We start from the raw sequence: 72,089 nt of genomic DNA, 5'->3' as shown, positions 1-72,089 counted from the left end.
TTATTTTCAGATACATGTGGATTTAAAGCAACTAAAGTCAAAAAAGACAAAGATGGTCACTTTTTATTGGTCAAGGGAAAACTACAACAAGAAGACGTTTCAATTCTCAATATTTATGCACCCAATTTAAATGCTCCCAGATTCTTGAAGCAGACCTTACTCACTCTGAGCAATATGATATCTGATAATACCATCATAACAGGGGACTTTAACACTCCTCTTACAGAGCTGGACAGATCCTCTAAACAGAAATTAAAGAAAGATATAAGAGATTTAAATGAGACCCTAGAACAACTATGCTTGATAGATGCATATAGAACACTCCACCCCAAAGATAAAGAATATACATTCTTCTCATCACCCCATGGAACATTCTCCAAAATTGATCATATCCTGGGACACAAAATAAATATCAACAGAATCAAAAGAACTGAAATTTTACCTTGTATCTTTTCAGACCATAAGGCACTAAAGGTGGAACTCAACTCTAACAAAAATGCTCAACCCCACCCTAAGCCATGGAAATTAAACAATCTTCTGTTGAATAACAGATGGGTGCAGGAAGAAATAAAACAGGAAATCATTAACTTCCTTGAGCATAACAACAATGAAGACACAAGCTACCAAAACTTGTGGGATACTGCAAAAGCAGTTTTGAAAGGAAAATTCATCCTTTAGATGCCTACATTCGAAAAACAGAAAGAGAGCACATCAACAATCTCACAAGAGATCTTATGGAATTGGAAAAAGAAGAACAATCTAAGCCTAAACTCAGTAGAAGAAAAGAAATATCCAAAATCAAATCAGAGATCCATGAAATTGAAAACAAAAGAATCGTTCAGAAAATTAATGAAACAAGGAGTTGTTTTTTTGAAAAAATAAATAAAATAGATAAACCATTGGCCAGACTAACTAGAAATAGAAAAGTAAAATCTCTAGTAACCTCAATCAGAAACGATAAAGGGTAAGTAACAACTGATCCCACAGAGATACAAGAGATCATCTCTGAATACTACCAGAAACTCTATGGCCAGAAACTTGACAATGTGAAGGAAATGGATCAATATTTGGAATCACACCCTCTCCCTAGACTTAGCCAGGAAGAAATAGACCTCCTGAACAGACCAATTTCAAGCACTGAGATCAAAGAAACAATAAAAAAGCTTCCAACTAAAAAATGCCCTGGTCCAGATGGCTTCACTCCAGAATTCTATCAAACCTTCAAGGAAGAGCTTATTCCTGTACTGCAGAAATTATTCCAAAAAACTGAGGAAGAAGGAATCTTCCCCAACACATTCTATGAAGCAAACATCACCCTGATACCAAAACCAGGAAAAGACCCAAACAAAAAGGAGAATTTCAGACCAATGTCACTCATGAATATAGATGGAAAAATTCTCAACAAAATCCTAGCCAATAGATTACAACTTATGATCAAAAAAGTCATTCGTCATGATCAAGTAGGCTTCATCCCAGGGATGCAAGGCTGGTTTAACATACGCAAGTCCATAAACGTTATCCACCATATTAACAGAGGCAAAAATAAAGATCACATGATCCTCTCAATAGACGCAGAAAAAGCATTTGATAAAATCCAGCATCTTTTTCTAATTAGAACACTGAAGAGTATAGGCATAGGTGGCACATTTCTAAAACTGATTGAAGCTATCTATGACAAACCCACAGCCAATATTTTACTGAATGGAGTAAAACTGAAAGCTTTTCCTCTTAGAACTGGAACCAGACAAGGTTGTCCTCTGTCACCTTTACTATTCAATATAGTGCTGGAAGTTCTAGCCAATACAATTAGGCAAGACAAGGAAATAAAGGGAATCCAAATGGGAGCAGAGGCGGTCAAACTCTCCCTCTTTGCTGATGACATGATCTTATACTTAGAGAACCCCAAGGACTCAACCACAAGACTCCTAGAAGTCATCAAAAAATACAGTAATGTTTCAGGATATAAAATCAATGTCCACAAGTCAGTAGCCTTTGTATACACCAATAACAGTCAAGATGAGAAGCTCATTAAGGACACAACTCCCTTCACCATAGTTTCAAAGAAAATGAAATACCTAGGAATATACCTAACGAAGGAGGTGAAGGACCTCTATATAGAAAACTATGAAATCCTCAGAAAGGAAATAGCAGAGGATATTAACAAATGGAAGAGCATACCATGCTCATGGATGGGAAGAATCAACATTGTTAAAATGTCTATACTTCCCAAAGCAATCTACCTATTCAATGCCATTCCTATCAAACTACCTACATTGTACTTTCAAGATTTGGAAAAAATGATTCTGCGTTTTGTATAGAACCAGAAAAAACCCCGTATAGCTAAGGCAGTTCTTAATAATAAAAATAAAGCTGGGGGCATCAGCATACCAGATTTTAGTCTGTACTACAAAGCCATAGTGGTCAAGACAGCATGGTACTGGCACAAAAACAGAGCCATAGACACTTGGAATCAAATTGAAAACCAAGAAATGAAACTAACATCTTACAACCACCTAATCTTCGATAAACCAAACAAGTACTTACCTTGGGGGAAAGACTCCCTATTCAATAAATGGTGTTGGGAGAACTGGATGTCTACATGTAAAAGACTGAAACTGGACCCACACCTTTCCCCACTCACAAAAATTGATTCAAGATGGATAAAGGACTTAAATTTAAGGCATGAAACAATAAAAGTCCTCAAAGAAAGCATAGGAAAAACACTGGAAGATATTGGCCTGGGGAAAGACTTCATGAAGAAGACTACCATGGCAATTGCAACAACAACAAAAATAAACAAATGGGACTTCATTAAACTGAAAAGCTTCTGTACAGCTAAGGAGACAATAACCAAAGCAAAGAGACAACCTACACAATGGGAAAGGATATTTGCATATTTTCAATCAGACAAAAGCTTGATAACTAGGATCTATAGAGAACTCAAATTAATCCACATGAAAAAAAGCCAACAATCCCACATATCAATGGGCAAGAGACATGAATAGAACTTTCTCTAAAGATGACAGACGAATGGCTAACAAACACATGACAAAATGTTCATCATCTCTATATATTAGAGAAATGCAAATCAAAACAACCCTGAGATATCATCTAACCCCAGTGAGAATGGCCCACATCACAAAATCTCAAAACTGCAGATGCTGGCGTGGATGTGGAGAGAAGGGAACACTTTTACACTGCTGGTGGGACTGCAAACTAGTACAACCTTTCTGGAAGGAAGTATGGAGAAACCTCAAAGCACTCAAGCTACACCTCCTATTTGATCCTGCAATCCCATTACTGGGCATCTACCCAGAAGGAAAAAAATCCTTTTATCATAAGGACACTTGTACTAGACTGTTTATTGCAGCTCAATTTACAATCGCCAAAATGTGGAAACAGCCTAAATGCCCACCAACCCAGGAATGGATTAACAAGCTGTGGTATATGTATACCATGGAATACTATTCAGCCATTAAAAAAAATGGAGACTTTACATCCTTCGTATTAACCTGGATGGAAGTGGAAGACATTATTCTTACTAAAGCATCACAAGAATGGAGAAGCATGAATCCCATGTACTCAATCTTGATATGAGGACAATTAATGACAATTAAGGTTATGGGGGGGGAGCAGAAAGAGGGATGGAGGGAGGGGGGTGGGGCCTTAGTGTGTGTCACACTTTATGGGGGCAAGACAGGATTGCGAGAGGGACTTTACCTAACAATTGCAATCAGTGTAACTGGCTTATTGTACCCTCAATGAATCCCCAACAATAAAAATAAATAAATAAATAAAAGTTTTGTAGTAGAATCCCCAGTGTTTTCCAGATATACGATCACATCATCTGCAAGAGTGAAAGTTTGATCTCTTCTTATCCTATGTGGATACTCTTGATCGCCATTTCTTCCCTAATTGCAATGGCTAAAACTTCCATTACAATGTTAAAGAGCAATGGAGACAATGGGCAACCTTGCCTGGTTTTTTATCTAAGTGGAAATGATTTCAATTTAACTCCATTCAATATGATATTGGCTGTGGGTTTGCTGTAGATGGCCTCTATTAGTTTAAGAAATGTCCCTTCTATACCAATTTTCTTAAGTGTTTTGATCATGAAGGGATGGTGGATATTATCAAAAGCTTTTTCTGCATCAATTGAAAGAATCATATGGTCCTTATTTTTTAGTTTGTTTATGTGCTGAATTACATTTATAGATTTACGTATATTGAACCACCCTTGAGACCCTGGGATAAATCCCACTTGGTCATGGTGTATAATTTTTTTGATGTGTTGTTGGATTCTATTTGTTAGGATCTTATTGAGTATTTTAGCATCAATATTCATTAGTGATATTGGTCTATAATTTTCTTTTCTTGTTGGGTCTTTCCCTGGTTTGGGGATCAAGGTGATGTTTGCTTCGTAGAATGTGTTGGGTAGTATTCCTTCTTTTTCTACATTTTGGAAGAGGTTTAGTAATATAGGTACTAGCTTTTCTTTAAAGGTTTGGTAGAATTCTGACGTAAAGCCATCTGGTCCTGGGCTTTTCTTTTTAGGGAGATTTTGTATAGTTGATGCTATTTCAGAACTTGATATAGGCCTGTTCAACATTTCCACTTCATTCTGGCTAAGTCTTGGTAGGTGGTGTACTTTGAGGTATTGCTTGATTTCTTTCAGATTTTCATATTTCTGAGAGTAGAGTTTCTTGTAGTATTTGTTAAGGATTTTTTGAATTTCTGAGGGGTCTGTTGTTATTTCATGATTACCATTTCTGATTGATGGAATTAGAGATTTTACTCTTTTTTTCCTGGTTAGGTTGGCCAAAGGTTTATCTATTTTATTGACCTTTTCAAAAAAACAACTTTTGGATGTATTGATCTGTTGTATAATTCTTTCGTTTTCAATTTCATTTAATTCTTCTCTGATTTTGGTTATTTCTTTTCTTCTGATGGGATGGGGTTGGAGTGTTCTTCCTTCTCCAGTTGCTTGAGATGTCCCATTAAGTTATTAACTTCCTCTTTTTCTGTTTTCTTCAGGAAGGCTTGCAGTGCTATAAATTTCCCTCTTAGGACTGCCTTTGCAGTATCCCAGAGGTTTGGTAATTTGTGTCTTGATTGTTATTTTGTTCCAAAAATTTGGTGATATCCTTCTTAATCTCGTCTATAACCCATCTATCCTTCAGCATAAGGTTGTTTAGCTTCCATGTTTTTGTATCGGTATGCAGGTTCCTGTTGTTATTGAGTTCAACTTTTATTCCATGATGGTCTGAAAAGATGCAAGGAATAATTTCTATTTTTTAAAATTTGCTGAGGTTAGATTTTTGGCCCAGGATGTGGTTGATTTTGAAGTAAGTTCCGTGGGCTGATGAGAAGAATGTGTATTCAGTTTTGTTGGGATGAGATGTTCTGTAGATGTCTGTTAAGTCCAGATGTTGAATGGTTAAGTTTAAATCAAAGATTTCTTTACTTAGCTTCTTTTTGGAGGATCTATCTAGCACTGCTCAAGGGGTGTTAAAATCTCCAACTATTATGGAACTGGAGGAAATCAAGTTGCTCATGTCTGTTAGAGTTTCTCTTATAAATTGAGGTGCGTTCTTGTTGGGTGCATAAATATTAATAATCGAAATCTCATCATATTGAGTATTACCTTTAACAAATATGAAGTGTTCATCGTTCTCCTTCCTTATTTTGGTTGGTTTAAAGCCTATTGCATCTACGAATAGGATTGCAACGCCTGCTTCTTTCTGCTTTCCATTTGCCTGAAGTAAAGATTACCATCCCTTCACTTTGAGTCTAAATTTGTCTTTTAATGTAAGATGCGCTTCTTGTATGCAGCAGACATCTGACTTGAGTTTTTGTATCCAGTCAGCCAGCCTGTGCCTCTTTAGAGGACAATTTAAACCATTCACATTAATTGAGAATATTGATAAGCCTTTCGAGAGTCCGGTGGACATTTTTAATCCTTTTGTGACTGTGGAAGTTGGAATTTGATCAAAATTTTCTGGGTGGGTTTACTTTTGTGGTGGAGGATTACGCTGGACTTCATGGAGGATAGGTCTGAGAATATCCTGGAGAGCTGGTTTAGTTATGGCAAATTTCTTCAACATGTGAATGTCATTGAAATATTTAATTTCTCCATCATATATGAAACTCAGTTTAGCTGGGTACAGGATCCTGGGTTGAAAGTTATTTTGTTTTAGGAGATTAAAAGTCGATGACCATCCTCTTCTAGCTTGAAAGGTTTCAGCACAGAGATCTGCAGTTATTCTAATATTTTTGCCCTTGTAGGTGATGGTTTTCTTTCGTCTCACTGCTTTCAGAATGTTCTCCTTCATATTAACTTTAGTGAAATTGATTATGATGTGGCTGGGAGATGTCTTATTCGAGTTGAGTTGTGCTGGAGTTCTGAAACTGTCTGCTATCTCAATTTCAGAATCTCTTGGCATGTCTGGAAAGTTCTCCTTCATAATCTCATGGAGAAGAGACTCTGTGCCTTATGAAGCCACTTTGTCGCTTTTGGGGATCCCTATAAGACAAATATTGGTTTTCTTCGAGTTATCCCAGAGCTCTCTGAGAGAGTGATCTGTTTTTGCCCTCCATTTCTCTTCCTCTTTGAGAGTTGGGAGCATTCGAAAGCTTTGTCTTCAATGTCAGACATCCTTTCTTCTGCTTGCTCCATTTTGTTACTGAGGGATTCTACTGTGTTTCTCAGATCTTTGAAGGCTGCAACTTCTTGTCTCAATGTGTCAAAATCTTTGGTCATTTGGTCTTTGAATTCATTGAACGCTTAAGATATCTTTTGGGTTGCTGCTTGGAATTCTAATTTGATCTTATTTGCTATCCAGAATCTGAATTTGATTTCTGACATCTCAGCTATTTGTTTGTGCATGGGATCTTGTGCTGTGTCTGCCCCATGGATCCTTGGGTGAGTTGATCTACTCTGACTATTCATATTGCCAGAGTTTTTCAGTTGATTTTGCCTCATGATTGTTTTTCACCGTTGCCTCCGGCCATCCTCAGAGTTGGGGAGGTGTTTCTCCAAGATTAGACGCCAGCAGGATTACTCTGTTGTTGCTGGATCTTTGTAGGGAGTGGCCCTGTGTAGTTCCTCTGGGGCTGCCCCAGCGAGGGAGTTCTGGAAGCAGCTCTGGAGTGTGACACACCCAGATCCAGCAATAGGGCGGGAGGTGGTGCGCATCGTTCTGGGAGTGCCTGGCACCCAGCGACTTTGGCACAGAGAGCCCAAGGCTTCAGCAGTCTCTGGCCAGGAGAAGGGCTCTGTGCAGAGGCAGGGAGGGCTCTGGAGGGCACATGGCTACCAGAGTCCCTGGCCAGACGAGCAGGCCAGTGTGGAGGCAGGGAGAGTACAGGAGGGAGGACACAGGGTTGCGTGGCACCCGCAGTTCTTGGTCAGGGCATGTGGAGGCCCGGTGGGCACGGGTTGTGGGTTGGGGGTCGCGGTGCAGCTCTTATGGAGGTTTGGGCAGCACCAAGCCCGGGAGTTTGAGGTTGCTATGAGCTGTGATGCCATGGCACTCTACCCAGGGCAACAGCCCGAGGTTCCAGTGTGCCAAAACCGATCTCACTCTGCCCATGAGGGTTAAGGCTGTAAGGCAGCTCAGTCCCTGCCGTTAAGCTGCTCAGTCACTAGGTTACTAGCTCCTGCCCGATCTTTGCTCTGTGACCCTGAGGGCAGAGCTTGCCGGGGCAGTTCTCTCACAATGTCTCCCTGAGGCCCACAGCTGAATACTATTAGCCCCGTCTGGCTCAGCGGCTAGGTCTGGGGCCCTAGACAATGCCCAAAGTTCTCCGCACTCCTGCTCAAGCTCTCCCCATAGGCAGTTCAACTGAGTGGCAAGTCCAAAAACACTGAAACAGTTCACAGGTAAGGCCTTTCTGGTTTGCAGTTCACAGGTAAGGCCTTTCTGGTTTCTCACTGCTGCTTGTACTTACAACTGCTGGTGGGATTAGGTCAATCGGACACACGCAACCACTTGCCAGTTTTCCACTGTTTTTGTCCTCCTCTTGGGGTCCAGAAGTCCCTTGCTGACTCCCTGTATCTTCAAAGGGATGATTATAGGCAGAACCCACCAGCCAGAGATGCCTGGAGTCTTATCTCCCCAGAATCACCATGCCCTGTTGCTGGGAGGCTGTTACTTGGCCACCAACTTTCCTTGAAGGTTTGATAGAATTCTTCTGTGAAGCCATCTGGACCAGGGCATTTTTTTTTTTTTTGAAGCATTTTTATTTAATCTCAATGCTTGAAATTGATCTGTTCAGGAGCTCTCTTTCTTACTGGCTAAGTCTAGGGAGAGGGTGTGGTTCCAAATATTGATCCATTTCCTTCACATTGTCAAATTTCTGGGCATAAGAGTTTCTGGTAGTATTCAGAGATGATCTCTTGTATCTCTGTGGGATCAGTTGTTATTTCCCCTTTATCATTTCTGATTGAGGTTACTAGAGATTTTACTTTTCTATTTCTAGTTAGTCTGGCCAATGGTTTATCTGTTTTATTTATTTTTTCAAAAAACCAACTCCTGTTTCATTAATTTTCTGAATGATTCTTTTGTTTTCAATTTCATTGATCTCTGGTTTGATTTTGGATATTTCTTTTCTTCTACTGGATTTAGGCTTATATTGTTCTTCTTTTTCCAATTCCATTAGATGGCTTGTGAGTTTGTTGATGCTCTCTCCTTCTGTTTTTTGAATGTAGGCATCTAAAGTGATAAATTTTCCTCTCAAAACTGCTTTTGCAGTATCCCACAGGTTTTGGTAGCTTGTGTCTTCATTGTTGTTATGCTCAAGGAAGTTAATGATTTCCTGTTTTATTTCTTCCTGCACCTAAGTGTCATTCAACAGAAGGCTGTTTAATTTCCATGCCTTTGTGTGGGGTTGAAGGTTTTCGTTGGAGTTAAGTTCCACCTTTAGTGCCTTGTGGTCTGAGAAGATACAAGGTAAAATTTCAGTTCTTTGGATTCTGTTGAGGTTTATCTTGTGTCCTAGGATATGATCAATTTTAGAGAATGTTCCATGGGTTGATGAGAAGAATGTATATTCTTCACCTTTGGGATGGAGAGTTCTATATGCGTCTGTCAAGCACAGTTGTTCTAGGGTCTCATTTAAATCTCTTATATCTTTGTTTAATTTCTGTTTAGAGGGTCTGTCCAGCTTTGTAAGAGGAGTGTTAAATTCCTCTGTTATTATAGTATTATCAGATATCATATTGCTCAAACTAAGGTCTGTTTCAAGAATCTGGGAGCATTTAAATTGGGTGCATAAATATTTAGAATTGAAACGTCTTCTTGTTGTATTTTTCCCTTGACCAATATAAAGTGACCATCTTTGTCTTTTTTGACTTTAGTTGCTTTAAATCCATATGTATCTGAACATAAGATTGCAACTCCCCTTTTCTTCTGAATTCCATTTGCCTGAAAAATTGACTTCCAACCCTTGACTTGGAGTTTTAATTTGTCTTTTGAAGTCAGGTGTGTTTCCTGCAGATAGCAAATGGATGGCTTGTGTTTTTTAATCCAGTCAGCCAATCCATGTCTCTTCAGTGGGGAATTCAAGCCATTAACATTCATTGAGATAATTGATAAGTGTGGTAGTATTCTATTCATCTTATTTTGTAAGAGTCCATTGCTTAGTTTTATCTTTTGCATCAGTGTGGAAGTTAGGTTCTGTCCTTTCATTTCTGAGTTCTTACTTTGATGCTGATCCATTGTGATGGTCAGTGTGTAGAACAGGTTGAAGTATTTCCTGTAGAGCTGGTCTTGTTGTGGCGAATTTCCTCAATGTTTGTATATCCGTAAATGATTTGATTTCTCCATCAATTTTTAAGCTTAGTTTAGCAGGGTACAGAATTCTGGGCTGAAAATTGTTCTGTTTAAGTAGATTAAAGGTAGATGACCATTGTCTTCTTGCTTGGAAAGTTTCATTAGAGAAGTCTGCAGTCACTCTGATGGATTTGCCCCTGTAGGTCAACTGGCATTTACTCCTGGCAGCTTGAAGAATCTTTTCTTTTGTCTTGACTTTGGAGAGGTTCATCACAATGTGTCTTGGAGAAGCTTGGTTAGAGTTGAGGGGACCTGGGGTCCGATATCCCTCTGAAAGTTATGTGTCAGAATCTTTGGTGATATTTGGGAAATTTTCATTTATAATATTCTCTAGTATAGCTTCCATTCCTCTGTGGCATTCTTCTTCCCTTTCTGTGATTCCTATAACTCTTACTTTGAACACTTCATAAAATCCCACAATTCTGTCAGTGAACATTCTGCTTTCTCTCTCTTCTTTTCTGCCTCTTTAACTATCTGAGTTATCTCAAGAACTTTGTCCTCTACCTCCAAAATTCTTTCTTCTGCATGGTCTAACCTGTTGCTGATACTTTCTATTGCATCTTTAAGTTCCCTAATTGACTGCTTCAGTTCCTTCAGCTCTGCTATATCCTTTCTATATTCTTTATATTGTTCATCTCTTATTTGATTCTGTTTTTGGATTTCCTTTTGGTTATTTTCCACTTTATTAGCAGTTTCCTTCATTGTTTCCATCATTTTCTTCATTGTTTTCATCATGTGTATTCTAAATTCCCTTTCTGTCATTCCTGACATTTCTTTATAGGTGGAATCCTCTGCAGTAGCTACCTCATGGTCCCTTGGAGGGGTTGCTCTGGACTGGTTCTTCATATTGCCAGGAGCTTTCTGCTGATTCCTCCTCATGATTGATTTCTTTTATCTGTTTCCTTGCCCTAATTTTCCTTTCACTTCCTCTTGCTTTTTGAGTTGCCATGCCTGTGGAAGAGCTGAAAGAATATATCTCCAAAATTTCACTGTGAGAAATGTTAAAGTAAGTCAGGCAGGCAGGATGAAAATGACCTCAGATGGAAATCTGGATCACTGATCTGTGGTCCCCGGATTCTTTCTTCAAATCACCATGACCAAGAACCTACTGAAGAGTGAAATTCTGGTATCAAAATAAGATGTGCTGGATGTAGTTGAAACACATTCTTCCTAGTAAAGTATCACAGGAATGGAAATCCACATGGGACGCTGAGCCAAGGTTGAAGCGATTGCAGCCTACGAAGGGAAGCATTCTACTGGCCTAGGAGCCAGGAAGCCGACCTGGAGGATGTGCCTTCGTGGACCTTTTAGCCTTTTTTTTGATTAGGTAAAATATGTAGGCATGAAATATAACAAGTAGTCGATTATTCCCACTGGGGGAACTTTCCAGAATTGCTGCCCATGAAGTCTTCCAAAGTGGGTTGCAAGGATAATAGCTTATCCAGAAAGTGACTTTGTCAAATGGTGCATGATGAGTTAAAATACAGTTCACAGCAGGCCTTCTTCCCCTCTGGTTTCCTGTCTACCGCTCCCTACCCCCAAATCCAAACTATTGCTTCAATAATTTAACCTCATGTCAATAGCAGAAATATTCTTTTTTCTACGGAATTCAGCTGCCTTTTTCTTATTATTTCTCAGACTAGTCGTACTTGCAGATTCATTTTTCCCACCCAAAGTAGGTAAGTGCAGGAATGCCTCAAAGATATTGCAGGTTCGGTTGCATACCACTGAAGTAAGGGAGTCACATACATTTTTTGGTTTCTCAGTTCATATAAAAGTTATGTTTATACTACGCTGTAAAGGTGTAATAGAATTATGACTAAAAAATAATGTACATACTTTAATTAAAAAATACATTGTCAGACGGGTGCAGTGCCTCATGCCTTTAATCCCAGTACTTTGGGAGGCTGAGGTGGAAGGACCACTTGAGCCTAGGAATTCCATACCAGCCTGGGCAACACAGTGAAACTTCATGTCTACAAAAATGAAAAATATTAGCCAGGGGTGCTAGTGCACACCTAGATTCCCAGCTACTTGGGAGACAGGAGGATCAGTTATTTTAGGAGTTCAGAGTTGTGATGAACTATGATTGGGCCCCTGTATTCCAGCATGGGTAACAAAGTGAGACTCTATCTCACAAATAAACAAAAATACATTATTCTTAAAAATGCCGATGTTTACCTGAACCTTCAGCAAGTCATAATCTTTTTGCTGGGGGAAGGTCTTGCCTTAATGCAAATTTATCAGGGTGATGGTTGCTTAAGGTGGGTGGCTGTGAGAATTTATTTATTTTTAAGAGATCGAGTCTTGCTATGTTGCTCAGGCTGTCCTCTAATTCTGGGCACAAGGGCTGCTGCCACCCTAGTCTCCCAAGTCACTGGGACTACAGGCACTTGCAACTGCCCTGGCTCATGGCAATTTCTTAGAGTAAGATAACAATGAAGTTTGCTACACTGATAGGCTTTTTCACAAAGAGTTTCTCTGTGGCATGTGATACTGTTTGACAGCATTTTATCCACAGTAGAATTTCCTTTAAAACTGGCATCAATCCTCTCAAAATTGACACTATTTTTCTAAATTCTTTATTTCATTTCAATGGTGTTAATAGCATCTTCACCAGGAGTGGATTTCATCTCAAGAACCCATTTTCTTTGGTCACTCATAAGAAGCAACTCCTCATCTGTTATCATTTTATCATGACAGTGCAGCAATCCAGTCACATCTTTGGGTTTCACTTCTAATTCTAATTTTCTTGTTATTTCCACCCCATCTTCAGTTACTTCCTCCACTGAAGTCTTGAATATCTCCAAGTCTTCAATGAGTATTGAAAATAACTTCTTTCAGAATCCTGGTAATATTAATATTTTGACCTCTTCCTATGAATCACAAAGGTTCTTAATAGCATCTATAAGGGTAAGTCCTTTCCAGAGGTTTTAAATTTACTTTGCCCAGACCCATCATAGGAATCACTCTCTATGGAAGCTGTAGTCTTACAAAATGTCCTTAATACATGGGCTGCAGAATGGAGGTTGTATTAGCAGGCATGGAAACAACATTAATCTCCTTGTACATCTCCACCAGAGCTCTTGGTTGACCAGGTACATTGTTAATGAGCAGTAACATTTTGAAAGAAATCATTTTTCTGAGCAGTAGGTCTCAACAGGAACTTAAAAAATTCAGTAAACCATGCTGTAAACAGATGTGTTGTCATCCAGGCTATTCTTTTCCATTATAGAGCAAAAGAGGGCAAACTTATCATAATTCTTAAGGACTAGAGGATTTTTGGAATGGTAAATGAGCATTGCCCCTAACAAGAGAGTCAGCTTGTCCTTTGCAGTTTTAAAGCCAATCATTGACTGCTTCTCTCTAGTTATGAAAGTCTGATATGGCCTCTTCTTACAGTATAAGGCTGTTCGATCTACAGTGAAAACCTGTTGTTTATTGCTGCCACCTTCATGAGTTATCTCAGTTAGATCTTCTGGATAATCTGCTGCAGCTTCCACGTGAGCACTGGCTGCTTCACCTCGCACTTTCACGTTGTAGAGACAGCTTCTTTCCTTAAACTTCATGAAACAACCTCTCTTAGTTTCAGACTTCTCTTGTGCAACTTCTTTATTTGCCTTTGCCTTCATAGAACTGAAGAAAGTTAGGACCTTACTCTGGATTAGGCTTTGGTTTAAGGAATGTTGTAGCTGGTTTTATATATCCATATCACCAAAACTTTCTTCATACTGGCAACAGGCTCTTAAACTTCCTCATCGTTCCTGTATTTGCTGGCATAACTATTTAAATTTGTTTCAATAACTTTTCTTTGCATTTTACAACATGGCTAATTGTTTGAGACAAGAGGCCTAGCTCCAGTCTATCTTGACTTTTATCATTTCTAGCTTTTGATTAAAAGTGGGAGACATGTGACTCTTCCTTTCACTTGGACACCTAGCAGCCATTGTAGGCTTATTTGCTGCCTAATTTCAAGATCATTGTGTCTCAGGGAATAGGGAGGCCTGCGGAGAGGGACAGAGATAGGGGAATAGCTGGTTGGTAGAGCAGTCAGAACATATGTGATATTTATTGATTAAGTTCACCACAATCTATGGGCACAGTTCATGGCATCCCGGTTATAATAGTAACATCAAAGATCATTGGTTACAGATTATCATGAAAAGTGTGAAATATAGAGAGAATTATCAAAATGTGATTCAAAGAAACCTGCTGTGGAGACATGCTGTTGGCTTGTCTGGATGTAGGCTTTCTGGAGGTAGGGTTGTCAAAAATACTCAATTTGTAAAAAATGCAGTATCTGTGAGTGAAGTGATGTGCAAATTAAGGGGCTATGCCTATATCTGCACTTATCTGTCATTGTAAGCAACAGCAACATCCACCACAATGTTGAGTCTATCTTTAAAAAAGTGAAAAATAACTGAAACAATTCTATTATTAAAATTGTGTCAACATAAAAATTTCCATCTTAAACTTTTTTAAGTTTGTAGTTGGTGGCATTAAGTACATTCACATTATATACAACTACCACCACCATCCACCTCTAGAACTCTTTTCATCCCACAAAGCTGAAACTCTGTTCCCATTAAATGGTAACTCCTCATTTTCATCTCTGGACCCTGGAGTAATCCCCATTCTACTTTCTGTCTCTATAGTTCATTCCTGTAGCATGTGTCAGAATTTTCTCCCTCTTTTAAGGCTGAACAATATTCCATTGTAAACATACCTCACATTGACATTGATTTAGGTATTGTAAGTAATCTGGAGATTATTTAAAATATGCCGAAGGATGTGCACAGACTATATGCAAGTACTATACCATTTTATATCAGGGACTTGAGCATCTGAGGATTTTGGTATCCTGGGGTGAGGCCCTAGAACCAACCCCCACATGAACACCAAGGGATAACAACTGTAATTAAATTTAATTTAAATATAGATAGATAGGTCTGAAATAAATTTTATATATTCAGAAAGGATTTGTAATATCTAATTAAATAGGGAACTTTTTTTTTTTGAGACAGAGTCTCACTACATCGTCCTCAGTAGAGTGCCGTGGTGTCATAGCTCGCAGCAACCTCAAACTCTTAGGCTTAAGCGATTCTCTTGCCTCAGCCTCCTGAGTAGCTGGGACTACGGGTGCCTACCACAACGCTCGGCTATTTTTTTTTTCTTTGGTTGCAGTTGTCATTGTCGTTTAGCAGGCCTAGGCCAGGCGTGAACCCACCAGCCTTGGTGAATGTGCCCGGCGCTCTATTCACTGAGCTATTGGCGCTGAGCCAGGGAACATTTTTCAATGCACCAGGTAACTTTAGGAGATTTCACATACCATGCCAGTGTGTAAAATGCCTATTTATAGGTAAATGTTTACTTTTGCCTATAGTTCCATAGAAAAGGAATAAGAAAAGATAGAAGATTCTGAGGCTATGTTTCCAGTTTTAATCACTGAAATGCTTATATGTCGATAACGACTGAGGGAAAGCCATAGAACACCCACACCACCCATCAAGACTTAAACGAGTCACTTTTTCAGAGTGGTTCTTTTTTATTCCACAATTCTGCTTGTAGTTGAAAGGGCTTTGTTACCACAGAGCCTATTGGGGGGAGCCTGACAAATAAACACTAGAAATTACCTGTCTACAGAGCTTTCCCACCAGCATGCCTAACCCACAGGGAAGATAGAAACAGAAAATGAACAATGATTTTATGCTGCTGACCCAACAAGATAATCCTGCCATTCTAGAAAAATGGTGCCATTTTGGCTTAGAATAAAGTGTGACCAGCCCATTTATCTCTCTGCATTAATGTAGAAGAAAAAGTGAGCTAAGAAGGTGGCTTTGGTGAAAAGCATAAGGGAGGACTCAATTACAGGCCACCTGATGAAATGATGAGGAACAGAGAAGCTGAGATTCAACTTCGAAAACTTTATCTAGGAAAAAATAAAGAGTCAGAAAAGATCTCCTAGAGAAGAGAACTGAAGAGTGTATGAACAGGGTCTGTCCTGTCTGTGAGCTTGTAAGCTCTGTGAGGCCAGGAGCCAGGCCCAGTGCTACAGAATGGAGAAAAAATGTCATTGCCATTGAGGCCTGCCTGTGTGTCCCTAAAAGAGATATGCAGCGCTCTGATCAGATAGCTGGCACAAAAAAAAAAAAAAAAAAAAAAAGAAAGAAAGAAAAAGAAAAGAAAAGAAAGAAAGATGGATAAGAGGGCAGAGACCTTCGTGGGTGACTGACCAAGAGGTTTCTGAGTGACGTGCTTGTAATGACATAATATGCAGGAAAGAAATAATTCTGATAAAAAAAATCAGATTGGTTAATATCTTGTCCAGTAGACCTCATCAAATTGGCTGCTTGTAAATCTTACACTGGTATTTTTAATGAGCTTTCCTTTTCTCAAAACTGGGTTAAAACATCAGAGAACAGAAACTTCTAAGAACCAGAGTCCTAATTCTTCAAAGTATTTGGTCATGTAAATGTCAAGTTAACCCTTAAGTCACAGCCAGAGACCAGGTCTACACAGTAGGTCCTGGCTGCTGTTTGAGAAACACAACACTGAATCCCTACTGACCACAGCCTTTGCTATTTATAGTCATGATCTAAGCTTATTTACTAATTGAAACATTGCAATTCTAAGTTTACCTAGTTCCTATTCTATAAGTCCCTGGGAATAACACATGGAGTGGTCTTGGGAGAGAAACCCACTTTAGCCCCTAAAGAGCTTTTTAACAAGTTAATGTTGAATTGGCAGAAAAGAATATTGTCTTAGTCCATTTGGGTTGCTGAACAAATACATCATAGATTGGGTGGCTTATAAACAACAGAAATTGGTTTCTTGCAGTTCTGGAGGCTGAGAAGTTCAAGATCAAGTTGCCAACAGATTCTATGCCTGGTGAGAGCCTGGTTTCTGGTTCACAGATGGTGCCATCTTATCATGTGGCAGAAAGAGTGAGGGGTCTGTCTCGGGATTCTTTCATGACAGCGTTATTCCCATTCATGAGGGCTCCATCTCCCTGACCTAACAGCCTCCCAAAGATTCCTTTTCCTAAGACCACCATGTTGGATGTTAGAATTTAAATATATGAATTTTACTTGGACATAAACATTCTGATCATAGCAAATACTTACAAAAATGCTTATAAAATACATTGTTCCTCAAGCAGTGTCGACTGCCCTGTCTCGGGCCTTTGCCCTGGCCCTCCCTCTGCCTGGAGCTCTCTTCTCTACACAGCCCCAGGGTGGGGCCTCACTTCCTTCAGGGCTTCACCCCAAATGCCGCCTCTACCATGAACCCTTCCTGGCTGCCGTATTGTAAAATTTCATTACCCACCTCAAACTCCCAGGCTTCAGTTTTAAAATTCTAAGCATTTATCTCTGTAGAACATATATTATTATTTAATCATGTTTGTTGACTACCTCTCAGCATCAGAAGTCTCCTACCTTTCCTGATATGGGGGAGTCTCTGAGTAAATACTAAATGCATGTCTGAACTCACACCCATGACTCCACCACCACTGGTGGATCAGGACAGATCCCCCGCATGACTGTTGTCCTCTATTTCACCTGCGTTCCTTCCCCATCAGAGGTGACCAGAGATAATCAAACATGGTTATCTCTCCCCTGCTTTCTTCATACTTTATGTTTGATATACAATATGTGTTTGTGTCTCTAAAAATATGCTGTTTGTTTTTGCACATTTTTGACTTCTTATCTCGGACTGGACTTGGTAGGTTATAGGGTATTGACAGGTTGACCTAAGTCTTTAATGACAGTGGCAAATTATGTCCAGAGGTTGTTCCAATTTCCAATCCCAGGAGGACTTTATAACTGTATCCATCGTTCTACTTTCTCACAATAACTTGATGTTATCAGATTTTAAAAACTTTACCAACCTGTTGACAGTAAAGCTGCCTGGTTGTCTCATTCAGGGTGTCCTGATTGCCAATGACATTGAGCTTTTTTTTATTACTTGGATTTTTTTCCTCTGTAAAGAGCCTCTTGACCATTTTTATTGTGTTTTTTTCTCTTTTTTAAAAAAATTAATTTGTCAGCATCTCTTACATACTCTGGATATAAATAATTTACCAGTTAAATGTGTTGTGATATATTCTCCTAGTTATAGAATTGGATTTTCACTTTTGTTATATTTTCCTTTCATGAACAGAAGTTCTTAATGGTATTATAATTGAATATATTAATTTTCCCCTTTATGATATGTATATATATTTATATCTTTAAAAAGAAACACTTCTCAATTCGGAAATTATAAAGATATTCGACACCATCTTCTAATTATTTTATAGTTCTGCCTTTTATATTTAAGTCTCATATTCACCTAGAATTGATTTCTTTAGGTGTGGACTGATGGAAGGGGTCTAGTTTCATATGTACACCGAATTGTCTATGCACCAATTTTTACAAAGTCCAATCTGTCCCTATGCATCTGTATTTGCTAATTCCATGTGTCATTTAAATATTTGTATGCATCTGTGTCTTACCTGTATTTTATTTCATTGGTCTCTTTTTATATTATTTTACACAATTTTTTAAATCAATTTATTTTATTGTGGCAAGAGTGCTTGACATGAGATCTGCTTTTTTTAAATACTTATTTTTAAGTGTGCAATACAGTACTGTTACCTATAGGCACATAGGGCAGATTTCTAGAATTTATCTTGCATAACTGAAACTTAATGCCCAGTGATTGGCAACTCCCATTCGACTCTCTGTCAATACTGATCTTTGATTAAAAACCCAAAAAACCTTAGAAAGTAAGAAGGAAAAGCTACTTCTTCAACATAACGATAATACTTCTCAGAAACCAATGTTCAATGGTGAAAGGCTAGAAACATTTCCATTGACACCAGATGAAACCAGGATGCTCATTATTTTACTATAATATAAATTGTTGTGAAAGTGTTAAAATGCAACAATTTAATAACAAGCAGTGTACCAGCTGGAGTGGAGGAGGCAATATTCCCTATTTCCTATAGATGCTGTCCCTATACTTATGAAAAGCCACTGAAAACAATAAGGGAATTCTATAAGGTGATTAGTTGTGAAATTTATAAGCAAAAATCAATAGAGTTCATTCTCTGGAAATAATCATCATCATGAAAAAGAAGTTCTCACAAAAACAAGAAGACACAAAATAACTAGAAATTCCAATAGTAGCAACTAACAATCATCTGTGAGACTAAACTTTTTTACATTTTCATTTAATCCTCAAAGCAAACTGTTGGCATTATTACAATTTTTTTATATTTTTAAAAAATTTCAGATTAAGGATATATATGATTGCATTTGTCAGGTGAAAGTCCAAGTTGCGTTGAGCCCTTGACTCAGGAGGTGTGCTATTTACCCTACATTGTGCCTGAGAGGTGAGAGCTTACCATACCCCCACCCCGTCCCCACTTCTTGAGTTTAAATGTGTTTTCTCTCCTGTAATGTACTGTGCATTGATATGAAACTAGTAGAAGAACAACTACACACACACGAGAGAAAAACATGTTATGATGATTTTGTAATTGAGGAAACTGAGCCTCAGAAGGCCCAATAGCCTTTCCAAGCCACTTACAGAACACAACAGAGTCAAGGTTTGAGCTAAAGTTTGTGGTCTCTATGGGTAGAGACTGACACTCTTTACAAAGAACACTGTTGAACTTCACTAAGGGATCCTAAAAACACCTGACTCAATGGAGATAACATTTTGAAGAGGATGGCTGCTGTTATGAAGGATATCAATTCTTATCAAATTATATTTAAATTAAATGCAAGCCGAATAAAATCCTGACAGAATTTTTAAAATATAACATCTTTATTGGGATATAATTCACATCATAATGTTTTCCTTAATTCATCAAATGATTCTGAGTCCTGAATTCTAATTATGGAAATTCCAAAAAGAAAAGTACTAGAAAGCCACAGTCATTAAAATAATGAGATACTGGGATAGACATAGGCCAGGGTTCTTAACTGGGGACAGTTTTGCCCCTTAAAGATTCTTGGCAATGGCTGAGGATTTTTTCCCCCTTTTTTTGACTGCAACTGAGGGATGGTGTCCTATGTGAATCTCATGGGTAGAGGCCAGACAGACTGCTGAACGTGCTACAATAACACACAGGACAGCTCTCCACTACCGCCCCAATGAGAAAAAGTATCAACCCCAAAAAAGGCAATAGCACCAACATTGAGGAACTAAAATAGACAAATGAAGAGAACAACATACAGCATCAAACATGAGACCTAATATACAGAAATACAATCAATATAAAGGTGTCATTAAATCAGTGGAAAATGGTAGATTTTAGATAATTAGTGAATTATTTTTTTAAAAAGTAAAGATAATCCTAACATCATTCCTTATACCAATGAATGCATAAAAATCAAAAACATCTCCACAGCATAAAAACAAGTAAAGACAAAATGCAAAGTGCAACCTGGAAAAAATATTTGCAATATATCAGAACAACAACAAAAAAAGGTCCTTATATATAAAGAGTTTTCACAAATCAATAAAGAAAAAAACAAACCATTCAGATATAGCAGGCAAAGAAAACAAATAAGAAATTCAGAAAATTAAAAAAGAAATACATAATAATGAAAAATCAGAATTATATATAAAATATAATTAAATATAGCTATGAAAAATGCAAATTAAAGTGAAATACCATTTTGGCAAGAAATAAAACAAAGGCCTGCAATGATTGAATGCATAGACTTTGAGTCAAATAGCCTGAGAACAAATTGTGCAATTACCTTTCTCATTAGGGCTTATAAATAGTAGTAATAATGTATTTTTCCAATTTTACAGGAAAGCCACAGAGAGCACTCACTGCAGGTGTGGTTACAGAATGAACAGTCTAAATTTATGTTGCCCAAATGCTGGATAAACAGCTTTCCTTTTCATAGACTGACCTTGTTTGACTGTATAAATCTGTGTAAATTCAATCTTCCTAGTACAAATTCACTAGAGGCAATATCAGGAAATTTTATTAGCTGCAATGATTTATTTAGGCCTCTAGGATACCGTTTATTTCCCAGTAGAAAAATAGTTTCAAGTATTTCATTATTCACTGATTTCCCTCTAAAGTCCATTAAAAGTTCAACCAAAAAAAAAAAAATCTCCTATTGGGCAGCAAACATTCTTAATGGCTTGGGCAGTATTTATGAATATTTCTGAAGAAATAGTATTTTTGCATAACCTTGACATCCTGAAAGAGCCTTTATATATTATTTAAAAAATTCCTTTTACATTTGTTATCCCTAAATTATCTAAAATTCATGCTTTGGTAAGGTATTGGAATATAGCCATTGTTATTTATCATATGTATGAGAATTGTGATTTCCAGGCAGTCTGGGGTCAAGTGAAACCCAAAATCCCAGCATAGATCTACCCGGAGCTGCCTGGGTGAATTGTTATTTATCTTACCTCTGGGAATTATGAGTCCCAGACAGTCTGAGGTCAAGTGAAACCCAAAATCTCACTATAGATCTACCCGGTGCTTCCTGGGTCCCCAGACACCATATATGAGGTTAAAGTTGTCCAACACGCCAGTACGCAGAGACATGCACATCCTGTAGGTGGGCTGCTTGGATGTGACACCAAGACTGATTCTCTTCCAGTTCCCACTACACACTACATCTCAAGACAGTCCCCCATTGCCTACTCAAGTCTTCACTTTTGGAGAGAAGACAGCTCTCATGGAGTCTATTCTCTCTGAGCTCAGAGAGCCTGTTAAAGCCTGCAGGTTGTGTGAAAGCGGTACTCAAAAACAAAAGCATGTAGGAAGGAAAAGAAGGCATCTCCTTGGAAAGAAATTGCCAAAAATAATTCTTTAGAATAACTCGTCCATTAAACGAATCATCTAACAGGCATGTCAAGGAAATAATACTTAAGATCACCACCAGGCTTACATTAGTCTTGCAATGGTAATCATATTCATAAAAATGCAGACACATATTTGGGGAACACCAAGGTTTAGTATAAAATTTTTCCTCTTAGGGAGTTAACTTACTCAGAATCTTCCACTGGCTTCCCCCCTTCTCTGGAAAGTGCTCCAAGCTTCTCATCACCCTGATACGGCCGGTCATTTTTGACCTGATACCATTTCCTATCACTTTCTGCCTTATACTCTGGCTTCAGCCACACTGGATGTTTTTCAAAGCCCAGGAGGCTCCTGTCTCAGGTAAATGTTTGCTGAACAAACAGATGAGCCTGAGTTTGAAAGTCTGAGGAATAAGGACCTGCAGAGAAACAGTTTTTCTTCTGTCTTTCCTTCTGGCCCCTAGAAAGGTAGCAGTGAGGACATTCCAGGAAACCTGCTCAGCAGAGCAGTGGAATTCCCCAAGTGCCCAGGACACTAGGGGTACACAGGCTCTCAGCTGTTGTCTCACCTCCCTTTTGCTCAAGTAGGAACATTATCTCTTGGGCTGCCCCACCCCCTACATCCCCTCATCTTCCACTCACCTGGCAACACTGGGGAGCCTCCTTCACCAAGGGCCTACACAGCCACCCTGGCTTTAAGTGGTGTCTATCAGTACGGTCCTTCCCTCTTGGGCACAAAATCTTCCCCTTTGTTGCTTCCCTTCAGCTCAGCAGCCTCCTACTATTTTTTTCCCTCAACCTTCTTTTTTTCCTAATTTTAGTTTTTGAGACTGGATCTCCCTATGTTGTCCAGGCTGATCTTGAACTCCTATGCTCAGGGATCCTATCTCCTCAGTCTCCCAAGTGGCTGGGATTACAGGTGCTCACCACCGTGTCTGGCTTCAATCTTCTTTTAGTCTCTGGTTAGTGGGCTGGCAAGGTGTCTGAATGTGTCTATGTAGTCAGGACTTTAGGGGGTAGGGAATGGGGCTTCTTTTGCAATATCTCAAAAAATCAGATCTTTTAAGTGGCACTACTTGGTAAAAGGGATCCAAAGGGAAAGAGGTAAAATTCCCGAGAATCAATGAAGATAGATTGGTGGTTGTGAACTATGCTAAAAAATAAAGAAGAAATGTCTAAAGTAATAATTTGTGTTTCTTTTGTTCCATACCTTAGGTAGCCTTGTGATCGATCTCTGTTTCTCAACCTTGGCTGCATACTGGAATCACTTGGAGACGGTTAAAGAAAATTCTGATGCCTGGCACCAGTCCTCAGCGATGCTAATGTGATTGGGCTGGAGGGTAGACCTGACATTTTTAAAGCTTTCCAAGAGAATGTGTATATCTTCATGGTGTTTGATTAAATTACATACCTGTATTAAAGTATAATCGGGTGATTATATATTTATTTCATAATAGTATTGGGTGATAAAACACAATTATAGCCCAGAAAGAAGGAGAGAAGAGGAGGGCTGTGGTGGGGGAAGGGAGTTGGACGGGTGGAGGGAGGGTAGTCAGTGGGACCTCACCTACTGTGCATATTGCAAGGGTACATGTCAAATATATTATTAGTAGAGTATAAATGTCTAAACAAAACAATTAAATAAGTAAGGCGAATGATATGTTAACCAATTTGATATAAACTTTAAAAATTGTATATAAAATCAGCACGTTGTACCCCATCAATGCAGTAATGTACACAGTTATGATCTAATAAAAAATAAAGTATAATTGGTGAATATGTTTGAGAACAGTCATCCTAAGTCACACTGGACTCCTATTAGAATAATTTACAAAGACAGATATCTGAGAATCCAGCCATTCTTACCATCCCAAATTGGTGATGTTAAGGAGGTTTCTTTTTTATTCTTAAAAATGTGTCTATTTGGCAGCAGGGTTAACGGTGGAGGAAATGGAGGGGTGAATTATTGAATGATGGGAAAGAATAAAATCTTGGGCATCCAGCAGTCTTAGAAATTCTGATGTTCTTTCTCAGAATTAAAAATTGTGATATTTTATCCCAAAAGTGACAGTGTCTGTCTATTCAAGAAAATAAATATATTTCTGAGGTATTTGACTTGAAATCAAGAACAGACAGCACTGGGTTACTGAAAATGCCTTTGTCTCCTTCACGTGAGCACACTTCATATAGCATTCCATGGCCATGCTGCTGTCATATTCAAAATTTCACAATTCCTCTCAACAGCACGTCAGGATCAGAGGCGTTTTGTGGACCAACTGTTCTTTGTGCATTAATTGGCACTCTGATGTCACATTTTTCAGTTGTGTCCTCCGAGCTGCTTTGCTGCAGACACAGCTGGTGTCTGCACGGATCCCAGTACACCTTTCCCGGTTTCTCTCCAGCTCACAAACCAACCATTTTGCTGGATGGAAATCTTTGCTCCTCTATGCGTGGGTTTTCAGTGATCAAGAAGACAAAAGATCACCAAATCCTTCTCCTGCACAGCATGTTACGTACCCATGGCTTCTTGCCAGACACGAGTGATAGTAATTTCACGTGGTATAATACTGACACCATACAACACCCAACAATTTCATCTGATAAAGGAACTTCACCGATAGTTATTCCGTGTTATCTCAAGAATATTTGTTACTCATTTGGTCTTCCAAGCTCCTCTGTGCTTGCTGCAAGGAACACAACCCTCACTGATGGCTATGTGCTCTTAAGTTCATCTCCTATTAACAACCTCCATACTGGAAGGTATTATTTTCTGCTTGTATGTCAACAGATATACAGAGGTCACTACATTTTGCTTAAAAATGTCACAAACATGTCAAAAACTCTGTGTCACTTCTGGAGAAATGTTTGTACACCAGGGGCCTGAAGGAAAATGGAAAAAGTTTTGCTGTTCAATTTGTCTCATACTTTCTGATTCATTTGACTCAGGCTGATTTAGGTTCAGCACTTTATTTGGTGCTAAGGGATCTGTGCTTCTATTGTCATCAATAATTTCCCATCTCAGTGACAACTTTGGACCCACTGATCCTATTTAGTGAAGTTGGAGATGTAACAAACACAGAAGTCATAACAAATTGTGCAAAACTGTGAATAAATCTACAAATGGCGTGAGGATGTATCAGCTGAGAAGAATTGCTCCTAATTAAGATGCTTACTGAGGCCAAAAGATGGGTTCCATCCTCACAGTATACGCTGTACTTTATTTTATTTTTTAATTTTAAGACAGAGTTTCACACTGTCACCCTGTTAGAGTGCTGTGGTATCATAGCTCACAGCAACCTCAAACTCCCGGGCTCAAGCAATCCTCCTGCCTCAGCCTCCTGAGTAGCTGGGACTACAGGCACCTGCCACAATGCCTGGCTAGTTTTTCTACTTTTAGTAGAGATGGGGTCTCACTCTTGTTCAGGCTGGTCTTAAACTCTTGATCTCAAGGGCTTTACTGCCTTGGCCTCCCAGAATGCTAGTATTATAGGCATGAGCCACTGCGCCCACATGCTGTCTGTTAAGAAGAAAATAAGAGTTCCAGGGAAATCATACTAAATGTTTCATTTTATATTCGTCAAATGCATGTAAACAACATTGCTTTATCCCTTTATTCCTCTGAAACTGCCAAAGTACGTGTTGACCTCTTACAGATTCCTGTTGAGAAGTGTGGACAAGAGACCCCATGTGGAAGGGGCCCATGCCTGTATTCTCCTTTTGAACCTGCTGCCCAGCAGGGGACCTGAGCAGGGACACCTCTCTAGATACTTGTTGAAGATACCTCCCTGCAATGAGCCTCAGATTCATAATTTCTCTCTCTTTATCATCATCCTCCACTCTCAAGTCCCTACTGCTCGTTAAAAGTAGATGCAAACACATCGTATTTTTCTGCCTACTCAGAATGCACAAGGGATAACAATAATGCCCAAGGCAAGGATGAGAAATCTATTTTTATTTGTGTGTCAACAACAATAATTAACTTGTAGTGACTGCTTGGAGCACTGGAGTGAGAAGGATTCTGAGGTCACGTTTGATTTCAGGGAACAAGGTTGTTGATTGATTAGCACTGGGGCTATGGGTTGGAGTGAAAGATGGTATTGCAATGGCCGTGCACTTTCTACTCTCATCTTCAGTAATTTATTTTGACAGTAAAACCTAAACATTTCAAATGCTCATGGAGGATTTTAAGGTGCCAGCAATAAGGTGGAATAGTGACTGAAAATACCAGATGGATTCTCCAAAAATTCCTAGGCTTTGCCTATAGCCTGCTTCAAACAGGGTATTAGCTGAGGCTTTGGGGACAAGAAGAGATAAATCAAGAGTTCCCATACCTGGCCGAACATCAGAAATCTCTGCAAAAGTTTATAGCATCGATTCCTCAATAGATTGTATGCTCATGGGCAGTATTTTGGGTTCAGTATTTTTCAAAATATATATTTTTTGATGACTCAGATGCACATATAAGTCAGGAAACAGTGATAAAAATCTACTGGGGGGAACTGAAATCTGAATCTTTTCCCAGAGGATGACTAGGAAGCTGTTCCTCAAAGCTACTCCTTAAGCCATTCCACCCAGCAGTGCTAGGTGGTGTACGTCTAAACTCTGAGGTCCTGAGGTCTGGTTGTCTCTGATTTTTGTGATGCAAGCAGCCATTGATAATCATTGCCTAGATTCTTTAATTCTTTAGTGTTTGAAAATACCAATATTCTAATTATATAATTTCTTTTTCATATATTACTAGAATTTATCTATAAAGAGAATTTGCCTCTTTAATTACTATTGCTTCCTCCTACTGTAAACATGTCTGTTGCACTGGTATGGATAACACCGTGTCTTACAAGTCTGGGTGAGTGGGGAAGGTAGGGTAACTCCCCAGAGTTTAGAATAACAAGGAGAACATTAATTGTTCTGACAAGCTTGAAGCAGAGGAACTGAAAAGGACACACCATTACAGACAGGTTTGTTTTGAGTCTGTTTTACAAACTTTAATGGTTTACCTCAAATTATCAAGGGAAATATTGACTAACTGGACTTCAATTGGATTAAGATTAAGAATCTTTATTCATCAAAAGACACAGCCTCAGAGAGTAACAAGACAAAAAAGTAAGATAAGAAAATATTTGCAATACATATACCTGTATCCAATGAAGGAATCAGATCTATAATATAGTAAGAGGTTCTAATAATCAATACAAAAAGAAAGAGAAACAAATAATGGGCTGAAATGTTTAGAAATTACTTTACCAAGAAGGGTATGCAAATGTCCAGTAAGGATATGACAAGATGCTGCTGCCTACATCATTTGTCACCAAAGACGTTAAGATTAAAACGAAAATGAGATGTCGTTACAAACATACCAGCAAGGCCAACATTAAAATTGACAATATTACGTGTGATCAGGATGTGGGGGCAAGAAGAACCCTTGGCACTGCTCATGGGATTATAAATGGCGCATACACCCACCTGTAGAGCTTCTTGGCAGTACTTAATAAAGCTGAATATGCACATACTCCACGAATCTGCAATTCTATCCCTAGGTTGATCCTCAAAATAAATGCACACAAAATACATGTTCATATACACAAAAAATGTTTATAGAAGAGTTATTTTTTGTAGCCCTCAACCAGAAATAATTTAAGCATCCATCAACTGTAGAATGGTTAAAGAAATTGTCATGCAAAAGAATTCTATAGCAACGGAAAAGATCAAATTATTAGTAACTCCAACATTCTTCTAGACTCGATGTTGGACAAACTAATAAAGAATGAAGACTGTGTGATTCTGCTTCCGTCAAGTTAACAAAACAAGCAAAACTAACCTGCAATGCTAGAAAATCAGAATAGCGCTTACCTTTAGGTGAGTAGTGACTGGGAAGGACACATAAGAGACTTCTGTGATGCCATTAAGGCCCTTCTTCTTTTATTAAAGTTTACATGAGTGTGTTAGCTTTTAAAAAATTCATTGAGTTGTACACTTATGATTCATGTACTTTCTCGTATGTATATTACATTTCAATAAAAAGACGTTTAAATTAAAGAAAACTGTGGTGGCCCCTCTTCTAGAGGCTTTCTTCCTACAGGGTGGCCTGGGTTATACAGTGTACACTGTACAGTGCATTTTTCACCCGTCACTGTTTCTACTGACCTGTTATTTACTCACTGGCCTCAGTTATCCTCCTTCTAACTTCTCCAGTGGGGTGGGGGCCCACTCTGTTGCCAGTGGTGTAAACAGGAAGAGAGGATATGAAGTGTTGGGATTAAAGATACAGTGAATTTCTGGAAACATGAGTTATTCAGATGACAAAAGCTAAAAAGAGACAGCAGAATTTTGCCCCATTCAATGCAAGAACCATCAGTAACTCCCAAATTTGTTACTCATGGAATTTGCCCATTGTTACGTTAAAAAAGTGAAAATGCATCTCACTTTAAATCCGTTTCATAGAACTTTCTATTGTTATTTTGCTGTGAGGAGTGATCTAAATTTAATATAAAGAGTTGTTATAGAAACTTACCACACTGGATGCTGTCTTATAAAGTCCTAATCAAAATAACTATTTATCCCCAGGACATTTAAGTTCCTACATCCCTTTCTAGCTTTCTATTTACTTTATAACATTCTCCGTACCCACAACTAATGTGATAGGTTGGATGAACTGGTGTATTGACATTTTAATATTGAAATCAATAACTGGAGAAATTCTATTAAAAAATTGCCTTTTTTTTTGACTAAAATGGTTTTGCCACTTTTTTTTTTTTTTTTTTTACAACAACACTGACCAGTTAAATGTGTTACATTGTCTTATGGACACGGCTTAAATCTTGCTCTCATGCACTTTCAGTTGCTGGTCAACCAAGAGGCAAGTTCAATTTCTGGAGAGAGATGTCTTTATTGATTACTACACCAATAGCAATCACACTGAAACAGAGGCCAGAGAGTGAGATGGTAACTTGATGACAGTCATCTGAAGGACACCCACAGCAGTGGCACTGGTGCTCCCTCATGCTGGCTATGCTGTAAGGCCAGAGCCTCCCTATCACAGTTACAGCTCCTGTCCCCGTCCCAGAGGTATCGTCCCTGTCCCAGCTGAAACATGGGGAGATACACAGTAAAACAGCAAAGAGTTCGGGATCCCAGATTCTTCTTTCCTTACTGGTTGTAATCATGCTTTTGGAGAACTCAATGAGATGGTCTTCCTTCCAGTTTTGTATAGCCCAGCATACACTGCTATGCCAAGAGCTACAGTCAATTTTCAAAAGATCTCTTTTATAATGATCTTCGACCCTTATACATGTTATTATTGTTAAATTTCAAAATTAGTTTCAAACCAGAATTTTAACCAGAGTGCAACCTTGAGAACTGAAAGTGTCACCGCACAGAGCATAGAGGTTTGATTCTTTAAAAATGTATGAAATATGGTACAATGGTATGTTGATTACTAAGTAGTCACTGGATGGCAAAAATGCTCATTCTTCCACTAGAGGGCACTTAAATAAATATAGGATGGACATAAAGTTCACGTGCAATTTTAAATTTCACAATACTTTAAATTGCATCTGAATTTTATGTCCACCTTATATGTTTAGCTCAAGAAAGCAAGGCCTTAAACAATAAAAAAGACAAATAAAACTTTTGGAATATGTGAATTTATTTGGTACAATTGGCAAACCCCATAAAGACACAGAAATACCAGAGCATTTTGACCACACAAGAAATTCCAAAGTTAATTTTGTGCTGATTCATTCATTTGGTCATCCATTCATCCATCTATCCAGTCCTTCATGTACACAACCCCCATCTAATTCCTTCCGAGGAATCCGAATGAGAAAGGGCTCCCCGAGATCATGAATACTGCCTTCCTTTTACAGATGAAAACACTGAGGCATGACGTGGAGAACCCATTTATCTAAGTCCACTTCATCAATTGATACAGACCTCAGATTCTCCAATTCACAATTCCACACTCTATTTACTATGCTAAATTTTAAGATACTGTGGAAGTTCAAAGAAACCTTCTGTTTCTGAGATTTCAGAAATGTCACCTGCATGGTTGGTGTGGGCTCCCTTTCCTTTGTATTCTGTATTTTTCTTTTTTCAACATTTGTTGTTTGGACACCTTGGACCTGTCTCATGACATGACAACTAATGGAATTACAGTTTTTGGCCTTGATAATTCATGCATCTTTGTAAGTATTGGCAAAAGAAACGTCTGTAAAAGAGACAGAGAAAATGTTGCGTATTTTTCCCTGCAGCGTCAGAGAAAAAGCAAATGGCATGATGTATAATAAAAATGTTGCTGCAAATGCTATTTCTAAATGCTAACAGGAGTTTGCTAAAATACCTGGACTTTAGATATTGATGTTATATTCTGTGAGAGTAATCCTCATCCTGTAAAAGGTCTGATTCTGATTGTTTGACTTAAAAATGTTTTGCTTTAGAAATAAAATTTAAATTTATCTCTGTTCTCCAGAAGCCATACATACACAAACATTTTCATTTTAAACAGAAGGGAATCACTAATGCTTCCCCCTTCGTATACCTGGATGTAGTATAATGACGTGAGAAAGTTCTTCCTTGAAGAGCCTGAGAATCCCGTCTCACATAAACGAATGGTGCCCAGAAGCATTGCCCTCTGCCTACAGTTCTTTGAGCTAAGAGAGTGCAAACAATGTTGTTTTCTCTATTCTTAAGTGACATACACTCTTATCTCCAGCCTTAAGTTGTTTTAAATGTTAGGTTTGCTGTGGTTATTCTTAAATGACAGACTGAAGCTTGGTAATCGCAGTTGTCTTCGTGATCGATGGGCACTGTTCTGTGATGGACTCAGCTGGGCCATTGGACTGTGTCAGAGGAGCCTGAGGTGAGTGGCTTTGTCGTGCTCTGGTTGATGTTGTCCTAAATCTACTGGGCATGGCCTTTGCTCCCTTGGTATGAAACCCTTGAGGAAATTCTTCCTCCTCTGGCCACAGCTGACAGCCAATACATCCTTGATGGATAGATGCGTGTGCGAGGGACAACTGAGATGTCGGCTCTATTCTCCAGGATCATAGCTACCAGAGAAATTAAGTACCCTGAATTCCAAAATGGGATTGCTCATGACCATATGTGCGTGGTAACCACAGAATTCACAAATGGAAACCTACTTGTTTCTCTCTAGGTAGTTATTGCTTCCACAGAAGATCAATAAATAGAGGGCAGAGGTCAGGGAGTAGTGGAGTATGCTGGCTCTGTCTATGCTCCCCTCGCCCCTGTGCCAGGTTCTATTACAATTCCTGTCGTGCTGTGTAATAATCAGTGATTTCCTCTCCTGTGTCTGCTCAATGCTACGCACACTTCAAAAGCAGGGACTTGTTTTTCACATGACCTTATTTTTTAGCACAATAAATGTTCTGGAGAATAACTCAGTAAATGTTTGTTAAGTAAATGAATGGAAAAATAAGCCTATAAAAGAAAAGAAAAATATACAACTATGCAAAGCTAAATGTTGGCAAAATTCAAACACAAAAAAGAGGTTGTATAAGGAAGAAAGCATTTGCCAAAAATCTTTGGCCCAGCCTAAACAGACATTCAGCCTCTCTTACTGAAATAAAATCTAGTAGAAAGACTCCACTCTCCGGAGTATAACACTTAAATCACTAAAAGCAGAGCTCCTAGAAAAGCATACTTAAAATAAGGGAGCCGATCTGGTTTTGTAAGTATGTATTTGGGAGGAAAAACACAACACAACCTAATGCAAACCACACCTATCATTTTTATTACACAATTTACACAAAGTAAAGATTTACAAAATCTTCAGGGCCAGAGGGTCTATGAAAAAAAGATTGATTTTCCCAAATGGAGGAGTAAAGACCCCAGGAGAGACATGAGATTTTTATGTTTATCTAACATGAGCTTAAGTTTTGAAAGGCAGGGAAACAATAACTTGGCAGAAATTATTCTTCTGTTCCTGAGGCTCCCTGCTTGTTCTGGAGAGATGCAGAGTCAACAAAACCTGAAGGGAATTTCTATGAAACAGAGGAATTTCTATTATCCTTGCTCCTCCGAAGAGCCTGAGGAAGTAGTCAACCAGGTGTGGGGCTTGTCCTTTAGGTTCTTGGGCAAGATTGCTCTTGACTGACCCCGGCCCCAGGCACAGTGCAGAGCTCAGCGCTCCTCAGTAGTCAGATCTATTGTCATTATTGTTTTAGGAGGTAACAAGTCTGGTCCTCTCCTCGAGTCCTCTCAAGCAGGAACCTGGGAAAACCTTCTCCCAGGCACAGTTCTCCTCTCAGCTTGCCATGAGCAGCTGGATTCCAAGTCATCCAATATTCTATTAATGTTTTCCCTACTAATTGGCATAGCCCTCTTACATTTATACAATGTTATTAAATACATAATCCTTTGAAAAATCAGCACTTAACTTGAGAGCTGTAAGCTACCACGGTTGTGGCCAACCAACGGGAAGAGGACGGTGAATCTCCTCTGATTCTCCTAAGGCGTGGTTACAGGAAAGATGCGAGATAGAGAAATATGCTAAGTGGCACCGCGGGGACACCGTCAGTTGAATGCAAACACTTTCTCAGGACAAATGATCTGTTTTATTTAACAAACTGGCCTGGGTGACAGGGACAGGGGGAACTGTCCCAGATTAAAAGAGACTTAGGGACATGTCAATCAAATGCAGTGTGTAGACCTCCCTGGGGTCAAAAGACATTTTGAGACAACCTGGAAAATGTAAGCACAACCTGAATATAAAATGATATTAAGGGATGACTATTAATTTTTAATTAACTAATTAAATTCATTTTAAAATGACAGGCTGGCAGTCTTCCTTTCTCTGGGAGGCCAAGCCATTCTCTCACGCCTCTGCTCTCCCCGCATCTTCCCTCCTCTCTCCCTGCTCTCTGTCTCATCTCTTCCCCCTGCTCTCATGCCTTTCCCTAATATAAACTAGACTTTTATATTCTAAAAAAAAAAAAAAAGAAATAAAATAAAATTGAAATGATAATTGGTAACTTTTATAAAATTGATTTTGTAGTTAAGGTAGGCAAGTTTGTTGTTTACAGTGACAGTGACGTATAAATGGGAGAAACAGAATTATGGCTAGGATTTGGTTTAAAATACTCCAGCAAAAACAAAATAAAAGCAAAAATGGGGAGCTGATGCTTATATACTCCTCATGAAATAGGATTGACATTTGAAAATTGTTAAATTGGATGACAGGCATCTCGGGGTGCTATTTTATTATTTTCTCTGCTGTTGTGACCAGTTGGAAATTTCTACACATTAAAAACTAAGAAGAAAAATGTTTTCAATTTTAAGAAGAGAGAGCGGGAGGGAGCTGACAACAGCTGAAGGATGTAGTAAATGAGTAAAATTTCCCATTCAACTTAGTGATGAAGATCACTGGAAATCTTGGTGAGAGCTGTTTTGGAATCAGGTGGGAGTAGAGGGGAATTTAGGATTGAAGAGAATTTTTTTTCCTAATAGGAGATACTTCAAATTAAAAAAAAAATCTGATACAGCTTGGGTATGGTGGCTCATGACCTGCATTCCTAGCTTTTTGGGAGGCTAAGGTAAGAGGATCTCTTGGGCTCAGAGGTTGAACAAAGCCTGAGAAATACAGCAACACCCATCCCTATAAAAATTTAAAAAAATAAGCCAGGGTGGTGGTACACACCCATAGTGTCAGCTACTTGGGAGGTGGAGGCAGGACTATTCCTCGAGCCCAGGCATTTGAGGTTGCAGTGAGGTATGATGATGCCACTGCATTCTAGCCCAGGCAACAGAGCCAGACCCTGTCTAAAAAACAAATAAACAAACAACTAATGCAATGAGAAGTTGCATATCCAAAAGAAAGAGAAAGTAACAATAAGGTAGAGTTCCCAGAAAAGTGGGTAATAGTGCATCCAGTGCACAGCAGGGGGAACTGGCCTGGCAGGGGAGAAAAGGCAGCTTCCCTATTAGAAAGAGAAAAGAGAGAATGGATGTAGACTTAAGTAGTTGATCCTTTTGGATCAAAAAGAGGAGCTAGTTAGGATCTGATGATGCCTTCTATGTAAAGTAGGAGCAGAGTTCAGGCAGATGATATAAAATAAAGAAAAGGTAGCATTTCAGAACAGTGTTGATCACGATTTATAATAACATCAGTCTTCCCTGTGGTTCACCTGCTCCAGCAGCACTGGACTGCTCTGGTGCTGGCCCAGAGAAAGAGGAAATCTGGGGGCATTCAGTTTCCACCTACCAGCCCCCCCCCCAAAAAAAAAAAAGACAGAGAGTTTCGGATGTTAGGATGTTAAGTTTTGGATGTTGATAGAAGTATTTCTGAACTAAATTATTGTGCCACCTAAGCTGGCTAAGAAAGGAAATGGGCTGGTAGCTTGGGAGGTTTCAAGAATGTAAAAGGGTAATGGTCAGAAGTTGGAAGTTCTCAGAATGTCCCTGAGTAAGCCTGAAGGGGAGACAGCTGCAGTCAGAGAGGGAGACACTCCAATTAGCAAGTTTGGAGGCGGGCATTTGTGGGTGATGTCATGAGAAGGTATGTGGGTGAGTCCAGGGCAGCAATGAGTGGAGGAAGCAATTGGGAAATTGGATTGGAAGTCATTCTCAGCATTCCATCAAGTTCACTCTAGAAGCTGAGGAATTCCCTAACAGTCTTTGCCCAAAAGTTGTAGGCCAGAATTGCTATGCTATAATAATGCAGGCCCTCAGAGGGAAAGAGAATCATTTTTTAAAGCTTTCCGAGGGAGCAAACACATACAGAAAATAATGGTTGTCACCTTGAACTTTTGGAATTCCTTTGCCTAGATAGCTCATGCACTATTTTTCATGTTCACAACATTCTTATAATGCAAAAAGGGGACAGATAAGAAGAACTATGGGACAGAGAACCTATACTTTATTCAAATAAGGTTCTCAAGAGTTAATTGACTCCCATTTGTCTTTTCAAGTCTGGAAGGAACCAGCCTAGAGACCTCTTGGGCAAGGAGGCAGGCGAGGCCTCACAGAGCCTACTGCTATGACCTGCTCCATCACTCTTCCTCCCAGTTGGCCAGAATGGGCTCAGGACAGCTGCTCTCCCAGGACAACTTCCCTCCCCTAGAGTCCTTGCCGGCTCTGCCAACAGGGACTGTGACACAGTTACAGTATAGCTCAGTCCCTTTGACTGAGCCTGCTTACAGCCACACCGTTCCTAGACTGGCCTAGTCCTAGGTCTGAATATGTCCGGTCACACTCACGCCAAATGTGCCCGCATCTCCTTTTCTCCTCCACCCAGCCCTACGCTCCAATCTTCTTTTATCCCCTACTTGCACAAGGGGAGAGAGTCACAGCTTGCTTCTCTGCTTTCTGCCACAGCTCAGGTTTATTTATGGACATCCACAGATCTCTTCTTAAGGTTCAGTTGGCAGCAAGCCACCAAGGAGAACCAAGAAACCCTCTGCAGAGTACTTGTCATCATTTCGTTTCAACAATATTGATAACACAGTACTACAGGCTAAACACTGAGCCTAGTGATAAAAAACCGAGGAGATAAAAACATAAATCTTTCCCTTTCACTGGACAACGACAACTGAATTAGAAGAGAAAGAGGCAAAATAAAGAAAATAAATAATTGACGCATTTAAATATTATAATATTGTTATTGTAAACACAAAGGGTTATTCAGTGCTTTACTAATGAAATGCTGCCTTTAGGCTAAATACAAATTCTCAATAGAGCCTTCAAGAACCAGGAAGGGGAAAAATTCTCCTGTAGGTAGGGCCACACCCCAGGTGATGACCCCAGGGGCCCTCTGCTAACTGAAGTACACAAAACAGATAAGCTCCAAAACCACTCTTACCTGATATACCTCTGAAGACCAAGGAACACCTGGGAGATACTAGTTACTCTCATTAGTTTTCATTATTAATAGATAAATCCATGAACCCACAAGGTTATAATCTCCCATTCATCATGCACTGTGGTCATAATTTGTCTCAGCAAGATTTAACAACATAGTAAACATTCTTCATTTCAGAGCAATGATTATTCCACATAGAAATATGCAAAATATATAATACTTTAAAAACTCAACCAGCCAGAGGCTCATGCTTGCCCAGTGAGTTTGTATCACTCATCTTATTCAGGGAAATTCCAATGTAGTTCTATTTTGTCATTGATACCCAGATTCCTATAGATGAGAATTATTTTCAGCGCAGTCTGTTTTTAAGGTGCATATGGACATTTATCAATGAGGTGAACATTCTGTACGGAATCCCCCTCCCCCTAGTCCCAGACAAACCTGTACTTTTCTGTCTCATTTACAAGGGCCAAGTTTGGTCTGGATACTGGGTGGGAGAACCTCTATTATTCACCACTCCCACTAAATAAATCCATCAGGTCTGTGTCTGAGAAGAGCACGGTTTCAGGATCTGGGCAATATTAGGTCCCATAAGGTCCTGGCTACAGAAGGTAGATCTGAAAATTTAAAGGAAAACAAAAAAGAATTTTAATAGGATTCCAGGGAGGAAAAAGACATTGGTAGATCTTTTGATTAAATGAGTAGTTATTATTTTGTAAACACTTTTGCAATATAGTATTGATTCTTAAGTAATTTCCCCCTCTTTCTTTTTTTGAGACAGAGTCTCACTTTATCACCCTTAGTAGAGTGCTATGGCGTCACAGCTCACAGCAACTCCAACTCCTGGGCTTAGGCAATTCTCTTACCTCAGCCTCCCGAGTAGCTGGGACTACAGGCGCCCACAATGCCTAGCTATTTTTTTTTTTCTTTTTGCAGTTTGGCCGGGGCTGGGTTCGAACCCTTCACCCTGGGTATATGGGCCGGCATCCTACCCACTGAGCTGCAGGCACCACCCTAAATTCCCTTTCTTTAATAGCAAAATTTTAAGATATGTCAATTTTTATACTAGTTGTAAATCTCAAATTATACATGGATTTAAACCATTTATAAAATTTAAACTATGTTTGAAAATGAAAAGGAAAAAGGAAAACTTACTTATATCCATATTTTCCAGATATATCTATCACCATTTCTGCTCCCAACTTATTATGAGAATGTTCAGATAAATGATTTTTCCAAATGAACTCAATACTTGTGACATTTCCAACATTATTGCCAGTTTCAACTAATTTTGTGTAAGTCGTGCCTGGTTTAAGTTTTCCACTGTAAAAAAAAAATAAGACTCTTAAACTTGTACTGGGTATTCACAATGGTGAATGAAAGAAAACACATCTGAGTGTATATCAGGGAAGAGAAAATGATATTTGTTGGCATATACTTGTAGGAGATTCATTCCTTCCATATCCAATGGTCAGTAGTCCAGAAGAGTATGGTTCTGAAGTTTGATAGAAGGGTGAGGTAAATGGAGAAAGCTTGGCTAGCTGATTTGTAAGGGATGCTTACTTAGGAAGGCATTACCATTATGAATTCTCCATAGTGAAAGACCTGGTCTTTTTTTTTGAGACAGAGTCTCACTCTGTTACCCTGGGTAAAGTGCTGTGGTATCATAGCCTTACAGCAACCTCAAACTCTTGGGCTCAAGAGATCCTCCTGCCTCAGCCTCCAGAATGGCTGGCACTACAGGCACCTGCCATGACACTCTGGTAAAAGATCTGGTCTTGGCTTTGTAGTTTCAGAAATAAGATTGTACTAACACTGGAAATCAAGAAACTGTCAATGATGGACTAAATATACACAAGAATATTGATCTATACACTAGAATCCTGTTTATCAGTTCACAATGGGCAAATGCTTCCCTTTTGTTAACCAGAATCCCCCCTCCCATGTCCCTGCTGCCTTCCTTATCTGCATGAAAGGAACTGGGTATCCAAACTAGTGATCAAAAGACGTCTTGGTGATTGGGGCAACAGAGCAGAAAGAGGTGGATTATGTCAACGCAAATGGCACATTCCGTCCAAGGCAAAATGAAACCTTATAAAATGTTTCTTCCCTATAATGCAAAAACAAAAACAACAAAAACCCTGCTTTCTGTGGCTTCTGGCACCCAACCTAACATCTCTTACCCATATAAGGATTACTTGACTCCCATTTTCTATGTCTATTGATAATGATTCACCTTCTGATAATATAGTCCCTTTTTTGGTTGTGTCAGTAGCATACATTGAGATACAGTTAGTCACTGCCTAAGCTACAGTCCAAACTGAACTTGTCCCTTTATTGCTCCCTATTACATCAACTTGCCTTATTTTCTTCCTAACCTATCACTGTTCTTTTACTAACTTATTGTTTGTCTCTAACTGCAATATAAGCTCTGTGATAAAGGGCTTCTGTTTCTTCAGCAAGCAGAACTTACATGTTTGTTGAATGAATAAATGAATGTTCCTATTCCTAGGGTCTGTCTTACTCTCTTACAAGTAGAATTCTTTAATTACCAGAGGGGAACTTTTCTTCTAAGTTCTTAAAGGTAATCATCCTGTCGTTCCATGAACTGCCTTCACTAGACACTCAGACAATGCAGCCAGCCCTTCATGAAAGCGTCATTAGAAACTCAATTAACTAAGTTACAACCGAAGGTGAAGCCGGACAAGAATAAGAATAGACCAGCATACAAATTCAGTTAGCTGACTTCATTATAAGACAAGAAATTTTCTGTGAACTTTAATGCTTAATTATTCTTAAAGAGGTTTGGACAACTTTGCGACAGCTTCTTTAGACATTACTGAAAGAACAGAGATGTGGAAACACTCCCACACATCATAAAAGAAGCACAAACTACACACTCATTTCCATCTGCCCCATGCCGGGTGCTTTTGTGCAGGGCACAAACCACACAGCCTCACCCAGTGTCCTGTGAGCCTCTCGAACTGTTCTGAGAGGGATGCTTAACGGAGCATGAAGAACAAGTAGGAATGAAGTGTGCAAAGACGGGGAAAAGTGTCTGGAACAAAGGAACAGCATGGCGAGCGAAGCCAAATGGTGGGCAGGAGCCTGGGTACCCCAAGATCTATACAATCACTAACTTATGCTTACAGGCAATTACTCAGGCAAGATGATGTGCAGAAACTCTGCCGGTGATTAAACCGATGTATTTCAATGGACAAAATAACCCCCAAATCTTTGCTTTTCATGTTTGGGCCCAGTATCTGAAGATAATGGAAATCATCATAAGGATAAAACACCTAATCCATTCATCTGTTTGCAGAGGGTAGTGGCTAATTAGTATGTGTAATGTTAATTTTGAAATAAATTACAGAATTAAACAATGGAAATAAAATATGTAATACAGAAATGCTAAGGCTGATCAAATAAAAGATTAAGGAAAACTCAAGCTAAAAGGAGACTTTAGCAAAAGATATGCAGTGAACATGTGTACTCATTATTCTGACCTTTGATTGTTGTGACACACACAGCCGGTATCAACAGGTAACCACTTAGAAAGCCTATTAGAAATTAACAGTTGATATACATGTCCTATTTCAAAAGTAATTCATGGCTTTTAAAAATGAAAAATACATTTTTAAATTTGTATAATTTTAAATGGACCAGATTAACATGCTTAAATTTGTATAATTTTAAATGGACCAGATTAACATGCTTAAATTTGTATAATTTTAAATGGACCAGATTAAAAATACATCACGTGTACTCTGCTGTCAATTTTGCCCATTGCTTTGTCATCTAGATTTACATTTTCCTGTCATCATTTCCTAATGTTTTTTGTTTCTAGCTGGAAGTAGAGAGAAAATGGATATTATGATTTCTACTTTATATCTACAAAGGATGAAAGAAAAAGAAAAGTTAAAGATAACAAGGCAGCCCATGGTATTCCAAGAAAAGAAAAGATTGCCCAGCTCAATAAACCAGTCAAACCGAGCACCACTGAACCCCTGTCCCTGTGGGAGGCGCCCCTTCCTCACTCTGCCTACCTGGCAATTATAAACTCTCCTGCTTTCCCAATGGTCCCGCCTACACAGAGAAATATGGTCCCTTCTGAGATTTCGCTTCCACTGAGTTTTACAGACAATCTGTGCCTCCAACCTGGAAATAAAAGAAACAAGAAAAGAAAGGAAGAGAGAGTCAAAAAATACATGCAAGAAGCATGACACCCTGGGCCTGTTAGTGTAAATATAACTTTCAGAGTTGTATTTGGACAGTGCTATACATATTCATGAAAAAAATACAGTGAACATGGTGAAAAACTACATTTAAAAATTCATATTAAGCAGAACTACAAAAGGGACTTCACCTAACAAATGCAAACGTTGTAACCTAATCCTATGTACCCTCATATTAACCTGAAATTTAAAAAAATCTTCTAAAAATAAAAATAAAAAATACATATTAAGGTTCACATTTTAATTTTCAGAATCAAATAGCTTAATGGTTTTTTAAAAAGAAAATTCTTTAATTACCCAGGCATTTTTAAATGACTTTTAAAAATAGAAGTTGAATGTCTTCTCGTATTTCCTTTGCATGTATACTTTTCTATAGCCAAAATTTTATTTCCCATAGTTTGACAGCTAGTTAAAAAAAAAAAAAACATCTAGAAGATCTATAGCGCAAGAAGGTGTGTGCTTTTATAATCACTTAGAGGACCCCTATAATCCATGCAGCAACTACCGTGATTTATTAAGAAACCAGTCTGGTAACCCTAAATACCCTTCAAAGGCTCTTTATTCACCCAGAGATAATGCCCAAACTCTCTACATGAACCCTTTACTATCTGACCCAGTTTGGCTCTCCCACCTTTCTCCTATTCTGTCTTTCTGGTCTCTACAATCCTGCCAGGGGCCTCTTTCAGTTTCTTTTCTCTCTTACTTGAATTTACTCAAACAATTCCTCCTGCCCAGAACACTCCCAGTTCCTGCTCCTTCTTATTTATTTTTCTGGAGTCAGACTAGAAATCACTTTCCCTCAAAAGGCTCCCCGACTTTTCTGCTCTTCATGTATTTTGACTGTGTCCCTACAGAAAGTGCATTACTTGGGATTGAGACAGATTTTATTTGCTGTCTTCTCCACTAGCCTAAACATAATGAAGGTCCTCACTGCATCCCCAGCCTGGCTCAATGCCCAGTTGTTTAGTAGACACAATAAAAACTGTTGAATTTTTAAAACTAAGTACCTTAAAGCATTACAATAAAACCTAGCCATAATACTTACGGGCAAATGGGGAATGAGACCCAGTGTTTAAAAAATAATATGATGTATTAGTCTTCATATTTTTGAGATGAAATCTATCAGCAAAATGACCCATTGTTGGGCAACCTTCTTTGGGACAATGGAAGCAATTTCCCTGGTGACAGAAAATAAGATGCAGCTACTGATATGGTTAGAAATGCTGCCCTTTGATAAACTCATGATATATAGTTAAATGATAATAAATTTTTGGAATCTAAATAAAATATGCATTAAAAAATTACTAAATTGCCTAATAGGGCACAATGCCTGTTTTTAAAAATAAAATGAAACAAAAGCAATTAAAGGGAAAAGGAAAAACTGTCTATTAGAAAAGTGGGTAGACACTATGAATAGATAATCTGTGGAAGAGTAAACTCAGACAGTAAATAACTGTGTAAAAATATGCTCAGTCTTACTCGTTAGCGGGGATATGCTAAATAAAACAAGATACAATATCACATCAGCAGACTCGCAAAAATTAAAACCATTGGCAATAGCAAGCACATGGAGTTGGGGAATTCACATTTGCTTCTGAAGGGAATATGAACTGTGTCAAAAATCCAACGTACTCAGCCCTACTATGAAGCTAATTTATAGCTTTCATATGAAGGCTATAACCGAACTATAGCATAAAACTATGGGGAAAGGGCCAAGGAAGGGGAAGGGAGGGGGAGTCAGGGTGGAGGGAGGGTAATGGGTGGGGTCATACCTATGGTGCATCTTAGAATGGGTACAGGCGAAACTTACTAAATGCAGAATACAAATGTCTACATACAATAACTAATAAAATGCCATGAAGGCTACGTTGAACAGTTTGATGAGAATATTTCAGATTGTATATGAAACCAGCACATTGTACCCCTTGATTGCACTAATATACACAGCTATGATTTAACAATAAAAATAAAATAAAATAAAATCAGCTCAAACATTTAAATTTTAAAAAAGTTTTTTGTGCATACAAAGGAACATTTCTTGAACCAGGAGACCCTGAGCTGAAAACAGTTAAGAAGCCCCCTTTGCAGCAGTCACAGCAGTTTATAAAGCGTAGAGGAGGAAGAGTGTTGAGCATTTTTGTGATTGGCTACTACCCAGTAACATTCCTTTTTAGGGCAAGCAGAGCTGTTCAGGATGATTTTTCTATAGCTGATTGGTTTAATTTCATAGAATCATGCTGGCAAGGAGGTGAAACTTATGTTTCTGTGTTTTGTTTATGATTAAAGCTAGTGTTTCAGGGAAATCAGGATGACTTACGTTTTTGGCTATGTGGTTATGGGCAGTTAGCTTTGGGTTATATCTAAACTGTGGCTTTCATTTTTATTTTTCTTTAACAATTGATATTTTTGAAAGCAATTTGGCAATGTCTAATACAAATGGAAATGCACATATGTGCTTTGATAATTTCATTTCCGTTACATGCCATAAAGAAACTTCCATTCAAGTACATAAGAAGACAAGCAAGGAGATGTGTGTGGCAGAATTGCAATTAACAGAAATTGGAAACAACCAAAACTCACATTAGTAGGGAATGAATAAATCGTAGTGGATTCCTACAATATAAACACATTAGATCTATATCTATCAACACAGATCTCAAATTTTAAAATTTAATGAAGACAGCAAATCCAGGAAGGAACTTACAGTATGATACCACTTACTTGATATATACCAAACACATTTCAAATAAGGTACTTCAATTCTATAATTTTATCTGTATGCCAGCAAACTTAACAAAATGTTAACTTTTTAGCAATCTGGGTATCAGTGTTTGAGTATTTGCTATTTTAGTCTTTGAACTTAATAGTTCAAAAGTTTAATTTAATAAGCCATGGATACTTGGCTAGGACTATAGTAACACAACCCATTTAAAACTCTATTTTTAATGAAAGGAAATTCTAATAAAATTGTAAGAGCTCATATTTACCAAGAGCTTGCTACTTGCCAGGTGCTATTCAAGTTTATGTGCAGTTAACTCAGTGCTCACTAACCCCCTCACTGCGCTTTTGTTCTCCTTGTCTTACAGATGAGGGAAGGGCGGTGCAGAGAAGTCAATCTATCCAGTGTTGCTCCTCCAGTAACAGATGAAGGTGAGTGGTGGCCTGGCACCAGGACCCCTTCCAATTTAATTAAAAAAAAATTAAGAGATAGGGTCTTATTGCATTGCCCAGGCTAGAGTGCAGTCACTATTCACAGGCATTATCACCGTAGCCTGCAGCCTTGAACCCCTAGGCTTAAGGGATCCACCTGTCTCAGTCTCCTGAGTAGCTGAGACTATAGACATACATCACTGTGCCCACTTCTAAATAATTTAATTTAATTGTATGACTATTTGGGTAAAATACATAAAATATGTCAAGGAAATTGACTCGTTCATTCTCTAGTTGTAAACAAAATTAGCATCCAAATGGCATGAGTCAGCTCCTAAGGATGCCCCAACCCTGCAGAGTAAACCCCTATCTCTGAATATACAATGACTCCGAAGGCCTGCTCCACCAGAGTAAAATGCCAGGATCCCTTAGCCAGCTCAGACCAGCAGCCATGGCAGGAAGAAGGGAGAGGTAGAGAAGAGAGAGATGATGTGGGAAACTCCAGTGTCTGGCTGCCACGCTTTCTAATAACAGTATGCAACCGGAGGATGGACTATGTGTGCCCACATGCCGTGCTCTGCATCGGGAGAGAAATGCTCATTCCTGTCCCAACCCCACACATGCTCACAAAGTGCTGCTACTTACAATAAACTTCCAACTGGAAAGCCCAGCTGATAAAGCAGGGGATTAGCTCTCTAAAGCACAAGAATAAAAATCTTTTCTACAACCCACTACAAAATAGATTTTCTTTCTCCTTTTCATAGTGATAACCAAATGAAAAATACATTTAGCTCAGATCTGGCACCGCCTGCTTTATGACTCAAGCAAAATCAGATTTGTACTTTGTCACATATTGATCCGTGTGTGTGGAAATGCTGTGTGCTACCTATGCCTTATTTCTATTCTGTATGAATAATTAAATTTTAATAAAATAATTTTCATGTTCTAGTAAACAGTAATATGTTTGGTTGTAGCTATTGATTGGTTCAGGCTTCTCGGGGCATCTTTGAAGATGACATTTAAAATAATGTACGCAGAAAACATTTTGCCCTGGACTTATGCCTGTTACACAGTAGCATCTAATTACTGCATAACAAATGGTCAAAGAAGCAAAATTGGATATGATCTTCAAAAGACCTGAAACAACCAGAATACAAATAGCTGGTTTAGTAATTCAAACCCTCCAGCAATCCCAGCTACTGTTCAGTGCTCAGCAGAGAAACAATCCATTATTCTCCCAAATGGCAGATGCTACCTACTCAAAGTCCTAATGTTTAGCTAGCTAACCATTTTTCAAAAAATTACTTTCCAATCAAATTCCAAACAAAATGTTTTACTTACTGCTTTAAATGATTTGTAGGACCTACAAGGATAAGCAATGAACGCATGAGGATTGAGAATGCTTTCGACATAGAAGTGATGACTCTGGGCGTGGCTGCACTCAACAAAGGAAATCACTTCTGTGAAAACAATTGTAATTAACAGCAATTAATTGATAACTGAAGAAATGAACCATTTCCTAGAAAGAGTAACTTTAAATGACAGTTTCTTGTATTTTCTGTGGACCAATTTTTTTGTATGACTCGAAAGGGATATTCAAGCAAGGTAAATAAATAAAAGATGACCTTGTGTTTGATACCAATATCCCAAAACACTTTCTGGTATCTCTGACAAAGCATCCTTGTACCCACAGCATCTCTACCTTAGATCAAGTCTCTGTTTCTGTTTCTGCAGGAAGGACTGACCACCCTTCCATTCAACCACAAAACAGACAGCACCATTAACCAGTGCTCACTTAGAGGTGTGAAAGAGGGAGGGTATTATAAAGAATGCCAAAGACAAAAGTAGTTTGCCATGGTCAAGCATGACATTATTGCCCTCTGTAGTTAGGATTACTGCAATAACAAGATAGATGTAAATACATCTGCACATTTTGAAGTTTTCATAGCATTTTACCCACATGGTTTATCTTTCATAATGTTTTTACTAATAGTAGGACTATTCTTCCCAATGACCTACTAAGCTTAGCTGATCTTGAGAAACTAGATTTTGGATTTAGTACATGTAATAAATAATTACTCTATAATAGTGGACTACAATGAATAACTCCTTCCTCAGCCTCCCCTATATGCAATATCAGGTTATCATTTCTCCTCTCAAGAGATGGAGCCTATTTTTTCATCTTCCTAGATTGTGAGCTGATCTTGTGATTTGCTTTTACTAATAGAACATGGAAGAACTGACAATTTGCAAGTTCTAGGCCCTCAGTCTCAAGAGGCTTTCCAGCACCCACTCTTGCTCCCTGGGAACCTGCTCACATTAAGCAATCCAGGCTAATTAGTTTGGAAGGTCATCTTGATGGTTCCCACTCTACTTAGCTCAGCCTAGCCCCTGGATGTATGTAGTGCCCTGGATTACCCTGCCAACACCCCACAAAGCAGTCTCACCAGAACTCTGAATTATAAACCCTCTGAGCCTGGGCAGGAAAATAATTGGTCTTTTAAGAAGCCATGGTTGGTGATGAAATAGATAACTGAGACAGCATAATCTCAGAAATGTAATATAGTCAGCAGAGATCAATAACTGGCATTGTCCTTTTTCTTAAACAAAAGTTACTCCTAAATTAGGTTTCTATAAATCTATAGATTTATATTCACAATTAACTGTGATTTAGACAAGATGGTTTGTTAGAAAATAGTGAACTATTAATTTTAAAAGTAATGGTTCTTAGTAATAAATATAATGTAAAATAAGACATCTTAAAGTCTTAAAAGTCATCTGAAGACTTAATGTGAATGATAAATGTACTTTTATATAATAAATTTCAGGAAATCTTATGTTTCAAAATGATAGCTTATGATAAATGTATGTTTTACTTAAATTAATGCTTTATAGAATTTCATATGATTTGTGTATAACACTTATACAGTTATATAAAGAAGTCTTTTGATCTATATTTTATCTTAATAGAGAGGATTTAAAGCCATAATATGAAAAATGATGCAAGAAAAAAGTTTTATAATGGGCCTTTTGTATGAATTTTGCTTATTTGTACTAGGTGAAATTGATTTTAATTCTTATTTGAGTGCCTATAGATTCACCAGTAGCAGTTTTTTAAGTAGACATTACAAGCAGATACCTCTTATCACATTTACTCTTTCAATGTGACTATTAAAACTTTGGAAATTATCCTTGGAGAGATAGAACCTTGAGATACTCTCAATGTTATGATCTGTATATCTTTCCTCTAAAACAGACAAATGAATGATCAAGTAATTTCATCATCTAGATATGCTAACTATGTGGGATCAGCTGGTGAGATATTTAATATCATCCAGATACTTACTATCATGTCATCATATATTATATTATTATGAATTCTTATATATTATGTGTGATATATTTCATTTTTTACATTATGATGAAATGTAAAGATAGGGAGGAATGGAATTCCCAGATAATAACTTCTTGGTGCCTTAGACATAACTAAATGCCCTATAGATATAATTATTATTGGAAACTACTATAAAAGGTTAAATACTATTAGTTTAATTTGTAATTAGAGCATCCAGAGTGATTCTGTTAAAAGAAATGCAGACAATGTTTCTCCTCTACTCAAAACCCTTCCATGGTTCCCATATCACTTGAAGTCTTTCCTATAATCCATCAGGTCCTGTGCTATCTCCCTCTGCCCCATTTCCTCTCCTCTCTGCCACTTAATTTCGGTCATAGTAGTCTCCATGAACCTGCCAGGTGATTCTTGTCTCAGGCCTTTTATGCCTGCTTCCCCCTTGCCTTGGAATGCCTTTCAAAATGATAGCTTATGATAATTTGGATTAATGCTTTATAGCATCCATATGGTTACAACTATAAGTGATGGCATCCTTCCCCCCTGGCATCCAAATGGTTATCCCTGCAGGTGATCTTTTTGGTAAGAACTCCCTTTCCACCCTAGAGAAATCTCCTTCCCCCACTTTACCTCCCCTGTCACCAACACATTGTATTCCCCTTCCATGCTTTATTTTGTCTCCTTAGCATTTATACCTATATGGCACAGAGGAAGCACTCAGCACACATTTGTGGAATGAATTACACACCTTCTTTGTTGATACTGAGTGACTACAAGAGGCTAGACATTGTGCAAGGCATTGGGGATACAAAGGTAATTAAGACGTGGTACCTGGTCTTGCAAATCTCACAACCAGTAGGAGAACCTCATAACATGTGATCATGTTTGGGGCAAAAATATATTTTATATGTATATTATATATAAAACAATACAGATCCCAACTTTTATATGTATTGTATATACCAGACATAAATCCCATGTGAGAGCCGAGTGAACATAGTTAGCAGCATTCATATTATAACAAGTATTTACCTTCCTGATAAGCATTGAAATCAAAGTTAAATGAAGGTAAAATTGAGTCCTTACATCCTGGCATGTGCTTCCCCCCATTTGGGTAAAAATCCAGGTGACCACAAGCATCAGTAGTTCCCAAACCTGAAATAGACCAAAGCAGGGTTATGCTTCCAAAAATCTCCTCTGTGCTTCAATGCAGTTTCTGTTTCTGTTAAAAAAAAAAAAACTTACCAAGCTCAAAGAGGATGCGAGCTGCGTTTGTGTGAATAACATCAACAAAGCTGGCATCCGAGGGGTCTAGCCTGACTTCCTTTGGAGTGTTGTGGAAAAATGGCCCAGCTGGGTCTAACCCTAGAGAAAGTACAACGTCTATTAAACCAAGACGTGTTCTATGGTATAGATGGTGAAGGCAAGGTATCCCTTCCTACAAGACGTGTATGTGATTTTAGTCAAATATCACTCAGGACAATGCCCATAAATGGAATCTATTAATGCCGGGTCTATACACAGGGTGGACATAAAGTTAGTGTGCAATGTCAGGTTCCTACGTGGAAGTAAGACTGTGTCAAAATAGCTTTAAAAAAAAAAAACTCAGAAAAATCAGTTTTATGAGTGGCTATTCTAGAGTCTGTATACAGAATACTACATATACAATAAAGCTATGGATTATGGAGGATCTTGAAAGCAATATATGTAGGCAAAAAAGTTAAATTAAAAAAACAAGGGCTCTTAAATATGTAAAGATGAATTTACAGGCTGGTGCAATGGCTTAGGCTGGTAATCCTAGGCAGGAAGTTGAAGCAGGAAGATTGTATGAAGCCACGAGTTTGAGACCAGCCTGGGCAACACATTGAGACCACATTTCTACAAAAAATAGAAAAATTGAGCCAGCATGGTTGTGACACCTGTAGTCCCAACTACTTGGGAGGCTGAGGTGGGAAGGTTGCTGAAGCCCAGGAATTCGAGGCTGCAATGAACTATGATTGCACCACTGCACTCCAGACTCTAGTCTGGGCAACAGAGTGAGACCCCATCTCTAAAAAAAAAAAAGATGAAACTATGAAGCAATGCAATTAAAATAGTAGAATCATTGTCCTTAGGCTCACTTCATTATAATACGGATGAAAAATTTGAGGCCCAGAAATATAAAGTGACTTGACGAAGTCATCCACATTTTAGAGGCAAACTGAACTAAGAGGCCTGTTGCCCAGCCTTTTAGTCCCTTGCTTCATGTTTCAGTGTTTAGTAAAATAAAGGTAAGAAATTTGGAAGTTTGAAAATCTTATGATCATTCACATATCCACTCATTTCCAGATTCACCAATTGTTTATCAAGCATATTATTATGTGTCAAGGACTAGGTTCAGCACCCAGGTAAAGGAGGTAGACTTAGCCTTTGCTTCAAGGGGCTTTCCATTTGGTGGGGAAGGTACCTCAATCCAGTATGCCCAGGGCAGAGGCATAGGTGAACACAGGATTTATGAAAGCACAGAAAAGTGGTATATAACCCAGTCATGGGGAATTGGGACAAGCTTCTGCTGGGGATAGGAAATACAAAACATGTCTAGGTGAGAGAGCTAAGCATGTTTGGGAAACTGTAACTAGTTTCTAAGGCTGGTGTCCCGAGTTTTAGAATTTGGTGAAAGATGAAGATACCATTGCAAGCAAGAGCCACATGTCATCTCAGCCAGGTCAAGGAATTTGAACACGATCTGGTTGACAATGGGAAGCTGCTGCCAAGTTTGCAGGGGACGGAGATTTATGATCAGATTTATATTTTACCAAAATATCTTTGCTACAGTGTGGAGACTGGGTGGAAAGGACTCAGAGCAGTGCTGCAGCTGACCCCTCTGGGAATGTGGCATGACCAAGGGGTGAATTTTGGGGTGTTTATTGCCTCAGCTCACTTAGTTTGCCATAGGATTTGTGTGTGTTATTTTTCTGACTAATATAATCATTAACAGAGAAATTCTAGAGTGAGAAGAGGAGAGGGCAGGATGCTTAGGATGAGTACTTGAAGGACATCAACAAGTCAGGGAAGGCAGAAGGAAAGGAACTCACGCAGAAGCCTGGAGAGAAGAAAGACACCCAGCGAGATGAGGAACCACAGACACTACGAGAAAGGAGAGAGCATCTCAACCAGCGAGGGGCCCGGGGTGTCAGCCAGGTCACAGTCTGCAGAAGGGTCAAATAAAAGAAAGACTTAATCTTCAACTCTAGGAAGATTTTTTTCTTTCTTTTGTCAGTATGATTACACACACTTATGATGTCAGGATCCCTGGAGAGAAACATTCAAACGTAAGTACACCTACACTGGTTGGAGGAAGAGACAATCAGATAGTCTTAATAAAAAGGACAACTAGTCCTTCCAACAGGTAGGTAGGGTAGATGGGACATTTTGTGGTTCAAGGATGTCTCAGCAGAAAAGTCTAAAGGAGAGAAGAGAACTATTAGGTTCAACCTATTAACTGTTCCTAGGGAGGGAGACTTAACCCCCCCTACATGAGTGAGAACTTGCCATTCAGGACCCGAGTTTATTTATTAATGTGGGTGCCTTTGGATGTACATGTATATCAGCAAAGGGTGGGTAATTTACCCTCAAATAGGGAAAACATAGATAAAAAGAAAACAAATACTGAATCAGCGGAGTCACCCCTTAACTAGGTTCATTTGTGACAAGTACTTTCCTTCTATACACAATTACCAAAAACGTAGAAACTTATACATGTCCTTAATGGGTTCTATCAGTTTTTTTTTTTTTTTTTTTTTTTTTTTTTTTTTATGGGTTCTATCAGTTTTGTTTTTATCTGGTTTATTATAAAGCTAACATCTGTTGTTGAGGTCTCAGGTCTTTGGTTACTCAAGGAACATGATTCCTCAAAAACTAATTAGATTGAGGAATATAGATTGCAATATCTAAATCACAGAAAATTCTTTGAACATTCAGAGAGTGTTTAAAGATCTGTTGTTTACCCAATTATCAGGGTAATTTAGCTGATGAAAAATAAAGGAGGTAAACTGTATCTGATTTTTGAAAGAAAAATTAATAAAAACAAAATCTCTTTAAATTTATTGTAGCTCAGTGTGAATTTTAAATACACGTGTGGCTGTGTTCTTCCTTTTCATTTAGACTGAGCTGTCTCACAGCCTGCATGGGTCACATGAGATTCCATCCTCAAAAGTTGAACTCATTTCTTCTTTCCCTTGATCTTGAAAACTGAGGGCAAAGGGGAATTTTTGCCACTCAAATGACTTCATCATAAGAATATAATTTTTTTTTTGCAGTTTTTGGCCAGGGCTGGGTTTGAACCCACCACCTCTGGCATATGGGGCCTGTGCCACACTCCTTTGAGCCACAGGTGCCACCCAAGAATATAATTTTTGTTTTTCGAAATAAGTACAGTGATAGTGGTGGCAGGGGAGGGGCAGGTGGGAGCAGAGAGGTAGGAGATGAGAGAGACTTACAGCAGGAACAAGCCCGTTATATCAAGAGACTGCAGAGGCAAAATACTTTAAATTCCAAATTGGGATTTGGAATTCTTAACCACTTTAAAACAAATCTAAAGTGAAATTTGAATTTAAAGCATGTGTGTGTGTTTGCACCCAGAGAATAGCCATTTAACAAACAAACAATGTGCACCGACTGTATACCGGGCCTGGAGGCCATGGGGAAAATAACAGGCACATAAATAATTATAAGACTATGTGATATCTTTGTATTTTCAAATATAATACAGGCATATTTCCAAGGGTATAGGAAACACAGAGTATTAATTCTGTCTCAGGAAGGAACATTTGAGAGGAATATTTCAAAATTAACAGTGGGTGTCCAGGAAGAACGGCAACAGCATGTGCAAAGGCCCGGAACGTGAACAACATGATGAGACCCGACACAGTTACACGACAAGCTCAGAGGCTTGAGAGAAAAGAAAATCCCGAGAGGTTTTGAGCAGTGGAGTAGCATGGCTTGTGTTTAGAAGGATGACACTGGCAGCACTGGTGCAAACCGGGGCTGGGTACCCCCTGGGGCTAAGGCCAAAACATAGGCAAGAGGTGGAGAGGGACTAAGCAAGGACAATGACCAGAGGATGGAGAGGCAGAAAGCAGATGAAGGAGACATGGAACTTGGTGACTGATGGTCGGTGGGGGACGCAGGCAGGAGAGAGCCCAGCTTAGCCTGTTGGTGATGGGACCGATGTTTTGATCTCTAACCATCTTACTCAATTGGTTAGGAAAGTGCAGAGCGCAGGGGAAAGATATGACCAATTATCATATTTGAAGAGCCAATTCATGGTTTACACTATGCAACTTACTTTTAGACTTAATAGTGAGCTGCAATCCAAGTGTGCCACGAACGTCCTCCCAAGACAATAGGTGGGAATCAAACTATTGCATTTACCTTTTTATTAATACATTATAGCTATCCATATTGTGGGGGTATATGTGGTGTTTTTACCCATGTATCCAGTGTGTAATGATCAAATCAAGATAACTGGGATATTCATCACCACAAATATTTATCTTTTTTTGTGTGTGTGTTAAAAACATTAAAATTCTTCTTTTCTAGCTGTTCTGAAATACAAAATAAATTATTAACTGTAATTTCCCTACTGTACTATCAAATACTAGAACATACTCTTCTATCTCACTGCACTTTTGTGCGTATTAACCAACTTCTCTTCCCCTTCTCTCTCCGTGATTCCCTTTCCAGACTCTGGTAACAACCATGTTACTTTCTACCTCCATGGCAAATTCATTTTTTGTATTAGCAGCATGGAATTCTAAAGCATGAACTCTGTCACAGTTCACTGAACCATTCCTCTACAGGTGGGAGATCATATAGTTTCCATCACTTTCCCACACAAGCAGTGCAGCAGGGACACTCTGGAACTAGTATCCATACTCATGCTTTGAAAACAGTTCCATGTTTTATTTTGGATGAGTCACATTCAGAATTTTACATTTCCTCCTGCTTTATTGGTGGTTCAGATACTTGTGTATAAACAAAGCCCAACTCCAGGACATGCTTACCAGTTATTCTTCCAAGGCCTGGTACCCTTGACCCAGCATCTCCAGCCAGATGTGCTCCTAAGCTATGGCCGATCAAGTGCACTTTAGAAGGGGAATATCCAAATTTTTTCTGAAATGATTGTTTTAAAGGAAAACAATTGGGATTTTGAATCAGAGAAAAGCTTGACAACTAGGATCTACAGAGAACTCAAATTATAAACATAAAAAGAACCAATAATCCCTTAGATCACTGGGCAAGAGAGATGAATAGAACCTTCTCTAAAGAAGACAGATGAACGGCTAACAAACATATGAAAAAATATTCATCATCCCTATCTATTAGAGAAATGCAAATCAAAACCACCCTGAGATATCATCTAACCCCAGTGAGAATGGCCCACATCACAAAGTCTCAAAACTGCAGATGCTGGTGTGGATGTGGACAGAATGGAACGCTTTTACACTGCTGGTGGGACTGCAAACTAATACAATCTTTTTGGAATGAAGTGTGGAGAATCTTCAAAGAACTCAAACTAGACCTCCTATTTGATCCTGCAATCCCATTACCAGACATCTATCCAGAAGAAAAAAAAATTCCTTTTACCACAGGGACACTTGCACTAGATTGTTTATTGCAGCTCAATTTACAATCGCCAAAATGTGAAAACAGCCTAAATGCCCACCAACCCAGGAATGGATTAACAAGCTGTGGTATATGTACACCATGGAATACTATTCAGCCATTAAAAAAGATGGAGACTTTACATCTTTTGTATTAACCTGGATGGAAGTGGAACATATTATTCTTAGTAAAGCATCATAAGAATGGAAAAGCAAGAATCCTATGTGCCTTAGAGGGGCCCAGAAGAATGGCCTCTATTGGAGCTCTCTTCGTGTGCTAAGGAGCTGGCCTCCTGGTCTGTGGCAATGAGAGAACAGCCCCAGCAGCTTTCTCTGCAGCTTCCAGATCCTTGCTTGTCCTTTCTGAGGGCCAACCCTTTCCACTAGTCCATACCTACACTGTTAGCTGTCTTGCTGCGTCTGCCTCCTCCAGGCTAAGGAAATGCTTGAAAATATCTGGGATAACTTTGGTCTTAAAAGAAGAGCTTTTAAGCATATTCACAAACTCAAAGAAGAAGAGCAAGAAAACAAATAACCCAATTAAAAAATGTGCACAGGATTTTAAAAGATACTTTACAAAGAAGGCATACAAATTATCAACAAGCTTATGAAAAAGTGCTGAATATGATTAATTGTCAGGGAAATATAAATTAAAACCACAATGAGATATAAGCTTAGGCCTGTTAGAAAGGCTATCATCAAAAGAAAAAAGATGATATATGTTGACAAGGATGTGGAAAAAAGGGAAATCTTGTACACTCTTGGGGGGAATATAAATTAGTACAGCCATTATGAAGAACAGTAGGGAGACCTTGTGGAGTTTCCCTTATACGTGACAAATTGCTTTGCTCTTGCTGTTTCCAAAATTCTTCCTTTGACTTTGGCTTTTGAAAATTCGGTCATAGTGTGGTTCTGAGCAGATGTCTTTGGGTCCATCTTAGTTGAGATGTGTTGGGGTTCTTGGATCTGGATGTTTCTCTCTCTCCAGATTTGGGGAGTTTTCTGATGTAATTGCCTTGAATACACCTTCTTCCCCTTTCTCCTCCCTCTTCCCCTACTGAGACTCCCATAGTACATTTACTGGTCCCCCTGTTGGAGTCCCATAAGTCCCTTAGACTTTCTCAGATTGTTTTTTTTTTTTTTTGGTTTTTGGCCGGGGCTGGGTTTGAACCTGCCACCTCCAGCACATGGGACCAGCGGCGCCCTACTCCTTGAGCCACAGGCGCCGCCCCTCTCAGCTTGTTTTTTACTATTTTGTCTTATTTTTGCCCCTCTGTCTGGATACTCTCCAGTAACCTATTTTCTTTTTTTTTTTTTTGTAGAGACAGAGTCTCACTTTATGGCCCTTGGTAGAGTGCCGTGGCCTCACACAGCTCACAGCAACCTCCAGCTCCTGGGCTTAAGTGATTCCCTTGCCTCAGCCTTGCGTAGCTGGGACTACGGGCACCCACCACAACACCCGGCTATTTTTTTTTTGGTTGCAGTTTGGCCGGGGCCGGGCTTGAACCCGTCACCCTCTGTATATGGGGCCGGCGCCCTACTGACTGAGCCACAGGCGCCGCCCCAGTAACCTATTTTCAAGTTCACTGATCCTTCCTTCTGTTTGATCTGGTCTGCTGTTGAAACCCTCTAGTGAATTTTTCAGTCTATTTATTGTATTCTTGTGGTCCAAGATTATCTGTTTGATATTTTTTGTATTTTCAGTATCCTTGTTGAATGAAATTCTTACTTTGTAAGGGTGTCCATAAAGTTCATGTGCAATTTAAAACTGCACACTATTTTAAATTGCACATGAACTTACAGCCACCCTATATTTCCCTGTTTCTTTATTTTCCAGTGTCCATGGCTTACCCTGTACAAAAGAATGTTCTCACCAGTCAGCCTAGCTTAACCATTGCCTAGGTTCTCAAATCTTTGTGCTAGTTTAAATCAGTCTTTGTTCTTAGTAGCCCCCAGGCATCTCGAGAAAGTTGGCTGATATCAGTGCTTCAAGACAGGTAAGACAGAATCTAGTCCCTTGGGCAGCACCTGGAAAAGTTGGAACTTTTGATTTGTAGTATACTTCTTTTGCCCCCAAGCAGAACTTGGGGTCTATGGTTTTCTGCCCACTCTGTACTTCAGGGGAAGGGACTCTGGCAATTGCTTGCATGCTGGTTCAAACCACCATTTTTGTTCTCACCAGCCCTCAGGTTTTAAAAGCTTGCTAGGTCTCACCAGTGTTCCAAGTCATGCGAGACTGGAGTAATTTACTCGAGCAGCCCCCAAAAGTTGGAACACTGCACGTTCCGTTCAGTTTTTTTTCCTTCCCACAGTGAGCTGGAAGCTGGGGGGTTCCTCTAGATCATATGATACTATCCCAGGGATAGGAGTAATGGCAAGAAGTTGTCTCAGATTTTCCTACTGGCTTCAATGTGGCTGGTTTTGTGTTTACCCAGGGTGTAGGAACCCCTCAACTAGTTTCTGGATTTCCTACAAAAAGAATTTGTCTGTGTAATGTTGTTCAGTCTGTGTGCTTATAAGGAAAGGAAAGTCCTGGGCTTCCTATTTCACTCTCTTGATGATTCTGCTCCTGAGCAACAGTTTTAGTTTCATCTAAGTTTTAGGCTGTCATGATTATAGTGACAATCAAGTAACTTATGGCACTTGCAGATATTTGTCATTTGATTAAATGTTCTATTTTATACCAGTTATTTTATATATATATATATGTATATATACCACTTTACAGAGTATTTTCTCTGTCATTTACATATGTGAATGGATGCCAGTGACTGGCACATGGCCATCAGGGCATCACTTCCATTACTGCTCCCACTATTTTCTGCTTTCTTTCCTGTCTCCCTATACACGCTGGTGCCTAAGATGAGCTCTTATCCTTCCTCCCCTTTCTTCTTCTTCATCAACCTAATTAATATCATATTCCCAAGCACCTGCTTGGCCCAGAACCAGTGCAGGTGGGCAAGTGTGGTAGCCTAGTTACCCCTGATGAGATGGCAGAGAGACAGAGAAGAGACACAGCTGTTCCTTTGGCTGCTCCGTCTTTAAGCCTGGCTCCTGAATTATTCTCAGGGGGTTCCAGACCCTGCTCACCCTAAACCCTCTCCCGTTCTTCATCCTGTGCCTCCAAGGTGTTCAGTGCAGTGAACATTTAATTCAGCAATCAGTATTCGCTTCATTTCTGCAAATGCCTCCTGCCCTCTTCCCATAAGTCACTATTGTTCATTTACAGGACTTAAAAAAGCCCACAGCTAAGGCCCCAGGATCAATGAAGAAATTCCCAAAAGCTTACAGCTTCTTTTTCTCCAATGAGGAAATGAATCGGATTTCATTCTTGGTACACAAAGGATCTCCTTGCACCCTAGACATTCCTGACAGATTAAGACGAGAGGACAGAGAAGTAAGCACAGGGGCACGAGTGAATACCCGACTCCTGACACCTTCTTCAGGCTGTTTACTGACTGTGACCAAGGTCCAAGTGTCACCTCTGCTGGCTGCTCACCCCCCTTCTTCTGCTCCTGCCACCCTCCACCCTCCACCCTACTGCATTTTCCTCCTGGTACTGGCCCCTAGCTGACATTTTCTTGTTCATCTATTTTTTGTTTGCTTCCATTACGTACTAGAGTGTATTCTTTGTCAGAGGAGAAACACTGTCTTGCTCACTAGTGTCCAGCCCACAGCAAGTGTAAAGTAAAATGTTTGTTGGTTGAATGAATGAACCCTCCTTAAAAATCTGAAAGGGTCATACATCTTTACATTTTATTTCACTGCATTTTAGGGTGGGAAATTACTTTCTACAATCTACATTTGGAGATTCATAAACCTCTCAGAGTATTGCCCTCATAAATAGCAAGATCTATTTTATTCTCTTAGAAAATATGTAGGGTAAGTAGTTGTGTGTGGACTGGCTTATAGACTTAACTACTCTGCTGCCACAGAACCCTCCTTTTGTGGAAAAATGAATTTCATGTTCTAAACATATAGCATTCATAAGATGGAAACAGTCTGTGCTCATTAAGGATAGATTTACAAAACTAACCAAAATGGTCCAACATTGTGACCAAGGCAGTAACCTTGGTGGGGGGGTGGGAGGGAGCATTTTGGTGACCAGCCTGTGTGGGGACACTGCCACCACGTGGTGATTTGTATAACCACAGGCTCTTCTTTGCAGGCTACTATGCACAAATGCTTATTTCACATGTTCAGTACTTGTCTAAACAAATAAAAAGGACACAAAATTGTCTGAAATTTTGGGTGTTACGATCAAAAACCAATTAAATAAAACTAAAAAATAAATCTTCTTACCATGAGAACATCAATAAAATAAGCCACCTCTGCACCCACAACGCGTAGATTGTTTATAGCACGGATGTATTCCAGGGAACCTTTAATCCAGTCTACATTAATGCAGTTTGTATCTTCTACTTGTAGCAATGCCTGGTACAAAGATTTATTGTAAAAATTAAAGAAATAAGTGTTAAAGAAAACCAAAGTGTCTCAAGACTTCATTCCATAGCAAGAAATAATATTAGTATGTATTAATTGAGAATCTACTATACGTTAGCCTCTGTTCTGACCCATGCACACACACACATATATATGTATAATCATATACGTATATAAACTTACTTACATATGTTTATATATGTGTATATATAAGTTTATATATATATAAGTATATAAAATATACATATATAACTTACTCAATGAGATAGATACCAAAGTTATCTTCATTATCTGGTCTTATAAAGAATTAATTGCTTATGATATTACCAGTCTATCAATCTTAAGTATAAGAAAGATTAATTTCACAGAGTTAACTTGGCAATTTTCCCCTTAAATTAAATGAGAAATTGATTGTACCATTTAATTTTTTTCTCAAGGGAAGAATTTACCAAAGAATGATTATAAAATGATTATAAAATACCCTCCCATTATAATCTATGCAATTTATAATAAATTAAAATAAGTGGAACATAGATAACTCTTTTGATGCCTTGGAACATGGATAATGTAAACAATCAGATGGAGATTTCCAAGGGTATGCATTAAGACCGGAGAAGGACATTCATGTTAAACACAAAACTTTCATGCCAGTGCAAAGAATTTATTTTCATCATACATTGCATACGTTTCTTTGCCATTTTCCATTTGTTTTCCATCCAGGTAAATTGATACGGGTGATCTTGTCTGTTCCAAAATGTGAGGCTTGGATAGTCGACCAATTAACTGCACTGATCTCCTGTTTCAAATGGAAAGACATTAAGATAAAATAATAATTACAAATTATTTAATATTTAGTAGGCTTATTCTAAAGCTGCTGAAAAGACTTTTTGCTAAATTTGATTTTTAACAACCTTCTTTAATACATTTTTACTAAAGAAATAGTTACTGCTACATGTTGTAAGAGTACCAAAAATTATTAATGCATCATAAAATGCAATATGCAAAGGAAAAATCTTTGATTGTTTATAGTAATGCTTACTAGACAATATGGGGAAACTTAAATCAGAACTTCAGTAAACTTTACTTTTGTACAGTTCTTCCCAGTTGTCAATGTAATTTATGAAAATTATCATAGTTGAAGCTTAGAAGCATGCTTCAAGTGTTACAAAAATAGAGATTATCCACCTCATTTTATAAGTAAGGAATAAAGGTTAGAATCTCATCACATGAACTACAATAACATACTAAAGTTAATTTTATATAATTAGAAATATATCCTTTGATATATTTCTTATACTATGGTGGATTACTTTTATAGCCAAACTCTTAAAGATGTTAGAATATTATAACTTTAAGTGATTTTGTTATTAAAAAAATTCAAAGGCACAAATATAATCAATTTCATTGGAACAAACAAATAATCAGCAAATAACAAGTTTGACAACAGTGAATCTTATAACTAGGAAGGAACATATTTAAATACTTAAAAAATTCAAACAAAGAGCCAAATACTAGCTACTTGTGTTTACCAGTGATGCCAATTAATCATACAATTTACTGCCTAGATAAAGTATCTCCAAGACTATGAACTAATGACTATGAGAATAAGTTGGCTTATACAGTAATTATAACAGCTAAACTCCTGTCTCTTTGCTGGCTGTTGTTCTAAGCACTTTATTTAACCCCCTTAAGACTGGGAGGCAGGTACTAATTTTGCAAGTTAGAAAAGGGGGAAAGTGAGAGGTGAAGTAATTCACCCAAAAAGTCCTGCAGCTAATGAGTTCTGAAGTCAATATTCAAACCCACGCAGTTTTTGAAGTTGAGTACTTAACCACAACCAGGAGCTCTCCAGTTGGCAGCTGGTTGTAGTGTTTTCTGCTGACAGAGCTCCAACCAAATGTGCGATATGCTAAGGCAGTCAATAAAATCAGTGGCATTCAGGCCTTCTAGGAAGCTCTTCTCTGCTAAATAATACAATTCAAGTGCAAAAACATCATTCCATCTCTGTATCTAAAAGAACACAGATGCTCACTCATTCCAACTCTTTCAGACCCTGCTGGAGCCCCTCAAATATCAACAATAGTCCTATTTCTACATCAGAAAACCCTATTAGAGGGAATTTAGTAGATGTTTGTTTTGTCTTTCCTCATAATGAAAATAGTTTGAAGAAGTTGGACCTGTGTGTGATCCCCAAAGTAGCAATCGGACAAGTATCATGGGGTCTGAGCACCCTCTAATTGTCACAAAAGCCACTGAAGAATTTAATAAAGGAGAAAATGTAAACACCTGAAATATGGTTGATGTGGCAGAAAAACTGAATTCTGAATTTTATTTAATTGTAATTTTTATAGTTACATGTAGCTAGTGGCTATTGTGTTGGACAGCACAGTTCTAAATGGTCTTGCAGTCATCTTTAGCGTCTTCCAGCTCCAGGCACTGCAGTGGCCTAAAGCATCTCTTAAAAGCTCTCTGTGATTTGCATTTCTCTGATGATTAAAGATGACGAGCATTTTTTCATATGCCTGTAGACCATGCACATGTCTTCTTCGGAGAGCTTCTGTTCAGGTCTCTTGCCCATAGTGAAATGGGATCACTTGTTTTTTTCTTATTAATAAGTCTGTGTTCTCTGTGGCTTCTGGTTATCAGACCTTTGTCAGAAATGTAACCTGCAAATATTCTCTCCCATTCTGAGGGCAGTCTACTTGCTTTACTTACTGTGTTCTTGGCAGTGCAGAAGCTTTTTAGTGTGTTCAGATCCCAGTAATGTATTTTTGGTATTGCTTCAATTGCCCTGGGGGTCCTCCTCATAAAGTTTTCTCCCAGGCCAATTTCTTCAAGTGTTTCTCCTGTACTCTTTCCAAGAATCTTTATGGTTTCATGTCTTAGGTTTAAGTCTTTTATCCAGTGAGAGTCAATTTTTGTTAAAGGTGAAAGGTGTGGGTCCAGTTTCAGTCTTCTACAAGTTGCCAGCCAATTCTCCCAGCACAATTTGTTAAATAGGGAGTCTTTCCCCCAATTTAAGTTTTTGATAGGCTTATCAAAGATCAAATGATGATAAGCATTTGGATTCATCTCTTGGTTCTCAATTCTGTTCCATACATCTACCTCTCTATTTTTGTGCCAATACCATGCTGTTTTGATCACTATAGATTTATAGTATAGTCAGAAGTCTGATAGCATGATTCTACCTGATTTGTTTTTATTTCTGAGTTTTGTCTTGGCTATTCAAGGTCTTTTCTGTTTCAATATAAAATGAAGTACTAGTTTTTCCAGATCTTGAAAGTATGACAGAGGTGCTTTAATGGGGATTGCATTAAATCTGTAGATTGCATTGGGTAGTATGGACATTTTAACAATGTTGATTCTTCCCAGCCATGAGCATGGTATGTTTTTCCATTTGTTGACATCTTTGGCTATTTCTTTTCTCAAAGTTTCATAGATACCATATAACTCCAGTAAGAGTAGCCCACATAACAAAATCCCAAAACTACAGATGTTGGCGTGGATGTGGAGAAAAGGGAACACTTGTCCACTGCTGGTGGGCATGCAAACTAATACCTTCCTTTTGGAAAGAAGTTTGGAGAACACTCAGGGATCTAAAAATTGGCCTGCTATTGGATCCTATAATCCCTCTACTAGGAGTATATCCAAAAGACCAAAAATCACTTTGCAAAAAAGATATTTGCATCAGATTATTAATTTCAGCTCAATTCATAATAACCAAGTCATGGAATAAGCCTGAGTGCCCATTGATCCATGAATGGATTAATAAATTGTGGTATATGTATACCATGGAATACTATGCAGCCTTAAAAAAAGATGAAACCTTAACCTCTTTTATGTTCATGTGGAGGGACCTGGAACATATTGTCCTGAGTAAAGAATCTCAAGAATGGAGGAAAAAGTATCCAATGTATTTAGTACTTCTATGAAACCTACTTATATTTACTCACACTTTCTTATGAAAGATAGAACACAACTATAGCCCAGGATGAAGGAGAGAAATGGAGTGGGAATGGAGGGGAGGGGGGAGGTTTGAAAGAGGGAGAGTAAAAGGCGGGACCACCTATGGAACATATTGCAAGGGTACAAGTCAAATCTGTCAAATGTAGAACATAAATGTCTTAACACAATAATCAAGTAAATGAAGCGAAAGCTACGTTGATTAGTTTGATGTAACCACGTCAGATTGTATGAAAAAAAAATCAACACATTGTACTCCACATATGCATAAACGTATTCATGATCTATGTGTATTTGACTTAATAAAAAATAAAAATAAAAATAAAACCTGTGGGGCTTCATGGCTCACAGGGTGAAGTACAGACTCCACAGGAAGGAATTATACAATTCATCCCTAAACTACTTTCTCCAGTTTTACTTTGGAGGCCTTCCTCCCTGTCCCCAACTGAACTCAGCCTGTTGCCACTCATCAGTTTGTCTCCTTTGTGTTCATGGCATCTCCTGTGCCATGTCCCTGCTTGACTCTGCTTGTGAGAATCCTGCCCATCCTTAAAGGGTACGCCCCAAATTCTTGTCCTCTTCAAAGGTTTTCCTGGTCCCACCAACAGCCCCAAGGTGAAGGTAAGTTCTTCTTCACTGTGCTCCCAGAGTTTTTTATCTGCCTCTTATACCACAGGTCATAATTTGTGCTGCAATAAAGCTATTTGTTTACTTACCTCATTTCCCTTTACATAATAAATTTAAGACACTGTCTCGTTTATTTAATTCAACATATAATAGGCACTGTTGCTTATTCACAATTTTACACATGGAAAGCCCTCAATCAGTATTTAACTGAACATAATATCAAATTTTCTGCATACGAAAGCAACATATTCAGAGCAATCTTCACATTTAAATACTAAGACAAATTCTGGATCACAATGATCAAAAGAAATATTTTCCTTTAAGATAATAGTTTATGCCAGAAAAGGTTACTGTATCTGTTTTCTGTATCTATAGCTGCATCTTATGTTATAGAATAATATATGTGTAAAGGCAGCAAGTTTGCTTACCTGATAGGTTTGGGGATTATATATAGTGTAGAGCAGAAAGCGAGTGTTTATCTTCTCTGGAGACCAGGGTAAACCTGCCAACTCTCTTGAAAAAGGCCCAGTCCATGGTAAATCATCCTTAAAACACCCTACCCTGTCATAGCAAACTTCTTTTCCTGCAGCAAAAAGATGGAGTGTCAATAGTACAGGAACCAGGCCCAGAGTGAGGCTGTTTTCCACCATGAGAGGTAAAGTCTTAAATTTGGACATCAACTCCTTATATATGACTTACAGATATTTTCTCCTATTCTGAAGGTTGCTTTTTCATTTTCTGGATTATTTCCCCTGCTGTGAAGAAGCTTTTTAGCGTAATGTAGTCCCATTTGTTTATTTTAATTATATTGCCTATGCTTTTGGTGTCACATCTAAAAAGTCATCGCTAAGACTTGTGTCAAGGTGCTATTTCCCTCTTTTTCCTAGAATTTTTCAGGTCTTAAATTTAAATCTTTAATCCATTTTGAGTTTTGCATACAACATATGGGTTCAATTCCATTCTTTTGCACCATTTTGTTGTTGTTGTTGTAGAGACAAGAGTCTTATTCTGTTGTCCTGGGTAGAATGTTGTGGCCATCATTATAGCTCACAGCAACCTCAAACTCTTGGGCTCAAGAGATCCTCCTGCCTCCCGAGTAGCTGGGATTACAGGTGACCACCCTGATGTTTGGCTAGTTTTTCTATTTTCAGTAGAGACGAGGTCTCACTCTTGCTCAGGCTGGCCTCAAACTCCTGAGCTCAAGTGATCTACCTGCCTTGGCCTCCCAGAGTGCTAGCATTACAGGCATGAGCCACCACGCCTGGGCTTCTGCACAGCTTACGGAAGACACTATCATTTTCCAAAGGTATATTTTTGGCACCCTTGTCAAACAGTAGTTGACCATATATGCATGAGGGTATTTCCAGGCTCTCTGTTTTGGTCTCTGTGTCTTGTCTTTATGCCAGTATTAGACTGTCTTTATTACTATGGCTTTGTAATATAGTTTTAAATCAGGAAGTGTGCTCCAGCTTTGTTCTTTTTCTTTCTTTTTTTTTGCAATTTTTGGCCAGGGCCGGGTTTGAACTCACCACCTCTGGTATATGGGGCTGGCACCCTACTCCTTGAGCCACAGGCGCCGCCCCCAGCTTTGTTCATTCCCAAAATTGTTTCGATTATTTGGTGTCTTTTGTGAGTACATATGAATTTTAGGATTTTTTTTCTGTGAAAAAAGTACATGAGGAACTCATTCAACCCAATAGCATAAAAGCAATTGACCAAATTTTAAAAAATAGGCAAAGAACCTGAGTAGACGTTTCTCAGGCTAACATGTTCAACATCACTAATCATCGTGGAAATGCAAATCAAATCCACAATGAGTTTTCTGAGACTTGGCACAATATAAAGAAAAAACAAAACACTGCAATTGTTAGGACGGCCCTGGCTGTATCACAGCCCTAGCAGAGCTCAGCCTGAATGATGGTTTGAAGCTGAGAGGTAACTTCCTAACCCAGCATGCCCTGGAGGAAATTAAGCTTTCCACGTTTTGTCTGTAGGCAGGCTCTAAAAAGTGTAAAATCAATAAACAGAACTTATATTATTATGACTAGATAAATATTTTTGCCTTCGGCCAACTAGGATGCTGTAATTACAGTCCTTGCTCTGTACCTCTGTAGTTCAGACACTGCTTCCCTTCAAAGGAGACTATTCAAATGAATTCTCTTTCCTGATGCTGGAATCACTCAGGATCGATGTCATTTTAGTTTACTTCCTGTTTGGATCATGTCTTTTGTGTGCTGTTTTCATTTTCCCAGATTCTCTGGTTGACTTTTTTATTTTTTTCTCTGGTCGAAAGGACATGCACCTTCTTCATCATACCCCCAGTATATTGCAACGTCTTAACATTTTTCCTGCCTGGAATCCATCCTGTTCTAATTTGAACCAATGATTTCACATGTGGGTCACAGCTTTCTAATACAGACTTCTGCTTTTCCTAGAACATCCAGGTGCCTTTATTTTTTCCATTCTGTGGCTTTTTATTTTTTCCCTCTAGGTTATCAATTACATTATTCATGCTATTGAAGAGAGTTTTGAATCTGAAATGAATATTTTTATAAATATTTTTTCTATTTTTATAATTTGCCAGAGTTGTTCCTTTCGATAGAAAATACTCAGAGGGAGAGTATAAAATTTGAGGAAACTAGATGTGATAAAGCAGACTGAGCAACATAAGAGGCAGTAAAGCTACTTAAAAGGAAATTAATGGATTTATGGTTCTTTTTACGGGAGGCTTACTCTGTTGCTCCAGGCTAGAGTGCCATGGCATCAGCCTACCTTACAGTAGACTCAAACTCCTGGGCTCAAGCAATCCTCTTGCCTCTGTCTCCCAGATGGGACCACAGGTGCCTATCACAACACCTGGCCAATTTTTCCTATTTTTAGTAGAGATGGGTCTTATTCTTGCTCAGGCTGGTCTAAAATTCCTGAGCTCAAGCAGTCCTCCCACCTTGGCCTCCCAAGAGTGCTAAGATTACATGTGTGAGCCACTGTGCCCAGCTAGATGATGGTTCTTTAAAAATAACATTTCCTATAAAATGGAAATGGGACCAATAACTTAAGTGGCCAATAATAAAAGATATAGTTTTAAAATTATGGTACTGAGAAATACTATGAAGCCATTGAAAATGTTTATGAAGAATATGTAGTGATATTTCTTAATGGGGGAAAAAATTCAAAGAAAGTGTACCAAAATGTTGACAATAGTGACATCACAGTGGTTTTCAACGAATTTTCTTCTTTGTGTTATCTATGTCATCAAATTTTCAATAACAGATACAACTTACTTTTACAATAACAAAAAGTCACAAAAGGAAAGAAAGAGTACTTCTTTTTTTTTTTTTGTAGAGACAGAGTCTCACTTTATAGCCCTCGGTAGAGTGCCGTGGCATCACACAGCTTACAGCAACCTCCAACTTCTCGGCTTCAGCGATTCTCTTGCCTCAGCCTCCCGAGTAGCTGGGACTACAGGCGCCCGCCACAATGCCCAGCTATTTTTTGGTTGCAGTTCAGCTGGGGCCAGGTTTGAACCCGCCACCCTTGGTATATGGGGCCGGCGCCTTACCGACTGAGCCACAGGTGCCGCCCGAAACAGTACTTCTTTACCAAATGATGCTAAGCCTTGTTTCTTTGTCTTATTAATAAAAATTAAAATACCAAAAACAGATTGACCCCTATGTGCCATATATACGAAGAAATGAAGACTTAGAAAAAATGATGATCTGGGTGAAATATTCCATTGCTATTAAGTGGCAGGAGAAAAAGCGAACCATTATGGAGTTATTCTATTTCTAAGTGGGATTGGAAGGCATCTTAGCTTTTTGTAGAATATGCTGTGATAACAAATAGCTCCCAAGTCTATTCTTCTTAGTAAAGTATCCCAAGAATGGAAGAAAAAGTACCCAATGTACACAGCCCTACAATGAAACTAATTTGGGACTCTCACATGAAAGCTATAACTCAGCTACAACTTAACAATAGGGGGAAGTGGGAAGGGGGGGGTGAGTAGAGGGAGGGGGATCGGTGGGATCACACCTGTGGTGCATATTACAGGGGTATTTGGGAAACTTGGTAAATGTAGAATGTAAATGTTTTGGCACAGTAACTGAGATAACACCGGAAAGGCTATGTTAACCACTGTGATAAAAATGTGTCAAATGGTTTATGAAGCGAGTGTATGATGCCCCATGATCATATCAATGTATACAGTTATGATTTAATAAAAAAAAAAAAACAAATAGCTCCCAAGTCTCAAAGTCTTACAAAAATTAAGGTTTATTTCTTGTTCGTGTTATATTTTGGCTAGAATGGTTTTAGGTTGGCTCTGGCTCTGATTTACCAGTTTTCTCATTGCAGGATCCAAACTAAAGGAGTAGGCTTTGTCTGTATATGTTACTCTTGGGCAGAGGAAAAGGATGTGACAGCTGAACCCCGCAGAGGCTCTGAAAGGAGTCCAGACTTGGCATATTCTCTCCCATGTCCTGTGGTGCCTGAGGCGAGCATGTGTAATGATCTTATAGGGAGGAAGAGTAAATCACTGGGAAAAATAATGAAATTTACTATGGAAGGGCATGCAGGTTTCAGTTTTTATATGTGTCACCATAATGAAAACCTGCTCCCCCAGAATGAAACCCTTTTGTTATTTTAATGTGCATTTCTTTAATTACCAGAAAATTAGAATATCCCTTGGTGCATTTCTGCCCATTTGTACATCTTCTGTGAATGAGATCTTTGTGTTCTGTATTTTTCTAAAATTTGCTCTTTCTTATTTATTTGTAAAAATTCTAAGAATAATAGAGAAATTTGTCTCTCTTAAAGTCAGATATCTGAAAAATATACTCCAGTTTGTTGTTTGTATATTTATTTATTTCACTTTTTCCCTAAAGAAGTTTTGCATTCTATGCAATCAAAATTATCAATCTTTTTTCTTAATGGCTTAGTGTTTTTATCTTCTTCAGAAAAGCCTTCCTCATTCCAAGAATATTTAGTAATAATTTTACCCTTTTCTTTCATATTTCTATTGTTTCATATTTTACTTTTCAATGTTTAACCCTCTGGGATTTATTTTGGTGTACGGAGTAAGATTTGCATCTAGATTTTTAATTCTGTTAGCATAAATTTATGCAAAGTATAGCCATGTTAAGTTTCTCCCACATCTGAGGTTGTTTCACTATATTTAAATTTGCCATCATGGTTTTCTATTTTATTAGTTTTATTAAGCAAGTGCCACATAGATTTATCAACTCAATTGTATTTTTTTCCTGTTTTCCTAATTCATTAACTTCAACCTCTATTTTTATTGTTATTAATTAACTTCTTCCTTCAACCTTACTTGTTCTTTTTCTAGTTTCTTCAGTTCTTGAGTCAACATATTTGAATATATTCTGCCGCTAAAATGTTTTATTTCCTCTTTGGCCCAAGATTTCTTTAAGGAAATATTTGATATATAGCTCATTACATGCAACTAGTTTTAATTGGTTAAGAAATCATGCAAATTGGCATGTTAGTTCATATTTTCTTAATTTTTACTTTCTAAAGGAGTAATTTTTCTCTCTTACAGTGAGTAGCCTTTTCCAATGACATAGAAAATCTGTTAAATAGATTCAATAATTTGAGAAATATTTATTTGTTTGAGTGCTTATCATTTGCCAGATATCATTAGCACTGGAATTCAACAGTGGAAAAAAGAGTCCTAGCCCTCTTGGGGTTCATAATCTAATAGGAGATGTACGGACAGATAATAAATAAATAACACATGGTCTACGTTAATTAACAATGATGCTGGGAGAAGCATGAAGCATTGAAAGGATGAAGGTGTGCATGTGTTTAGGTGGGGAAGGGTCTGCAATTCAATCAGGGTAACCAGAGATCTCCTTGAGAATGTGGACTTTGAATCAAGACCAGAGCGGGCCAGGAGCGAACCATTTGGATATCTGGGGAGAACATCATTCAGGCAGAGGGAAGAAAAACACAAGACTCTATAAGGAAGTAGGGAGCCTATTATGATTGAAGGATTATAAGGAAGCCACCTGAGTAGGACCAGGGAATGAGGAAAGCCGAAAGGAAAACATCTTATTCCGCAATCTCAAAATCTCTGGAAGAAAAAGTTGGGTTTCTATTACTTCATTCATTTATTTTCCAGTTTGCAGTAATTCATTTGGAATCAAAAAACTGACCTAAGACTATTTATAGTCTTTGTCCCACTTAATTTGAATGGTTATAAATTTTACCACAGTGATAATCATGTGGTTGTGTGTGGAGACCTCCCCCAGATCCTTCCGGGGTTACGTGCCATACAGAATACTTATCATGGCACTTTTCTAAAATCCACAAAGAAATCTTAATTTTGGAATGCACTGGCCTTTAGGAGTTTGAATAAGTAGCAGGGAATGGCACTAGAGAGGGAATAGAGGGAAAGCATGTGGCAGCTGAGAGAGCACTGGAAAGACTTAGGCTTTTACTCTAAAATGAGATGAGATGCCATGGGGGGCTCTGAGCAGACAAGTGACAGGGACTGACTGAGGCTGCCTTCTGGGGAGGAGACTAGATTGATGCAGGGCAAGGACAGGGGGAGAGAGGCCAGTGGGGAGGATATCCTAACAAATTATACACAAGACCAGGAGGTAGGTGTGCAGGTGGTTCTAAGTGGTCAGGGTTCTGCATAGATTTTGAAGGCGTATACAAAAGGATTTGCTGACAAATTGGCAGTCAGGTATGATAGAAAGAAAAGTCAAAAATGAGGTTAAGCTTTATGGTTGGAATACCTAGAGGACTGGAGTTATCATTAATTGGGATGGAGAAATCTTTGGGAGAAACAGATGTGGGGGTAGATATTGAAAGGTATGTGGATATATCAATTCCTTATGAATTAGACACCTAAGTGGAGATGGTACAGAGGTAGTTGCAGACATGTTACTGGAATTCAAGGGAGAAGTTCAGCTGGAGATATTGAATTTGGAAGTTATTAGCATATATGTTAGGTACCAGGAGACTGGATGTAAATGGACTTGGTTATAAATATAATAGATGAGATAGATACAGGTAATAATGCAAATGTGATGTAGACTCAGTTGTTTAATTTATGGAAGCTGTGTAATAGATATGTGTGGGTGGGTAGAAATGTGTAGTGTATCTAAACTTTGTATAACTATGTAGCCTTCTCTCTCCTCAATTCCCTTCTTCCTCAGTTTAAATCTCGATCAATCATAACCGCTCTTTTTGCGTACATCTTGGACATCGCTGCTGTTTTTGCTTCACATGACACTCTAGTTAAATTCAATACTTCATCTACTTTCTGCCTGCACTTGGGCGGTTGAATGTGCCTGGAGCAAGCAAGTTACATACCTTGTTGACTTACTTTGAACTCATGGGTACTAAAGTAGACAGTAAAGCTGCTGGCCATAATACCAGATTTTCCTAAGTTGCTTATTTTCCCAGGCTCCTCTTCTCCCCTTAAACCCCCATCAACACTCTTGGCTGATGACCTTGTTCCCTGTTTCAATAAGAAAACAGAATGAAGCTTCCACCACCCCCCAGAGCATCTACCCAGCTACCTGTATATGCCGGCCCATCTCCTCTGCTTCCTCTCTGTTCACAAGAGATGAACTGTCTTTGCTTCCCACAAGGCCACCCTGGGTCCTACACACCAGACTCCATCTTCTCTCACCTACTGAGGGAGAAGGCTCAACAATACACATGTCCCCTGCGGCACCAATTAGCCTCCTCTCTACCAGATCATTCCCTGCCTCACACAAACTGCTGTTCTCTCTCTCATCTTAAATTGACTTCCTGGATACCACATTCTTCTGGGCCTCCTCCTACTTCACTATTTGGCAATCTTCTTTGCTGGTTTGCCCCCATTATCCTGATTTCCTAATGAGGAAGTATCCTAAGACTTCCTCATCCCTCCTGACAGTCATGCCCTTGGGGATCTCATGTGCATTCATGGCTTTAAAGACTATGTCATAGCAGATCAAGGCAGACCTTGCCCATTTCATAATCCTGCTCTCACCAGTCTGAGTGCTTTCAGTACTTAGTCAGGGCTGTCCTTGGGCAGGAGAATCAAGAAAAACAGAGCATGGTTCCTGAAAGATACGAAAACTAAACATAGCTCTGTCTCTGTTTTTATCCCATAGAGAAGAGTTGGAGGTCAGGGACTAAAAAACACTCAAAGATTGGCCACTGCCACCAGCTAGCACCAAGACTTTGCACAGTGAACATCTCTGTGCTTTGCTGTCTTCATCTGTGAAAGCAAGATATAACATTTATCAATTGTGAACTACTAATATGTCCATTAATTCCAAGTTCCTATGCTTAGCATTTTACATGAATTACACATTTCGTAGCTCTTATCCAAAATGCTTGGAAGCAGCAGTGTTTCAGATTTTTGGATTTTTCAGATTTTAGAAGATTGGCATATACATAATGAGGTATTTTGGGGATGGGGTCCAAATCTAAACACACAATTCATTTATGCTCAAGTCACTATAGTTAAGAGAAAAAAATTCATTTATGTCTCATATACACCTTATAGACCTACACATAGTCTGAAGGTGATTTTATACAATACTTTTAAGCAATTTTGTGCATCAAAGTGTGAGTTAAGTGCTTATGGGTGGAATTATCTACCTGTGGTATCATCTTAGCACACAATCTGGAGCATTTCAGATTTTGAATTTTTGAATTAGGGATACTCAACTTGTAACTTAGTTAATTTATATAACCCTGTGAGGTTTTTCATTACTGTCTTATTTTTACAGATAAAAAAATGGGGCTCAAAAAGGTTAAGTGCCTGTTGAAGGTAAGCATTTACCAGATAGCTGACCCAGGATTCAGACCCAAGCAGATTCAGGATCCAAACAAGCTGAACTCAATATTAGACTTGATGACTATCTTCTTACCACCCTACTTTAAATTAAATTTAAATTACATGATACTTTAAAAGAAAGGGTTTGGTCTGCCTATGTAACTTCTTTCAACCTTGCAACATTAAAATTATTTGATTCTATTTTGGTTAAAAGAAATAAACTAATTAGCTTCAGTGTTTGCTTAAAGGTTTAATATCAAACCAAGGGTGGTAAGAAGAGACAAAACCAATAACCCCTCCATAGTTAGCAATACATGAGGAGTCCACAATATAAAGAACACATGCCAATGAATATTGAGTTAACGTGTAAAAAAGTCCAAAGATCACTATTCCTCTAAAAACCACGACCCAAATGAAAAAAAAAAGCAAGGACATTCCAATCAACATTAGTAAGTCATTCATTTTTTAAAAAACATTTATTGAACATCTACTATGAGCCAGGTACTAAAATGGGAATTTGTATATATTCCCATTTACTATTACATACCCATCTTAGGGGTGAAGAAATTGAGACTTTAATGGATAATTTATGTCCAAGGCTATAATACTAGCGACGGACAGAGCTAGGAACCCAATTCAAGACTGCCTAGCAACTTACGTATTATCAAACATAGATGCTTCCAATATGCCATCAGACTCATTCAGTATTAAAAGCACATTTTTCCTTAGACAATTTTATGGATAGAAATTAATTAATTACATAAATAGAAACATAAAAAGAGCCAATATTTCAAGTATTTCCATGAATATAGAATACTTCTTTAGAATGAAAATAGTAATTTCTCAAGAATAAAGTTCATGTCAATGACATTTTGGATGTGAATATACTCATTATTTTTTAAAAAGTTACTATAAATTATTAATCTTACCTTTTGATGTGCCAAAGAATAAGAATGCAACAATACAAATCCCAAACATCTAAGTTAATTTTTAAAATCACATAAAGTCTTCTTAAAGATCTCTACTTGTGAAGTCACCTCGCTATAAAAATACTAAATGGTTTTCGTCAAAATTACTCCACTCGAAGTTTAAACTCTAGGTGCAGAAGAACATGTAGCTAACGCTGCCTTTAATTTTTATGCCCTTACAAAGTAAATAAAATTATCAGGGTGTGCCTTATGTCTTGTGATTGGTGATGAAATGTCCCAAGTTCTGCTGTTTCATTATTAGTAATAATTTGGTTAAACACCATCTGAGTCACTATTGAAAGCTTTTTGAAGGGTTTAAGATATTGGTAAATAAACACCTCAAAGGTAATATTTTCCTGAACCAGCATTAAACGCTTTTATTTTTTCCTAACACACTTCTGGGTGTAAACATCCACGTAATACTAATAGACTCTGCTA

General features: G+C 38.5%; 1 protein-coding gene across 1 annotated transcript; it reads right to left on the bottom strand.

Annotated features, from left to right (window-relative positions):
* Positions 1-35,326: 35,326 nt before the first annotated feature.
* PNLIPRP3 (pancreatic lipase related protein 3) lies at positions 35,327-71,798 on the bottom strand. Its single transcript, XM_053585093.1, has 12 exons — positions 71,613-71,798; positions 62,312-62,466; positions 57,970-58,089; positions 57,153-57,284; positions 52,251-52,359; positions 47,452-47,571; positions 47,239-47,361; positions 44,199-44,317; positions 40,753-40,885; positions 39,519-39,630; positions 36,628-36,795; positions 35,327-36,089 (listed from the first exon to the last, which is right to left on the bottom strand). Exons 1-12 carry the CDS (start codon positions 71,659-71,661, stop codon positions 36,008-36,010), a joined length of 1,422 nt encoding a protein of 473 aa, XP_053441068.1. The 5' UTR covers positions 71,662-71,798; the 3' UTR covers positions 35,327-36,007.
* Between the last annotated feature and the right edge of the window lie 291 nt (positions 71,799-72,089).

This window comes from Nycticebus coucang, chromosome 3 (assembly GCF_027406575.1).
Source record: "Nycticebus coucang isolate mNycCou1 chromosome 3, mNycCou1.pri, whole genome shotgun sequence".
Classification (NCBI taxonomy): domain Eukaryota; kingdom Metazoa; phylum Chordata; class Mammalia; order Primates; family Lorisidae; genus Nycticebus; species Nycticebus coucang.
This window is presented reverse-complemented; position numbering and strand designations above follow the sequence as displayed.

What these genes read in the sequence shown, in the direction of transcription:
- PNLIPRP3 (XM_053585093.1), bottom strand. Translation starts at nt 71,661, where the DNA reads ATGTTTGGGATTTGTATTGTTGCATTCTTATTCTTTGGCACATCAAAA. An exon ending in TCGCATCCTCTTTGAGCTTG is followed by an intron (nt 47,362 to 47,451) that starts GTAAGTTTTTTT and finishes GGTCTATTTCAG; the next exon opens with GTTTGGGAACTACTGATGCT. An exon ending in CCTACAAATCATTTAAAGCA is followed by an intron (nt 40,886 to 44,198) that starts GTAAGTAAAACA and finishes TTCTGTCACCAG; the next exon opens with GGAAATTGCTTCCATTGTCC.